The 69715-nt window shown below is 34.5% G+C and overlaps 1 protein-coding gene across 2 annotated transcripts; it reads left to right on the plus strand.

Annotated features, from left to right (window-relative positions):
• The first annotated feature begins 8503 nt into the window (after positions 1 to 8503).
• On the plus strand, positions 8504 to 57326 carry spz5 (spatzle 5 Toll-1 receptor). 2 transcript variants are annotated; one of them, XM_017632976.1, is made up of 9 exons: positions 8504 to 8675; positions 9193 to 9533; positions 35003 to 35132; positions 45937 to 46088; positions 53262 to 53591; positions 53952 to 54203; positions 54271 to 54467; positions 54534 to 54600; positions 56906 to 57326. In XM_017632976.1, the coding sequence occupies exons 3-9, from the start codon at positions 35076 to 35078 to the stop codon at positions 57072 to 57074; spliced, it is 1224 nt and encodes a 407-aa protein (XP_017488465.1). In that variant the 5' UTR covers positions 8504 to 8675; positions 9193 to 9533; positions 35003 to 35075; the 3' UTR covers positions 57075 to 57326. The 2 variants fall into 2 exon arrangements, with proteins under 2 accessions (XP_017488465.1, XP_017488475.1); XM_017632986.1 differs by lacking the exon at positions 45937 to 46088 and having other exon boundaries at positions 8504 to 9533.
• Positions 57327 to 69715: the final 12389 nt, after the last annotated feature.

Raw genomic sequence — 69715 nt, forward strand, 5'->3', positions numbered from 1 at the left:
GTTCGACATAAAACAAGAGGAAGAACTTTATCTGTGGCTGGAAAAATAGAAATAGGTCTAATCTGGCCACAACCACAGTCGTCGCGTAGCCCGGTCGTCGCCAAAATAATTATCTTCATAAGAGTACGAGTTAAAATAATTTGACAGCTGCGATCCGTAGCTCGTCGTTTTCATTGTGTTCGGGCTATAAAAATATAGTCTGTTCCAATAGCAGTCCGGTTTACAGGATTTAGTCAGAACTTACAGGAAGTCGTTCCTATTGACACAAAACCTGTAAGTGGGAACACATTTGAGAGAGTAACTGAGCAACTGTTCCTAGTCAGAAGTTACAGGATTTAGTCCGGAGTTTCTTTTCCTGTAAGTTCATGAAAAGTGTCAAACGATCAGCTGATTTGCATGTGCAAGCAAAAACTAACAGCGGTGAAAGCAAAGCCTTATATTTGTAAAAAAATGGAAGTAAACAACGAAATGTTTGAATATGTATAGATTTTAATAATTATTTAGTGATATTTCAGCTAAATCAGTGTTGTACAAATGACATGTAAACAAACCGTCTGACGTTTTTACAGGAAATAGTGCTTTTTGCGTTCCTATGCACTTCTGCATCTGTTCTCCTTTTACTCTCATTTGAGAGAGTAAAATTGTAGTTTGACAGTTCTACAGGTTTTAGTCCGAAGTTCAAAGGAACAGACTAATAATGTTTTGCTTTGTTCAATTTGCAGCGAAGTTCAAGTCAGTCAATGAAGTGAAGTACGAGAGCACAGTGCAGACAGTAGCCATCCTTTTTGGGTTGTTGTTGTAGTAATCGTTGTTGTTGTAGTAATCGTTGTTGTTGTAGCTATATTCACCCTTGACGAAGGCACTGGGTTGTGTGCTGCTATTTAATGGCCTTCCTCAGAATTTTTCTCAGATTAAATAATAATTTATATTAAATAAATAAATTTAAGCATTTGATATATCTTGATCTTTATAAAAGAAAATTATAAATGGTGCAGTAATTATGAAATGAATAAGATGACTCCAAAATATGAATGCTAAAATCTAAAAAATTATGTACAGCAATAAAAAATATACGTAAGTAATATTTAAATACTTAAGTATCCTTAGGTCTTGTTTCTATCACCGAATCAAATAAAGGTTTGGTAAGTAAATGTTTACATTTTGTACTAAGTAATAATAAATTAGTAAAATGATAGTATAATGCTCTAATAATTAAAGAGATTAGTAAAACAAGCTTTAAAATTTTAAGGAAGTGATGAAATTATTATTTATTAATTTCAAAAATTTTATTACTCGGGGCCTGTACCAATGAGTAGAAAAGTGCTATGGTGAAAAAAAACTTTTTACTATGGTAAGAAAATTTTACATTTATGCTCTGCCAATTCGTAACTTTTACTGCTGGAAAGTTTGGACAGTTGCTCTGGTGCAAAAGAGATTAAGCAATTAAAATGCAGCAATTATATAAAAAAAATATGTCTCTACTGACTTTAATTCTTCTAGAACTGCAAGGCATGCGTTTATTAAACAAAAACACTTCAGAACCGTCAGGTAGGTGTGATTCTTGCTCGGCTTGGCTTGTTCTTGCTAACACTTAAAGTTCGAGAAATTATAAAACAAAAGCATAAAATGTACATATTCTTCATGAAATTCAACGAAAATTACTACCTCCATTATTTTTCGCGTAAACAGAAGAAAAATAAATAGAAACATATATTCACCACCAGAGAAGTATTTTTTCTGTAGTTGCTCATTTTAGGACCAGTTTTTCAGTGCCAGTTTAAACTTGGTTTAAGTAAACTAAGTTTAAATTGAACAGCTGGCTGGCATTTGATTGGCTGATCTTAGTTTAAGCCAGCAAGATCGGGCGTTTAAACTGAGTTTAAACCGCGGCCGTGCACTGAAAGACTGGCCCTTAGTGGCATCGTTTCGAGCGTTCAGATAATCGTTTTCATTTTGCGCAAAGAAGGTAATGAAACAAGTTTTATTCCAATAGTTTATATAGTAAGTCATTTACGTATACAATTTTATGTAGAAAGATTATTCTCCCCTCGTTTGAAGGTAATGCTGCCGGTAAGGGCTTACCGCCAATGACATGCCCATGTTAAAATAATGCCTTCTTGAAGCGAAAGGGTAAGCGATCCCCATCGCCTAGCTCGTTTCCACTTTCGTTTCTGTGGTAATCGTGTTTTTTGCTGGGTAGTATGACACTTAATACAATTTTATGGAGCAAGTGTCACTCCACTCGGCGCTAATGAAATCGTTTGGAAATTTCGCATATTCGCCCACCTGCATTGCGTATATGTACCTACATATATGCGCAAAATGGCAGACAGTGTGCGAATTCGTGACAAGTTCTATTCTAATTTATGCTTACATGCTAATTTATCTCAAAGCAATTAAAAGTGTATCACATTGCGACCGGCAACACGGAACTGTTGGCCAATAGCGTGCCAAATGCAAACAATATTAAATTGAGATAAAAAGCAAAAGTGCCCAAAACAAATAAATAAATAAACAACGAGATGTATAAATTAATGGTCAATTGTTTTACTGGTCATGACTTTTTGTTTCATTTACAAGGTGTACATGCATGGTAATAAAGCGAGGTAAAAAAGGAATTCAAAATCTAAAAAATAGGTACACTTTCCAAAAAAAATTTTAATTTTTAAATTTGTGAGCACACCTATGTCTTATATATCATTTTATTCATAATTTCTTAGTAAATCGATAAATATAAGTGTAATTAATTTTCATCAAGTGCTTCAAAAGTTAGACGAGGAATAAACATGAAATAGAAAGCAAAAGAATAACCTGGGTTCAAATTATGTTGTTCAAGTTGTAAATTTTGAGCAAATATTTTGAAAGTTGAGCTCACTTAATGGGGACGTCCTTAGTTCAATTGCATCCGCCGTTTTACCAGATTGGCAGTCTTGAAATTATTTTACTAAAATTTGGCACATAACGGTTTTTTAATATTACCTCAATTATTCCTTAAAATTATCGAAATGGGTTCAGTTTAACATATAGCTTCAATACAACTGATTACTCAGATATGTGTTTTTGCGCTATAACTCTAATTTCATAACTGAATAACAAATTGTATGCGTGCTGTATGTTAAAGTGAACCTATACTAAATTTTTATCGGCTTAATTGGAGGAGTAAATAATATCGCAAAACAACGTCTCTGAACAATCAGTTTTATGGGAGCTAAATTTTAGAGTGAACCGATTTCAATGATTTTATGAGATAGTGAAGGAAATATTAAAATACAAGCGTGTGCAAAATTTTAGTAAAATATCTTCAAAACTGAGTGAGTTTTTTTTATAAGACTTCACATTTAAGCACAGTTTCAAGTATCGCTATCTCCAAACGTGTGTGCGGATATTTGCAGTGGTTGGAAAAATGAAAGGAGCGATATCTAGGATTGAAGCAAGAGGCAGAAAACGCCACGAAAAGTCACTGACATCCGTCGGGTATTCCCTGATGCGGCGAAATTTTTTTAGTACAACAAGGGTGCCGCGGTGAAAAATATTTGGAAACCCCTGACACAGGGTATAACAGTGCATAAAATTGTGCGAAATTGCATGTTCCTAGCTGCATAAATGGAGGGGTTATTGAGAAAAATCTCATATCTGTAAAATCAGTTGTATGGGAGCTAAATAATAATTAATAAAAATACACTCACTTCGCAAATTTCAGTCGGATATCTCGAAAACTGAGAGACGATATTGCATTCAAACAGAGGGACAGACGGACATGGGTAAATCGGCTCGGCTATCTGTTCTTATTCTGGTACTAACAAATATCGGACCAAAGTTATAATACCATTTCATGCTCTTGAAGGTATACTAATTTGTAAAAACTTAGATATAGAATTTCACGTTATTAAAAGCAATGTAACGTAAAAAAACTAAATTAACACAAAGAGGAACAATTGGGCTCAAAACACTGATGGCTCTAAGTATAGACTAATTAGTAATTTGAATCTGAATTTCCTCTACCCAAATATCTAAAATATATACGTATTTTTATGAATATCCAAATGCAAATGCATACAAGCTTACAAATCGAAAAGTAAACTTAAGAAATAACTCAATGAATAACCACCAAAACTGGCTTATATTTTTTTTTTTTTTTAAGTAAAAGACAATCAATTCATAAGCCGCAATGCATAAACCTGAATCTGTTGCTGTCTTAGAAATTGTAGATTTGGTAACACGATGCGCTGAGTCTCCACGTAACGGTAAAAAAAAGTTCCTTAAGCTTTATGGAGCATCGTCAATGTGACATCACATTTACCCTGCAGTGAAACCCCAAACTAGTCAGGAAAAATACTAGTTTACAACTAGAATTTGCGGGCTGAAACCGTACTAGCTCGAAAATGCCCAGACTTGTACCAAGTACAAAACGATTTATTCATGCCCGGTTTTATTTGACTTCGCCAGTTTAATACAAGAAAACGGCACAAAATATTATAACTTTTATCTGGGTATATTGTAAACCATTAAAGCGAGTACATATTCAATTATACCAGACCTGTTAAATAATGATTAATAATCATAATGATTATTAATTAAAACATGAGTTTTTGGATAACCGTTCAATGATTAAATAACAATAGCACATTTTTAATGATTAATAATTAAATAAAAATTGTTAGTTAATTCACTAATTTGAATTACGTGATTATTTTATTATTTTTGATAATTTTCAATTATATTTAACTTTTTTTAATTATAAGATTAATATAACTGATTGATTAATTTCAATTATCAATCAACAAGCCAAAAAGACAAAAATTAGGAATATTTATTAACGGCATGAAATATTTATTTATTTATGTTATTCTTATCCAAATCTCAAATTTTAATTATTTCTTATAACTTTCATTTAATTTTAAAAAGAAAGAACTGAAATGTCCAAAGTTAAAGAATTTAATTTAATTTTATGATAACTTTTATTTTTATTTAAGTTCACCCGAAAATGAACTAAAGTATTTATTTTATGATTTATTTTGGAACGAATTTCCGTCATCCCTTGTCAAGCTTGGTTTGCAGACAAACCGGTTTCGGCGTTGTACCATCTTCAGTGTCATTTTTCGTTCTATCTGGTTCGAGATTTTGTCCTTAATTTATGTTCATTTATCTTAGGTAATGTGATTTTCGTCGATGATTAATTATTAGAAATGCCATGGTGTCCTTGTTTTTAGAAGCTGTCTCGATATTAACATCCGTTATAGCTGAAATACAATGCCGGCGAACGGCGAACTCACCACAGCGAAATTCGCGCTGTCAAAATTAGAACACCCGCAAGCATATGAAATTGAACACAGCCAAAGCGAAATGCGAAGTTCGCTTGGCGGCGTTTCATGGCGATAGATTTATTTCTATCGCCCTGCTGGGCGATGACAGCTGTGCGTGCCAAAGGTGGCCGTATTTGTTTTTTGCTTTCAAAGTTTTAAAACAAAACAACCTAAACACGATTTTTTTTTTGTTGTTTGAAAAATATAGTTGTGGATTCGTTAAATCTGGCTTGAAACAAATTATTTATAATAATCTTTCTTTGTTTTACATTTATATTTGTTATCATTTCCTCATTTCTAAATATGGTTTAGTTTTTTCTAAATATGGTCACCCAAATTATAAAGGCGACCAAATTTTTATTTTTAACTAAAATATTTTTTTTTTACATATTCAATAATATTAAAAAAGATGAAAAATATAGTATTTATTGTAACTGAAACCTTTTGTTTTTAATAACATTTAACGAAAAATGCATTTAAATTAATATTCGAAAGTTTGAAATATTTGTGTATTTATTTTTCCTTTTAATCAATACTAAAAAACATTTAACACTAATTATTGGCAAATCTAAGGCTACATAATTAAAAATGTATAATACTCGTATGTTAAAGTGTACGCAATCAAATTTTTTTTTTTTATATTCATGAATTCATTTTATAGTAGTGGTTTTGGTTCATAGTTGGACTAGTATTTTTCTGTCTATTTTGACCTAGTCTGAAACTATTATACTTCTGACCGAAATCTGGCAGTGGTCATCTAGTAGGACATCCCCATATTAAAAATACCAGTTGATTTCATGGAAAAAAGATAGTTGACTGACTAGTTGTGCATGCAGTTCATACTAGTTGTGAGGTAGTTTACAACTGGTCCATTTGACTACAGGATAGTGACTTAATCAGCCCTAGGCAGCGGCCGCACGGCGGGCATATTCGCGTATACATACACGCTCTACTTGAGAAGCCAGCCGAAGCTTCATTCAACTGCACGACTCCCAGTAGTAATCGGTTGTATGCATTCTTGAAGGATGCTTGCTATATGAGTGAATTGGTGTGAACAATTCATGCGTAGTCATGAATTTCCACGAATAAATTCAAATTCTAGCGAATTGCAAGCGAATGTACGTTGTCGTTGTTTTTGGTACATTTCTTGATAAATTTGAAGTGGAATTTTTGTAATATTTTCAGTCTTGTGCAAAAATTTTAGTGAACGGACGTGTTGTGAGATACTATTTTCAGCACAAACGGGCTTTTACAAGATATGCATTTGCATATGTAAATGCTACTTGTTTGTATGTCCCCGTATATTAAAATGTATCAGAAAAGTAGCTTTAATACTATTCCATTAATGCATTTTTGTATGTTTGAAACATTAATACAGACATATGCATACAGCAGTAGTACAAGTGTATGATTAAGGTACGCATACGCTCTGAGAAACCACGCGTGTTAAATGGAAATGAAGGTTCATTTATACTGGCATGTATACACAGCAGCAAGCTCATGCCACCTACAGCGATGTTGTATGCTTAAGATTTCTACTTGGGCTTGTTCGCACGCACACAGTGACATCAATTTCACGCACACTACAAAAATGGTCTACCGAGGCTGCCCACCTCTGAACTAAATCAATAAAAATCGCCGCAGCGGTGACAAGCGCACGTTGCTATCGGCGCGTATGCATCGCCGCGGTAGCCACAGGCGTGTTTTAGAGATTTACGCCGATAGGCTTTTCGATGGCGGCGGCGGCGACGCCGCTCCAGGCGTTTTCGAGTGTTGAGTTTTGTCGTTATTGCAGAGGATCAAGCGATATATTTTAGCATCGATGCTACTTCTCAAAATTTGCATCCCTAAAATCTGGACCAGGCTTGTGTATCATTAAAATTTTCTACATAATTCTTTAGGCGCCGAATTTCGAAAACTCGGCGAAGGTGCATGAGAAATCAAAAAGGCGGTGGCGGCGTAAACGTCTAGCGTGTTTCAATGATGATATAGCGAGCTGTCAAGGTACAGGCAAAGCCGGTCGGGCAGCAACATTATCCATCCATCCAAATACATGTACACATAACTTTTAGCTTTCTAAAAAATTTTGGATTAAAGTTATCGCGTGCGAGGGCCTACTAAAAATCTAACAATCAGCCGTGAAAAAACTGAATAATTAATTAATAATACTTAAGTATAACAAAAAATGCATAAAACCAGTTCATCGTCGACGCTAGACAGAAAAGAAAACAAAAGCTAAAATCTAAAAAAGGAAATAATAAAAAAATAAAAAAGCAAACGCAAACGTTAATTGAAACAAAAGGCCGCCTGCGTTTTAGTAGCAAAACAGCTGACATAGCTGTAACAATGCGATGCCAAACCGGCAATTCGCTACCCACTAGCGGCATTGTTGTCGACCACACAAGCACACACACACCTACACATGGTAAGCTTAAACAGATGTCTACATGCAATCAAGCTTTGTTTCAATGCAAATACACAAAGCAAAATATATGTATGTACGTAGATACCACGAGGTGCTTACTACGCTGCGCCGGAGCGTCCGGAGTTCGCCCTAAGCTCCGAAACACTCAAATAAAACGAAAGACTGAAGCAGCAAACGCGTTCAATCACTCGAATGCCCTGAGCACAGTGTTGCCATCTTTCGATTTTCAAAACGCACCAAAAAAACTTGGCAAAAAAGCGTTTTACCCCACCTAAAAGCACCAAATTTTTTTGAATCAAACATTAAAACTGGTATATCTCCAGAAATAAAAATAGAAGCGCATCAAATGAAAATGATGCCCTAATTAGAAATGAGCAAATAATTTGATGTTTGGGTTTGCAGCTTCAGCTTTTCATCAATCATGGTTGTATTTTAGTCCATTTAAATTTGCAGATTCTTGTAAATTCAGTGCTGCCACAGCCTCAAATATTCCAAATTATTTCAGGTTTTAACTATCTCGAAGTAATTTTAGTTCAGAAAAAAAGGCACTAGGCACAAAATAATTTTTTTCTTGGCGTTTTAATTTTAAAAAGCACTAAATCTAGTGCTTAAACAAAACAAGAAGGCAACTATGCCTCACCAGCCAAGCGGGTGTGCGAACAAAGCCAAAGTGAGCACAAATATGAAAACTCAAAACAGAAAAGTTTGAGCGACAAAAAGGTCCATACTATAGGCCAAAAAACGTATCGGCCGTCAGTTGGTTTCGAAGGTGGCAACGGTGAGCAGCGAAAACGAACGAATTCAACGCATGCTCGCCCAAAACGTCGAGAAACAGCAAACTGGACTGACGTGGTTTTGCAGCTCACGGCGCTCGAAATACTGTGGAGTCTTGCATAAAAAAATATATGAAAAAAAATTAATTTTTAATTGAAGTGCCCTAAACAAAGGTTAAAGCAATGTTTTGAAATGTTTCGTGCATTTTCCGTGAGATCAAAAAAGTTCAACTCCTTTGATGCGAATGTCATTCTACAGTACGCGCCGTCAATATTTGTTCATAACTTTGTTGCTTGTGTGCTTTGGTAAATTTGCAAGTAGTTTTGGCAGAAACGTATTCAGCTTACTTTCAAATTGTGGTGTTTCATTATATAAAGTTTCCTGAATCATAAAATTCGTGCATCGGCCTGAGTGTGTGGCGTAGTGCGTAAAGCGAAAGTCACTTATTAAAATAAAAAAAAACATCCCACGAGAAGTTTTATTTCCCGAAATTCCACTTAATGCCGCCACCGCCTGTAATGATAATAAGTGTTTCAAGCACTTAAATTTAAAGTTCACCAAAAAAACCAGAAACCTTTTTGGCTCAGATCATCTCAATATTTTGAAATTTGTATTCATTTGCAAATTTAACGAAAACACTTCACCTAAACAACGCTGGGTGCGTGTTTCAAATTTGTAATTTTCTTGCAGTAATAAAATAATATAAAATAAGCGAACGCCAAAACGATAAATATAACACAAGTGAAATTGGTGAGATTTGTGTGCCGATATTGTGGCACCGGCGAGCAGAGTTGCAGAAAAAATTCACAAAACAGTGTTCATTTTGTAATGAATTTCGTTACAGTGTAATTAAATTTTAAACTATTCTGTATTCGCACAACTACATACATAGTTTTTTTTTTTGGTTCGGCTTTGTTTTTGAACAACTGGATATTGCTCGACTTTCGACATTACGTGTGTGGATTCCATTAAGCGAGTGCACAAGCGTGAACGCACTGAAGAGCTCTTAACCCGAGTAGAATACAAAAAATGTAAGTATTTTTGTATTTGATATTTTTTCGTATTAAGTGTTCTTAATATACATACGTTTCCGCTTATGCTTGTTGTTTAAAACATTAGACAGATTAATGCTAGTCGCTGAAAAAAAAAACTTGTTTTATTGCTGAAACGCTTGATATTTAATCCGCTTCTTCTGGCTAAAGTGGGCCTCTATTTGTGAAGTCATGTAAACAAATTTGAAAGTAAATGAATCCCTCGGCTTATTTGTTATTTCTGACCTATTAACATTCAGTACGTACAGGGTTCGATTCCTGGTCCTAGCAAAATCCAAATAAGAGCTTTTTCTGGTTGCTGCCGCCCCTCGGCAGGCAATGGCCAACCGGCGAGTGTATTTTTGCCATGAATAAAGCTTCTAACTAAAACAATTTGCCGTTTGGAAGCGGCGCAAAACTGTTGCTAAGTTGATTGTCAACCAATATTTTTCTAAAATACATTTAGTACCTATTCAAGAAAAAAAAACAACAACAGGTGTTTGCGAAAGTTAGCGTGAATTATTTTTTGCATTACCACTCAGCTCTTCGTTTTATATAGATACTACTAAACTTGATTTGTGAGGAGTATTTAGAAATTTTGGAGAGTATTCTCCCAAATATTTGCGGAAATCTTAAAACTTGCATTCCCCATCAAAAGAGTGATAAATAAACCTAAGCAAAACTCACTAATAAGCTTAAAATAAATGGTATCTGGTATGAATCTGCACTGATAAAATGGTCAAATATTAATAGCCTCCTTGGATTCAGTGTTTCCACTCAACAATATTTTTCCTACCGAAATTGGTTCAAAATTGCCGTAAGCCTACCGACGTGTGACTTGCAATAAAAATGTCAACTTCAGGATTTTTAGCGTTTTCGTTTCTACAAAAAATGTTGCCATTTCATTGCCCTCTCCTTAGCGTTTGATCAAAGAGGGCAATGAAAGTTTAAAGAATTTGCCCGCACCACTAGTATACTGTAGCCACTAGCGGCACCCCAGGCATATGCGGCACCCACTTCGGGAGAGCCTGACCTAGACCTTCAATCTCTCCAACTTTCATCCAAATCCTGAGAGGTCGCGCACAGAGGTGGCCGCGATGACATGAAATGCCTCCATACGATTCGACTCTAGAAAAACGACTTGCATTCGGCACGAATCTCGCAATGAGGCTGCATATTTTATGGCATACATCTTTAGATCGGCGAGTCCGGATATGCCCTCCGTTTTTTCAGATTGGCTCTCATTTACGAATAACTGCGAATTGTGTAGAATTTTTAGTTTCGAAAATGTTGATGCCTTCTCAATTTAAATTAAATAAATAACTTAAAAATATAAAAAAATGCAGTCTTTAGCACACACCCATACGTTCTCGCCGAAGCAGAGTAGAGAGCGTTATTGTCCAGGTTCATAGTCCTTTTTAAGATCTTCCGAGGGCACTGAAATTTTACTACTGATTTTTAAGATTTTTTTTTGGTTGGAGGCGTTTCGCATTTTAATCCACATAATATACTTATCTATATCGAGCCCTAACCGCCAAAATAACGTAAGCGACATTTTTTCAAAATTTTCTTTTTGATGCAGAAACGCATCTAGATGCTCAAAGAATATTTCTGCATCAAAAATAAAATTTTGAAAGAAATGTCGCTTACGTTATTTTGGCGGTTAGGGCTCGATATATCTAATACGCGAAGGCATTTTTTGTACAGCATAAAAGATCTGCACCGTTCGCGCGATTTTCAAAAATGGGGTGTCAAATTAACGCGCTTGGCCTGTAGATGTGCAATAAGGTTTTATTTTTTCGAAAGGAGTTGCCACCTGTTAAATAATTAAACTCAAGTTTTTTACTAATCAATGCCCTCAGATCCGCACCGTACGTTCGAATTTCCAAAGTGAGGTACCAAATTAAAGGGCTTAGGGTGCCGATGTTCAAGAAGGTTTTACTTTCTCGAAAAAGTTGCCACCTGTTAAGAAATTAAGCTCAAATTAATTATAAAGTTAAATCAATTGTAACAGTATGGGTATCAACCCATATGGCTTTGAAAAGACTTTATAAGTTAACTACGTATAGGAGGGTTGCCACATGTTTAAAAAAATTTAAATAAATTTTAATTAAAGGAATTTGGTAAGTGAAGTGAAGGTATCGCTATATGGGTGTCATACAAAAGAGGTTTAAGATGGTAGTAGTTTGGAAATATTTTGAATATGGTTGCCACCTATCTTGGAAGTCTAATTGAACTACTTTATACTCAAGTTATATGAAATATTAACGATGGATGTCAAACGAAGGAGCTTCAAGAAATACTTAGTTTGACAATTTAAAACATTTTTGATGTGTTTGAGGGTTGCCCCAGTTTAAAGGACTAAACTAAAATTATTTAATAAGTTAAATGCATTACTAACCGATGGTTATCAATGGAAATGGGTTTAAAATTCTTTATTTAAGAACTATATTTAGGAGGGTTGCCACGTGTTTAAAAAATTAATTTCCACTTAATTCATCACTTACTTGAAATATTTATAACGATGTCAGGCGAAAAATATTTAAGGAAATTATAGTTCAAAAATAATTTTTAAGAGGGTTGCCGCCTGTTTTGAAAGTGTATTTCGTCTAATTATACATAAGTTACATGAAATTTTAAAATATGGTTATCAACGGAACTAGTGTTAAGAAATCTTTACATTCAACATTTGGTTTTTTTTTGTTGAAAACATTAAGCTCAAATTATTTAATAAGTTAAATTGATTGTCAAAAAATGGGTAGCAATCGAAATGGGTTTGAAAATAGTTTATGTCTAAACTGTATTCACGAGAGTTGCCATGTGCTTAAAATAATTAAATTAAACTTAATTCATCAGTTAATTGAAATATGTATAACAAAGCCAGTCGAAAAATTTTAGTTTGAAATTACCTTTAAAGGGGTTGCCACCTGTTTGAAAAGTCGAATTTGTCTTACTTATACGAAAGATACATAAATGAAATATCGAAATATTAGTGTCAAACGAAAGAGTTTTAAGTAAACTATAGGCTGCTAATACTTTTAATTGAAGTTGCCATCAATTTTTTTTTTAAGGTCATCACATCTGCATCGTTGTTTCGAATTTCCAAAATGAGAAGTCAAATTAAAGAACTGGGATTCTACTTAGATGTGCACAGGCTTTATTTTTTGAACTTACAGGGAGATTTGAAATTTGATGAAATGAAAACAGACCCCATGCGAGACCTCTCATCACTGAGAAATGGTTTAGATTAATCATTAGGAATATTTTTTGAGTTTTTGAATAGGATTTCACCTGCTTAAAAAATTTAATTAAATGTTGGCGTTTTGGCGCCATGCGGGCTCACTAGTGTTCTAAAATACTCATATTTTTATATCGGTCTATGTTATTTAGTTTGACAATTGAATGCAATGGTTTGTATTGCATGCGCTCCACGTTTTTCATTTTCAATCGCATAAATTGTTCATGATGACTTTTGCTAAAATTTCAAAAGCAGAAGTTATCAAAACAAATTCTATGGGACTGAGAAATTTTATTTTCTACTTTTTAGTCTGATCATGTATATCAAGAGCTTTTTATTTTATTTTCGAATAATAAAGTGCTAGTTTGAAATAGCAAGGACTTACCGTTGATTTTTGACAATTTTTTGTTCAAGCATTTTCTTCCGTACAAAGTATAAAAATAAAAAAATAAAATATTTATTTATTTAAAATTTTTGTACAACTAAGACAATTCAGTCTTTTATATGTAGATCAACAAAGAATTATAATCTATACAAACATAATTTACCAAGTATGTTCGACATTTTTTTTTATGGAGAAAATCAGCAACACCTTCCCCAAAAAAATTGCCAAAAATCAACGCTAAGTACTAGCTACTAAAATGGATTACGAGACTACATTCTCAGAATGTTTTGTAAAAAGCCCAAAATTTTGATGAAACTTGGTCGTCGAATTTTTCTAATTTTTAAACAAAGTTTGAAATTTTGACTTACATGTTTTTTTTTTAGATTACGAGCTACACATTATCTATATAAACGAAGGGGAAATATCCATAGAATGCTTAAATGTATCTTTTCTATTTATAATTTCGCCACTGTACAGCTGATGTGTAATTGAGAAAAATTACATGATTTAGCTGGCCTTATAATATACATACATACACAAATAAAGACTTATTTAGAGCTCTGAATTCGTTTCACAATATAATGAATTTAAAATTTATAGACTGGTATTTCAATGCCTGCTTAGTAAGGTTTTTACCATAAGTCTCAAAAAAAAAAGAACGAAATTTTGCAAAACTAGGAAGGTAGATTGACACTAATCCGCGACAATGCCAAATTAGGGAAAATAGTCTTAGCACTGAAGGTTATCACACAAAAGCAAATTAAGCATTAAGAAATACATAACTTTAAAATGTCCGCACTTAATTAAGAATCAAGATTGATTGAGATTTTGGCATTGTTATTTAAGTGACTCAACCACCCGCACAGAGCTTTATACATACATACATATACATGTATAAGTGTCAACACATTCACTTCTTTGGCAACAACAGATTCTTAAATCATTTGCCTATTGACGCCTCGGTTAAATTTTATGAGTATGTATAGGTAACAAAGTGCTCAAAAACTATTGGCAAACTACGAATGCATACTGAGGGCGGGCACGTCACAAAACCGCTTTTGCACACCAAAACATATCAAGTCAAAACTCAGACACACGCGTCAAATAAATGATCTTGGCCAAAGCCGGCTTTGTCGAGATCAGTCAGCAGCTGTTATAGCGTGCTAAAATAAAATACTTGGATCGGCAAATGGGTGCGTAGCAATAATGCTTCATTAATGGTTTGTGCAAAATTGCCTCGCAATAAAACCCATTATCGTTGTCATAAGTGAAACAAGAAAAAAAAAATAAAAATGCCAAACTCTCATTGCCATTTTAGCTGTCAACTCATCTGTCAAAATTCAAATTATGCCATACGAAAAAGGGTTAATAGAAATTCAAAGATAATAAATAGCAAGTGTTGAAATGACTATTCAAGCTATTTTTAAAATTTTGGTCATGGTGGCCATTAGTTTACACTCGATCTGATGGCCTAGCAGATTGCAACAAAAATTGTGTAAAGGAGCAAGAAATTAAAAGCAAAACCACAAAAAAAAAACACATAACCGAAACTATGCTCTCTTGTATAATAAATCTGTCGCCGCAGTGTAAATTGCAAGACTAAATAAATTTTAGGCCAGCCTCAACGCACGCTGCCTGCCATTGGAATTTATGTAACTTGCTAAACAAATGCATTATATTTTGATGATGCAACTATGGATTATTTTTTGCAGGAAGCATTCGCGAGAGGTAAATATTGTGGAGGCATAGGTAAAATATGTTATTTAAAATATGTTTACCGTTATGGTGAAGTATTATAGGGTTTTGAACTGAAAAAGGGAATTATCAATAAGAAATAAAGAAATAAAGTAAAAATAAAGAAGAATACGTCTTTCCATTTTTCACAAACATTGTTGGTTCCTGAATGGACAAATTCTTTTTTTTTTGCATTTTCTTTTGCATTACTTTGCTAAAAATGAAGTTTTTTCGAACATTTTTAGGGATGGGCGTAATCAGCAAAATTAATAATTGAATATAAAAATAAGAATAAGATTTCATTCATCATTTCAACAATTTTGAATGACGAATAAATTTTTATTCATCATTCAAGTAATTTCAAAGAACGAAGTAATTTCGAATGACGAATAAATTTTCATTCGTGATTCAAGTAATACTGGATAACGCATAATTTTGCATTTATTTATTCTTTCTTGATCACAGTACCAGGTAGTAGACGATCATGGTAAATGTTCGTGTCTTATATACATATTTATTGTGTGTGAAATATTAGAAAATATAATATCAAAATCTACGGATAACCTGATAGCCAGGCAAGTGTGAACAACCTCAATATATTTGTAAGACTTAGCTTGTTGGGAGTTTTCACTGGCTAAATTTTAATGAGCCCCTATTTTTCTTAATTTTTTGAACTTTGATCATAGTTAGTTTCAAAACTGTCTGTGAAAGTTGCCAAACATGTGGTATTTACCTAAAAGAACATTTATTTTCGAATAAATTGATTCCTCATTCAATGCGATTGCACAAAAATTGTCGAAGTTAAGCAATTTTAGCAAAAATACAGCCTTGATTTTATATGTGTGTATGTGTCGGGCGTGCAGATTCTTTGAGCAGTGTGGCTAAATACAATATAAATATATATACAATGGCTCTTAAGCAAAAATTTTTTTTCATGAAATTTTTGGAAAATATATCATATATCATGTATCTCAAAAACTACTTGGCCGATCTGGACCAAATTTGATATACGCATTTAGCTTGGCCTCCTTAAGCACCGTGTGGAATCGGACAAAAACGATGTGCTCCACCCACAAAACGGTAATTTCAAAAAAACTCAAGGATAGTAATGTTTGTCCGACTTCAATAAAAACCAACACGGTGCTTAAGGAGGCCAAGCTCAATGTGTATATCAAATTTGGTCGAGATCGGCCAAGTAGTTTTTGATATACGCATATATGATATATGCCACGCGCATTTTCCAAATTTAATGAAAAACAATTTTTTTCTTAAGAGCTATTGTATATTCATATCAATTTTGAGTAAATATTGATGAACTCCTTAGCCACATTGCTCAAAAATCTGCACCTCCGGTACATACACACATATAAATTCAAGGCCGTATTTTTGCTTAAACTGCTTAACTTCGACAATTTGTATGCAATTGCATTGGATGAGGTATCAATTTATTGGAAAATAAATGTTGTATTAGATAAATTACACATATTTCGAAACTTTCATAGACATTTTTGAAATTAGCGATGATCAAAAGTAAAAAAATTAATAAAAATAGGGGCTCATTAAAATTTAACCGATGAAAATTCCCAACAAGCTATAAGGTCTATAAATCCTCTTTTCAAAACTTGTTCGATTTTTTAAATCGGATGGAAAATAGTCAAGATATTAATAGATAAGTGCATCAAGTACGAAACGGGTTTTTGGAAATAAAAAAAAAAATTGGAGCGTTCAGGAACTATACGGGACTCATTTTCATGTTGTACTCAACCATACCTAAAATCTACACTAGGTTTTGTTTCTGGTGTATTTCATGACTTTTTTTGTAGCACTGTGTTATCTTTATGTTATGTTATGTTATGCATATACAAAATGGATGTGTGGTGGTAAAGCAATCATTCAAGACTACGTTAAAAGCGCCAAAAAAATGTCCAAGTAACATCACCGTCAAGAGAAATTTGTTTTTTTATGTTTAACTTGGAAGTTACACGTATTAATAACATGAAAGCAAGTTGCAATACACTCACAGTTTTTACTAATACACTCGCACACTAATACACAACTTGAACGTCGTCTTGATATCAATTTTTCCTTTCAAGTCGTGAGGCAACTTGAAAGTCAAGTCAAACAGCTGATCACAGTTAGTCTGCTCCCGTACTTCGGGATTTAGTGAAAAATAGCCAGGAAGCATTACTGCAGGTGTCATAAATATGTGTGCGGGAATGAGTAAACTTGACTATCAAGTAGCGTGCGAGCTGCGTCACAGCTGTCAATTCAAATGAATTTTGACGAGCAGTATGTGTGATCAACTTGAAACTAAGTTCTTGATCGTGTAACTTCACAGTAAAAAAAAAAATAGGATTTGAGCGTTTCATCATCATCAATCATTCAGCTCTACGGATTGTGGCACAACTACATTGCTTATAATATCAGAAAATACTTAAAAATAATGCAACGCCAGAACCACAGAAACTGTATGTGTAGGGTAAGTGTGCGCGTCGATGGGTCCAGGATTATGACAGCCCTATTTTAATGAGAAACCTTTTCATGGCAAAAATAGACTAGGAGGGTTTCCCTTGCCTTCATAGGGGCGACCGCTACTAGACGAAAACTTTTTTTAAGTTAGACATCTTAAACGAGCTTTACCTAAATGCACATGCATCGGGCGAATGTGTGGACAGAAAACTTACGGTCGCTTTTAATGCTGCTTGGGGTAGGAAAAGACAAGGACAATGAAAAAACAACGTTATTGTTAGAGAAACATATATGATAACGACAGAGGGAATGCATGGCAACTGGCTACTGAGTCTAGTAGCGAATTTTCTGTTTCCCGTATATGACGATTTTGTTATTTGTTTACATAAATTGTTAAACACATAAGAGAAAAGTTACTTCGAAATGTAATGGCAAAAAAGTAAATTCTGATGTTGTCTGCGCTTTTCTGTATACTTTGATCAATCGTTATACATATACAATTAAAGGAGCGTGAGCTTATGAAAAACTTAAGCTTTTCATATAGATATTCCGGCATTTTATAAATAAGCCATTTAAACTTAAAAATACAATTACGAGCATTTATATAGTTTGTTAGGTCACAGCCAACTAATGCGTTTCTAAAGGTAGATATATGGTCAAATTTCTTCAAGCCATATATGTGCATACCTAGTGGCATGGTTGAATGCAACATCGAGTTTGTGCAGGGAATGAAAGTCCCATTTGCTGTACACTACTTCGAAGTAAGTAATAAGGGGACCAATCGTGTTCAAAACCAGCTTCGTTTTCGGGCCTGAATGCACGAAAAGCGAGGGTACTCTCAGGCAACGCACGGTGTAGTAGATTTTACTCACAACTTTATTGACGTGGTCCTCACAAGTCATCCTAGAATTGATAAAAAGACCCAAGATTCTCACATTGATGACTAATTTAAGCTTGATAGAACCAATATAAGAGTGAAGAATATCAGAAACTTGGATTTTATCTTTGCAAATTGGGAGTACATAAGATTTTAGAGCATTGAGGCTGAGAGACAGACCACTCAAGAATCGCGCGCAAGTCCGCATTATGTTATGGTTAGATATAAACATTGGTCACAAATTGGTCTGCTATCAGTGGACTTGCAATGGGCAAAGTGCCTCATGCCCACCTTCCTTTAACAGGGGGGTTTTTCACTTGTTCTCTCTTACAGGGTCAAGTTCTTGGGCGTCGTTGGCTCTTTACTGATATGAGAATACCATGCCATGAGGAAGAGATGAGGCCTCTCTCCAAAAATCATATACTGCCTATATGAAACCATAATCAAGCCAATCATGTTATATGGGGTCATCGTCTGGTGAAATTCACTAGAACAGACTACTCTTCTTAGGAAGCTAAAGCGCGTGCAAAGGGCGGCCCTCTTTGAAATCAGCGGGGCGTTCCGGACCAGTCCTACTCTAGTGCTAAATGCTATGTTCAGTGTCGCACCCGTTGACATTGTGGACAAAGCAGCGGCAGTTCGCTCAGCCATTAAGCTCAAAGGCTGTAGTTTCTATTTCAACCCAGCGTATGGGCCCTCGACGATTCTCAAAAACTTCGACTTCTTACCGGTAGAAATGGATCGAAATGCTCTGAGGCTGGCTCCAAGTGGATCATTCTCCAAACAAAGGCACAATAAAAATCTTCACGGACGGATCGACGCTGGACGGGAGAGTTAGAGGAGGTGTATATTGTCGGGAACTCTCAATAGATCTTATGTTCAGACTGCCAGATCTCTGCAGCGTCTTTCAGGCAGAAGTGGCCGCTATAAAAGAGGCAGCCGATTCGCTATGCACCAATGTTTTGCCGGCTAGGAGGGTAAATATCTACTCTGATAACCAAGCGGCAATCAGGGCGCTGGGGTCGCTGATGGTACAATCGAAACTGGTCGTGTAATGCCTGACCTTTCTCTGGCCCGCCTCGGAATACTTCCAAATCAAGTTGATTTTGGTCCCGGATAGTGATATCAGTGGAAATTGCAGGCCTGATGAATTGGACTCATAGTCGACTCTGTGAGCGCTGGGCGAAAACCCCGACATACAAAGTTACAAAGTCTTTCTGAACGGTTGTTGGCTACTGCTGCTGACTAAGCGCCAGCTCTCGAGTCTTACAGGTTTACTTATTGGAATGTCCTTAGGAACCCACCCGGGTCCCTACTGCAGCCGTTGTTTAGAAGACATGGTGAAATCATTTCAGCACTTCCTTCTACGCTGCCCAACTTTCTCCAGACTAAGATTTCAGCAGCACTCCCTAAAAGCTCTCCGGAGTGGACATAAGGTTCCTGCGCCATTTTGTTTTGGGTACTCAGCACTTCGTCCAACTGAGTTATATAATGTGGTAACACAATAGACTGTTATTAATGTCTAAGCGAGACTCACTTAGTGAGTAGATATTGCCATAAAAAAGGTGAAATATGGAAAATTATAAGTGCGTATTGGAATGAAAATGGTAATTGTGAAAACCTGTATAGCGTGAGTTTGAGTATGTGCAAATATGTATATAGTTACAATCACCGATACATATAGTAAAATTATTACATATTAGGAAAACGCATCAGAAGTAACAATGCAACGCTGTAGCATTCCTTTAATCATTTCGTGCCGCACTACTTTAGCATCTTTCCTTTTTACCGCTGTTTGCGGGAACCTTAAATTGTGTGATTTTGGTATGGAGATATTTGCCGTATCGGACGAGAGTCACTCTGCTCTTTACCTTCTGCGTCATTAGTAGCCAGATGATTTCTTTCCAGTGAAAATGAGCGGTTTTGTTTACCTCAACGGTTTCTTTGTGGCCCTATACTATGTCGCGTTTTGTCAGTCGGACGCATTGACTTAACGGATGGAGATGTATTAATTCTGACAAGCCCATAAAGTGTAAAACTTATCCGTCTTTAAATACGTTTTTATTATTGCTCACGGATACATAAGCTATACAAATTATTAAAGTTCGAGCACATTCATGTGACTTCAGTTTGACTTGCCATGCTCCCGGAAATTTAAATGAATGCTCATAAATAGAATGTCCATAGTGGAATGCTTTGTTTTTTTTTCTGTAAACAAAACAACATACGCATTTGCTTAAAAACATTTCATTCCACTTATGATTTACCTGTTGTTGTAGCATATGTATGTATATTTGTGAATAGCAATACTCTTAAATTATTTCTCCGCTCGCCGGACAGTTGAAAGTAGTTTTAATAAACTTTGAACGCCAATAAATTTTTGCTGATACTAAATAAATAGTACATATTTGAATCGACGTAAATTTTTTTTTTATAACTTGGCGATTGATCTACTATCCAGCCGACCGACGGTGTGCCATTATAAGCTAATTGAATTGTTAACCATATTAATGTACATTAATGAAATGTGTGCATACGTACATTTGTACATATGTACTAGGGTGAGCAGCCCGGTTTTCTTAAACCGGCTTTCACCGTTCCATTTTTGCGCATTATCATCGTGTTTTCATGAAATACTGATTTTTCGAATATCAAATAAACCATATCAAACTTTACTGCAAATATATTTTATTTTACTGAAAATTGAATAAAAAAAGATATTTATTTTTTTAAACCCAAACATTGCGACATTTTCCTTAAGATTGCTCAACTGAAAAACTGATTTTTTGTTTCTGTCGGGTTAATGGCTTACCCCTAACTTCTCTTAATATTATATTAAAGGGAGCCGAAGGCGTTGCAGCTAGAGCCGTGCTTCATATTTATTTATAAGTAAATTTCATTTTAATAAATAAATACATACACATATGCATATTTACATATATTCTCAGTTATAACGGAATTGTAGAACATAAGTGATTCCAGTGGGAAGTTTATTATATCTGATTGAGAATTCCATTCAGAAAATTATTTCAAAACCACTTAGAAGTACAGGTGAATGTTGATAATCCGAAAAGTTATTTTTACAACATTGACCATTCTGTTATCTGAATTCATAGAAACGATGGAGTGCAATAAGGCCCGTGCAAATAACGCCCATTGGGTTTATTTCCCAATAAAAGAGAAATAAAGCCCATGGGCGTTATTTCAAATTCGAAGGGGAAATAGAGCCCACCAATAAAAGGCACAAAGCCCGCGGTCTTTATTTTCTTTGCGAAAGAGAAATAATGGCCGCAGGCTTTATATCCGAAAGAAAGGGAAATAACGCCCGATTGATTTATTTCATAAAAAAGGAAATGAAGCCCGTGAGTAATACTTTATCTGGCTTTATTTTACTGAAACATTCCAATTATGTATACAGGCATACATTTGCATAAAATGGAACGTATTTTAAACGAATTGTCTCTATTTTTGTATACGGTGTAGTTCTGCAGTATACGCATAAAATCGAACGGTATTTTTGCCAATAACCGATAAGCGAATTACTGGAAATTAAAGGTAAATTGTTCCTGTTTTTTACCGTTAAATGCGATGCGCATATTTGTTCTCATTGTTCTCATATGTATTAAATATAAGCATTGGAATTTGGTAATTTCAATATCTTCGTATAATAAAGGAAAACAAATATTTAATTCAATGTTATCATATTAGTTAGTTTTTATTTAGAACAGGGGTTTTGGATGTAAAAATTCTAAACTGGAGACTAGAGCCACAATAAAGATGAAATAACGCCCACGGGTTATATTTCACCGGCAAAAGACAATAAAGCCCGCGGGCATAATTTCTTTCCGCCGGCTTTATGCTTCTAAGTTATAATTTTCGAAAAGGCAATAACGCCCGTGGGCTTTATTTCTTTTTTTTTAGGAAATAAAGTCCATGGGCATTATCTTCGCGGGCCGTATTGCACTCCACCTATTGAAACTCTATAGCACGGATCGCATAGGTTTCGCATGTTTTCAATATTAGGTTTCTAATGTTAATATAACGTGTTACAGTGGTAGAATCTCGCTACCGAGCGACTTGTTTATAACACGAGCTAAATTTGGATTCACAATGTACTTCTTTAAATTTAAATTTCTGAATTCTTTAATTAGAACTTATACAAGTATATTAAGGAACTCCGATAGTTAATTCCGGTTATCGCCTTACTCAAACCACGAAAAAAATTAAAAAAAATGAAATGAAATTTCTTAAGAAATTTAATTAAGATAAAATTAGACGTAATTTTTCTAGTTACTTTTATTTATTCTACTTTTAATCGAAAATACTTTCCAACAAGCTCGTTTTGTTGCTGTTTTCTTGACGAAAGCTTTACATATTGCCTATTCGATTTTTTTAATTGATTTGTAAAATAAAATCAGTTCATCCGGGTTTCTCTTAATTTTAAAATTGGGTTCCGGATATTTTCACATTGCTTTTTTTTCAAATAATTCGAAAACCGTTATAGGGCGAGTAATCGAACACCTTAGTATTTACATGTGTACATACATACATAACAATTAAAAACCAGAACAAACCTATGATCGGTGTATGCAGTTTAATTTGCGATTTTCGTGCTATGTCATTCAGCTCAATATATCATTGTACATTGTGTGGATACTCATGTCTACATGAATACTTTTAAAAATCTAATTCAAATTTATTTGTTCATTTTTAATATGCGGAACTCTGTAAGCAAAACATTCAATCAAAGGTGGTAGACACAGGAAAGCGCCAACAACTTAACAAATGTATCTCATTGACATTACACATTTTTATGATATTAATTTTTATTTATGAAAATTGAATGTAAGCAAAAAATGTATTGCCTTGTTAACATGTTCCTAAGTTATAATTTTTTTTAATGATAATGCATACACATTTAACCATTTACCCAGTCATTACGTTTTGAAAATCGCCCACTTTAATAGCCTTTAATTAAGAAATACTGATATATGAGATCCATAAACAGTGTACTCACGGTAACGAGAACTATTTAAAACCTGGTAAACTATACTCCCATACCAATATACATATCGTCGTCTAAAGTACAAAACCGCGTATCAACAAAATGCAAAACCGCGTATGTGAGGTTGCATAAATTATTTTCTAGAGCGTAATAACACTCATATTTCAAAATGGTTCTCTTTTTTCTCAAGAAATCGCATTCCTGGCTAGTATATTTCAGGACGAATGGATGAGGAATGCGGTTACGTGGTTTTGCAGAATGACGATACGCGGTTTTGTACGACGATATGTATTGAGGCTTATGTAACATTTACCCCGAGGAGTTACTTGAATTTGCATTTCTTTGATATACTTAAGTTTTTTGGAGAAGTAGTGAATGGTATTAACACTCCGCGAAAGAGATATAGAGGAACTAATGTTATTCGGTGGCATACAGATGGAGGTGATTTGTAAATAAAACAGTTTTTTCATTACGAGTTGGTTTCTCAAACTCAGAATAAATAAAATTGTACGTACATGCGTATCTACATACATATGTATTTAAGGGTCTAAATCATGGAGGAGGAGAATTTAGTTTCATTAAAAACAAGTATTTTAACTATATTATTAAATTAACTTTACTCTGTTACACCGAGAAAAAAATTTTAGAATTAAAAAAAATGCTAAATTTAAAAATATTCATATGAAACAGCACCAACCCAACTCGTAATAAATACCCCCATATTAAAATGAAACGTTTTGCTTTATGGATGATTTTTCATAATTCAGCTAAAAAAAAAAAAAATTAATTTGCATGCTGCCTGTAATGGGATTTTAACCCTGACCCTCTGGAAATTAACAAACCCAGACATGTGAATGCATGGTATGAAAATATTATTTTAAAACACGAACATTTTAAAATGATAAACAAATAAAAAGTAATAATTTTTACAATACTTTTTTCCCTCAGTGAATTCATCACATTTTTCTAAATAATACAACGCGTTTTTTCTCTCAGTATATGAATTGAATTAGGTTGTCGTCAATTTAGTTTATTTTTGGATTCATCGCGCGAAACGTACTGAATGTTGAACTAGAAAGTCATTTAGGGAACGTTTTTAAAACTTAAAAATATAATAAAAGAAATATCCGAAATGCATACATAAATATGTGTAGTTAGTTTATTTTGTATGGCTCGGATGGAGTTTGCATAAAGTGCCGAAATATATCAAATTTAATTAAAACATAATATTTAAAGTGTATTTTACTTGCTCTTCATTATTCGGGAACGTTTCCGAAATGACGACACCGCCATTATCTGTCACGCTAGACGTACATAAAATTGCAACTAAATGTTTCAAGTAGAAATGTTTCAAGAGGTCAAAGGTCACAAAAAAGTTGTTTGTCAAAATTTTGTTAACGGTAACTTTTGCGAAAAAATTACCTGAGGTTTTCGCGGATTGCGCATATCTTAGTTTTTTTGATTTTTAAAGAGCTTGTGGAGCCGAGCGATGCGCTCTTGGGAAACCCTTCTGAGAAATACTCAAATTTTGTGATAACATAAAAAACTTTCCGTTCAAAAGGACATTTAGGAAACTGGATTTATCACCAAAAAAAACTTTTTTTTTAAAACAAGGAATAAGAGCCGTCTGAAAAAAAAGAAGTATCCCTCACAATTTAAGGCAAAATTTTATCCATTTGGATACACTTGTATCAAAACGGCAACACTGAGTACTAGGGTTGGGTAGTGGGGGCTTGAAATTCAATTTTTCCGAATTTCGAACATTGCCCAACCATTCTATTAATCGATTCGAAATTTAGTGGTGCAAATTCGATTTAATTCGATTTTTTTCGAATTTTCCAAAATTTGTTTGAAGTGAAACTTCTTAATCGAGTTCGGAGATATTTGCGTTAAATATTTAACACCAAGTCATAAAATCTGTATCGCTCACTCAATTTCAAAAAATGAAGTGTCAAATTAAACGCTTGTCCTTTGGGTCTGCAACATAGTTTTAGTTCTATGAAAAGGGTTGCCACAGGTTAGAAAATGAAATTCAAATAATCGCTTCCGCAGATGTTAGCGTTAAATATTTAACACTAAGTCATAGAACTGTATCGTTCGTTCGATTTTCAAAAAGGAGGTAGGTGTCAAATGAAAGCGCTTGCACTGTATATGTGTAATATGGTTTTAGTTTTGTGCCATATGTAAGAAAATCAAAATCAAATTATTTAGTAAGTTAAATAAATTACCTCAATATGGGTATCAATCGAAATAGTTTTGAATAAACCATATTTTTTAAATACATTTAGGAGGGTTGCCACCTGTTTGAAAAGTTTAATTTATTTAAAGAAGTGTTGTGTTTAAAATACTATGCAACAATTAAAATATTTTTGAGGTGCTTGAAGAGAGTGTTGCCACCTGTTTAAAAATTTAACTCAAATTACATTGTGCGACAGCCGAAACTAGCCCGGACTTTATTAACATTTTCTGTAAGTATACCCATCCAGTAGTAAAACACTCGATGGATTTCCAAAACTTAGCTCGTATTTTTATTTTATGGCCTACTAAAGTTTTCATATCTTGTCCTAAGTACGTACAGACAGCCGCATTTATACTAAAATTTAGTTTTAAAACATAACTGGATATCTGAATCCTTATTATTGCCCGAAGGAACAATAATTTCATTAAAGTGTATTCGCAGACGTTCAACCGTCAATAGCGAGCACCATGATATCGGACTTTTTGTTGACTGAAATTGAATTGAATTGGTTTTATGTGAAGTCAAAAGTCTTCGTCGATAAGCCAGCTATGATTCAAAAGAAAATTCAATAGAAAGAGCAATTGAAAATTTGGCCTTACTTATGGACAACATTTCAATGAAATTGTTTGAAACAAGTAAAGAAGTATAAGTTCATGCGAAACTGAACTTTATATACCCGGTGCACGTGTTAAATATCGTTTTTTTTCACCTTTCAGTAAACTGCATGATAAGCAAGAGTAGTTTTCCCTACGTCAAACAGTTTCAATAATATGCTATGATATATTGAAATAATTAGAGCAAGTTTGGTGGGAATCGATAAGGGTGGTGCCACGCCCATTTTACAAAAATCAATAATATTGTGTTTTGTTAAGAGACTGTTGTAATTTGGCGTGTTTAGACATTGAAATATTGGAATTTTGCTATTTCTGAAATTTACAGTTATAAAATTTTTGCACAAAGTTTGAAATCTGGATTTATATGGTGTTTGTTATACATGGAGCTAGACTTTTATCGAAAAATAATAAACATCAAATAAACAAAAGAAAAATAGCCAAAATTGATCAAAATGTTGCTGGCTTAATTAGCTGATCACAAGTGTATGTATCCAATGATCGGATCAAAACCAGATTGGTATGGGACCACCTCTGAGACACTGAGATGCAAAATCCGTTGACGTGGTCCAAAGTTATGCGGTAACATACATAAAAAAAAAATTTTCCGACGACTGATAACCTCCTCCATTTTTGGAGGTCGGCTATAAAGACTGTTATATTACAAATAGTTTTTCACCGTAAACACATGGATTATGAAGAGTATATGAAACTATTTTATTTTATTTTGAAAGAAGGCCGAAAATGCTCGAAGAAAACTAGTTTTTCCCATTTTTTAGCCTGGTGGATTCCGCGCTAAAAACACACTTTTTGATATTTTGGACTGTTACATTACATTAAAAAATACTTTGTTACTTTGTTTTCATATAGAAAGCTAATCGCTCATTTTTTCGAATATTTTTTTAGTAACTTCAAAGTAATACAAGGTAAACGAAGAGAGTGGTGGTCCTTATATACTCTACTTATATACTACTCTTTAGTTTCATGTTGTGCTTTTTTAATTTTCATTAATTAGAAGGTGTCTCGGGATTAAGTGAATTTTTATGTTAGAGAGAAGGAGATTCGTGTTGATATTTATGTTGTCCGATACCTTAGAATATGTGTTTATCCTTGGTTTCATTTTCGGCAATTCGGGCCATATGTATGCGGTATAAACGAAGGGTTACATTATTTACGTAACGTTTTATATGATATAAATTGGGTATTCGCTTCTCAAAGTGCTGCTATTGGGTTATTACTACATTACAAAAATTTACTTAAAATGCACTGTGCGAATTATTGGGCAAGTGAAGTAATTCAATGAATAAGGAAAAAAACCCATTAAACGAACATACAAAAAACAAGAAAATTTGCGAACACAAGAAAACAAAAATTATTTTACATTTCTTTAAAGAAAATATCTAAATATAAAACTAGCGATACGACACCAAACCTTTCATATGATACATTTGCTATGAACGAAGTGAGACAATGAACCCATAAAATACAATTAAATAGAGAAAAAAACAAAAATAAAATATACCCGAAATTCCCGCCTTTCACAATGTTTCGGAAAAGAGACTCATTAAGGTATAGGTACATATGTATGTACATACATGTAGTCGTTAATGCAAATGGCAGCATTTAACTAGTCAACTGTTAATTTATGCCAAACGACGAGCGAATCATGACTGCACTTTTAACACTATTCTTTTTTTTTGGCTTGTATTGCTCAGTTGTTTGCATTTTGCAATTTCTATTTGCGTAGCCGCGAAATGGCACTCGTAAATTAAATGCTAGATGGATGTGCCAAGTTGCAATGCTCTGTCTACAAGCAGGCAAACTCAAGTTAATGTAAAGATGATTGGCAGTTAATAAGAGTTAACTACTAACTATTTGCCTTAATAAGTGACTACTGGGCACCCGCCCATTTGAGGATACGATAGCGTTTATTTCAAATATTATCTGATAATTTATAGTCAAACTGAAAATTAATGGCTTGAAAAATGATAATTTTACACATCTAATTAAATATAAACGCAGGGTTAAATAAGTAAATGCATACATACATATGTACATTAGATTGCATCACCAAAAAAGTTGCGGGTTTTCCGGCGGGATTACAAAACCTAGTATATTTTAAGACTTCTACAAAAATATTTCGGAAAAATATTAAGATTTAAGTGGGCTGGAGCGGTTTGAGTTTTTTATGAATAATAATATTAAAAAATTTATCAACGGAATCTTAATAATGAGATTTTTGATGCTGTTTTTTTAGCTTTTTTCAAAGATTTGTCTACGAAAAACTTGAATAACTGCTCCAAAACTTTACCGATATAGACTTATGTGGTATCAGTAGAAAGGTATTTTCTCACCCTTTTTATTTTTTGCAAAACAACGCATTCACGTCCCAATGTTTTCTTTATCAAATACCAACACATCTTAATTCAACATGGAATGGCACTCGTTTATCTTAGCTTCCTCTTTCATACTTTGAATGAGCTTATTCACAAAGAAATTAAAAGGTTGAGAAAATACCTTACCAATGATACGTACTAAGTCTAAATTGTTAAGGGTTTGGCTGAGTTATTCAAGTTTTTCTAAAACCAGTCTTTGAAAAAAGTTCAAAAGCCTCATTATCATAATTCCGTAGAACATTTTTTTTTTTATATTTTTATGCAAAGTTTTAAAGCTTAAACTGTTTAGTCATCTGAGGCATTTTTATTCAAACAATTAATAAAAAAACTTTTTTATTAATAAAAACTCAATTTTTGGAGGTATTTTCAAATCGTTTCAGTTCACGAAATTAAAATATAATAGATTTTATAATTCCAGTGGAACAACAGTACCGATTTTTTTTTTATGGGGAGTGAAGCGGTCTAATGTACATATGTATGTATTGTATAATAAATGTATTTCCATACAATACGGACATTATGGCAATGACAATCATCTAATTGAGTACGTTATAGTAGGTGTTCTAAATTCAAGTTTAAGATTTTAAATAGCATAACGTAGCCTCCGCGGTAAAAGCTACTAATTGCAATTTATGGTCAAAATGACTTTTTGGTACTAACCGAAAGGCGGGAAATATCTCAACATGCTGGTGAAAGCAAATAATAGCGTTTTCAGATAAACTACGACCCTATTAGACAGCTAATCACTAAACGTCAGGAGCAATTTAGAGGAACATCGCAGTCCTCTTGGAAAACTGGAAAACCTTAATATACCCTATCTTGGCAGCGGCTTCCAGGTTAGGCAGCAAGGCGGACCCCAGGAGACTAATTCACAGTCTGCTAAGGGCAGGACACTCACGTAGGATATGCCCCTACTGTCTTCTCTTTCATTCTGCATCCCCTAAAGATCTTATCATTGGTCCGAGCCAGTCTTAAAGCATAGGTCAAAGGACCTACTGAACACTTCACACGAATTTTCGATGTATTTTGGACTCTCACACTGCGATCGTTCTAGAAAGTTTGGTAAGCAGATTTCCCTCGCTATTAATTGACTGTCTACTTCAACGTACCACAGATGCATAGCTGTTTATAGGTCTAGCCATGATGTATAAATCTAAAGGATTTCTCTAGGTGACAGTCTACATGTTTTACCAAAGACCCTTTTACATTAAATAAGATTACACGTAAATACTTTACCTCGGAAGAAATTTGATTAGTGACTCCTTTAAGGGCAGGAGGAAAAAGGCTGTTCCACCTTACCTTTGTAACACTAAAACACTAGTTTTGGTTGGATTTGCGCAAAGCCAATGTCACCACATCAAGGGTTAATCATACGTAGTGGTATTTATTTGCGCTCTCCTGCAACAAATGACAAAGAGCGCTTGATATTAGGCAGACCACAGACCTGGGCGTACATAACAGAGCCGTTAAATTTGATGGGCAGGAAACCAATTACCGAGCACCAGAGCACCAGAGCACCAATGAACTCCGCTCCTGAAATATTGACGCCCTTCTGTACGGTTGCCAAACTTACTGAGTTAGGAAGGACAGTAATGAATTTTCACTCGCTGTACTGAAAATTTTCTATTCCCAGTTCAGTATACAAATGTCCTTATTTTTCCAAAATGTGTGCTGATTTGTACTGATTTTTTAATCTCTATTCCACTTCGTTCACATCAGTGGCGGATATAGCATTTCGGTTGGGGAGGGACGTTTGGGACAACTTGCCAAATAAGGTTAAATTAAAAATAGTTCTAACACGTTTCTGCGAAGAGTGACCCTTCAAAGTTGAAGCTATATGACCAGCTGGAAAAGTAAAAATTTTATGTATAATCTATTAACAAATAGCAAGATAAAAAATTGTACATTGTGTTTATTAAGTACTGGATGTACATATCGTCGTAAAGTACAAAACCGCGTATCGTCATTCTGTAAAACCGCTTTTCCAAGTCAAATAAGGTGAAAATAAGCAACAAGAATTAACAAGGCGAGCTTAGCACAGTGCGTAGGCAACTGGCTGAATCAGTGGGATCGTCGGTTCGAATCCTACTGAAAGAAATCTGATAAGGAATTGTGGTGATTTCCGAAATAGCTATCACTTCTACCATTTTTCAAATTATTGTTGCTTTTCCACAATAAGTTTTCATTAAAAAACGGCCTCGAGCTCAGTAAAAATTGTTGAACATAATTGTAATAAGGCCATAAAATAACAAAAATAAAAATTAATATTTAAAAATTACACTTTCATACAAAAATTTATTACGCACGTATTTGACCAATCACATCTGAGTATGTATATGTAAGTGTACATACCCAGCCAGCAAAGAACAACAGTACTCGTACAATTATCATCAATTTTCGTATCCGGAAAACGTTCGAAAAAGATTATGTCGTTTGAGAGCAATAATTTTTTTTTTATTTGCTTAAGCTCAACATTTGAAAGCATGCATGCGTAGTTTGGCAGTGGCTGAGTGTGCAGAGGAGTGTGCCGCTATTAATTAGCTTCCAGAAGGTGCCGAGCTCGAATTCCGTCAGGCGCTTCCTAATTTTATTTTATTTCATTTGAACCATGAAAAAGTATCTGAGAAGTGCAGAAGGAAAGCGTATTGACAGGAAAATTCAATCTGACAAATTTCAGAAAAAACAGCCTAAAACGTATCCTTTTCCCCACCATTTTCGGTACTTTTCTGTGCATACATTTCTGCCGCACAATTTAGTGGGAATATGGATCATTAAAGTATCCGGTTTTCATCGACTTTTTTCTGTTTTCAGATAGGCTCTCGGATTTTTTGCTGGCTGGCTACGCATCCCAAGCATGCTGATCTGCTCGAGCGGTGACAACACACATACATACATAGTGCATGCCCTGTAGTACGGAGGAGCGACTACAGGAATGATGAATCGTTAGCTACCTGATAAACTCCGCAATTACCAACCGACTACTTGCAGTGTATTTCAGCGATTACTTTTACAAGGCAATGTCCTAGGCGATAGTCACCATCGGCCCTCTCTGCACTACCGGGAGTTACCAAAGTCACTTGCGTGATTTATGAGCGCCCTTTGTCGTAGTTTTTCGCTATCTGGTTGGACTCTGCACTACCACGGATTAATAGAGTAGCTAGTTACCTAGGAGTCGGTGCAGTAGCGGTTCAAAAGTAGCGATTGACTCCAGCAGTATTGGTGGGTGCTTATCCATACAAATTGCGTGCTGTGGTGTTGATGGAAATTCAACATCGGAATGCGCATTTATGTGCCTGGCTGTAGCTGAGTGCGCAAAGATGCTTGCCACACTTTGTTGATATCCAGAGAGGGGGTCAGGGGCAGGCAATATGCAAATTAAACATTTTCTTTTTGTTTTTATCTTGATTATTCACTTCAGGGATGCATTTTCAGAATGAACGCGATCATTTCATATGGTAAAAAAGAATGTGATTTCTATTTTTGTTTAAACGTGTGTTTAATAAAACTATCAGTGAATTGAAAATGTTTTCTGTTCAAAAAACGTGTACTGAAATGTACTAATTTTTTAGCGCTAAAAAGCCGATAGTACTGAATTTTTGGGGAAAAAATCTGGCAACTCTACACTTCTGCCTGAACCTCTGTGCGAGCTGGAATCTATTTAGCAGCATAAAATCCACTCCATCCCGTAGAGGCCAGCCACACAAGCTATCGAAGGTGGCATTGCAGGATGGAGATTTCTCCCTTGCTCTGGTGCTTAGTAATTGATTTCCGCTCTAATTTCCGTCTTAATACTCGCTCAAATCGAATACTGCCTGCCGATTTATGGAAGGTGTGCGAACACAAACATACATATATCAGTTGGAGTACCTACATATATCACGCTACGACCCGTCGTAGCATAAATGCGTTCCTTACATCACCAATAAAACACATCGTGGGCCAAACCGGCTTACCATGAATAAATTCTCCGAAAGCTGATTTCCATAAAAGACACGAAAGAAATTTCTGACTTAAGTCTACGCTTCGTCGCTGACTTTGGTAAACAAAACTTTAAATATACATCTCGCATCTAAGTGTAATAGTGGTGCAAAAAAAAAAAAATGATTCTGACATCGATTCATCGATTTTTTTAAATTTTGACTCAATATCGATGAAAGGGGGGTGTGGAAAATTTGCAAAATCGCACAGTAATCGCGCCTACTTTCCATATAGTAGAAATATGAAAACTAAGAAAAGGTCCAATTTTTGACTGCTTCGAAGGTATCGAATCTGTCACTTCCTCAATCTCTGATAATCAGGGCCGAAGAAAATAAACGTGAAAAAATTCATTTTAAGCGCTTAGGTAAGCACTAAAACATTGGTAAATATGCTTGCAAATATGCTCGCAAAACAAAGTACAATTTAATGTTTTGTGTTTTATTCAGTTTATTTCAAGGATTAAAAAATTACAATGGACATACAAGTGTTGCTTGATATTCTAAAATAATGGAAATAATTTTTTTAAATATTCGTTATTCTCCATTTGTAACAAATTATTTTTAATCTCTTCAATAACGCCAATGCCTTCCCGTAGACACGAACCATTGGTTTTAAATTCTTGTACCAAGCAGAAATGCAATTGAAGTTACGGGTTAATAAAAACGGATTTATGTTTTTAAGACGAATTCAAAAAAAAACAAACCGAAGAAACGGTCAAGAAAAATGTATGTATGTAAAATCAATTTAGTCTCGCATTATCTATTATTCTGCATCAAAACCTAAATTTAAAAAAAAGAGGACTTCGAAGCTTTTCCCTTTAGGTAGCGATATGCATTCATGTAAGCGATAGTCATACATATGTATGTATATATGCTAACTATACCCGAGCGCACTCGTGCACAGGGTATTATAACTTTGTTCGCATAACGGTTATTTGTAACTGCCAAAACGAATCGAGATGTATATAGACAAATGTATACATAAGTAATCAGAATGAAAAGAGAAATCGATTAAACCATGTTTGTTCGTCCATACGTCCGTCTGTCCGTGTACACGATAACTCGAGCAAAAATTTAGATACCCAAGGTAGGTTGCTGTTGAAAATGGGCGAAATCGGACTGTAACCACGCCCCCTTCTCATATAACGTTTTTTTTTCGAAAAATGCAAAACCTTTGATATTTCAGTAAATATTGGATCCAAATTATTGAAAATTGGAATGTGAAATATAATTTTGGTACAATGAAATTTTTATGATGAAATACTGTATCTTAGTAGCCGCTTCACCAATACTTACCAAACTTGGTACGAGCCTTGCTTATAATCCAGCTAAGAAATTTGTTGAAAATCTTTGAAATCGGGCAATAGCCCCGCCCATCTCCCATATAACGGTAGTTTACAGAAACACGAAAACTACGATAAATCAGTAACTACTGAAGCTAATTAACTCAAAATCGATAGTTGCAATGACCACTGAGCAGAAAATTAGACCATTACATATAAATATCTGGATTTTGGACGTGGCGCCGCCCACTTATGACCACAAATGAGTATCTCGGTAACCGCTTTATCAATTTCTACCAATACTCGGTGCACTTAATAATTCGTAAAAGCAATTTGTTGAAAATTATTTAAATCGGACTAAAATTGCACCGACTTCCCGTATAACGTTAATTTTCGGATATACGAAAACTCCGATATTTCAATAACTGAAGACACCAATTTACTCCAAGTTAATACCTCCAACAATATTTTAACAATAAATAAGACTGTTATAAACTTTTAAGTATTTTGAAGAAGGTTGGAACGATGACAGGTGATAACTGCGCCGGTTATATAAAATTCGGTTTCGCCCGAACTTATACTTCTTTACTTTTTTTTTTAAATTTTGTTATGTATCACCGACGTCTTCCCAACATTTGAATCAAATGTTGTGAAAGAAACGTTTTTTTGATTAGTTTTATTGTAAAGTTGGTAAATATAATTTGTTTTGACTAATTACATATTTGTCTTTGCTTAAGGGAAATCGCTTTCACTTTGGTCACAAGGTTTTTTTATATTAAATGATTTATGGCCAATCTATTGGCGTTTTATTATATCACATATGTACATACATATATACATAAAGGGAGTTGAGAAAACAAATCCATTACTCATTATATATGTACATAAGCATATTTTTCTCCTCGGTTATTTTACATTTGTACACTAAACTTAAGTAAGCGGGTGAATATGAATATTTGTATGTAAATAGTATATACTTAGATGTTTTACTATGATTTTTTGCACAAGCGATATATATATAACCCATAGTACGATTATAAAGATTTGTCAATAGCTGCGTGCGCAAACCCACTCACGCCAATCAATGAACTCTTTTATTACATATTTACAAACATGTCCACTTTGTACATACATATATACATATCTACTTTGCTGATCTTTTATCACACATACATGTTAATGTTTACCAGCCAAATTGTTTGCCAACCAATTTACTAACAAAAAGTTTATTGTTTTTATTGTTTCTTCTTTACAGCTGTTTTCAGCCTGCAACGCCAAAACACACAAATGCACAAACTACTCGTACATATCTCCACATCTATGTCACAATGAAGAGTATTATTTCTCACTTTTATAGTAATTATGGCTTTAGTTTTATTTATGTGGTAAGTAGAATTGTTTCTATGCATATTTTATAGCTTGAAATTTATTTGCATCGTTTTACGGGTACCAACAAGTGCGTACATATGTAAATGTTATCAGTGGCGTTGCTACAATGGGCGTGAGGGGTGGCCCGCACCGGTGGCCACTTGTTTGCGGTGATTTTCGATCGTCAAAAAATAACGGCAAAATCACTTTTTTTTCATTTAATTTTTTTGTAGTTTATCGCTTTTTTTTAATTCACTTCACTTTGCGATATGATTACTTCGAAATCTTTGACCCAAATGTCATGCTCTGTACAGCAGATTTTAACCCCAATATTTCTGCGTCATTAAGCACCCCCATGCAGGGCTGCCAACTTGGATGAAACCGTGCCATTTTTGGCATTATTTTACTTCAAATGGCACTTAATTTTTTACTTTGGCACAAAGTGCCAAAATGGCACTTTTGAAAAATAGTAATCTTTCAAGACATTTTTGGGAAAATGGTTTTCAACGAGTTAAATGATTAAATTGTTAAATTTTGCAAGGCAAGTGCATGCGATTTAACTTGTTTATGAACAAGTTTTGTTCATTTAACTGGTTCAAGCACGTTTAGCATATTTATTTCGTCAATTTGAAAGTCTTGTAACTCGATTTTGTCTTAACTCGAAAGGAAAAGTACATAGGTTTCAGCAGAGAAAATCCAAACTGGCTAAACTGGAAGTGGTTAAGAGATACATAAACTGATGATATACAGAGTTCATCAAAAGTAATCGATTCTCATGATTAGACTGCGGATTTTTATGCAGAAAATGAAACCTAAAAATATGTACCCCATATTTATAAACAAAATTTATACAAATTTATTTACTTTGATAATAGTTTCATGATAATACAACAAATGATTATGATGATGCAACGGAAAAATAACAGAAGCAATACAATTGATATCATAATATTGTAATCTAAATCTAATTACAATAAAATAAATAAATAACTAGAAATCATACTTATTTATAGGGATGTTGCGAATGTGGAGTTTTAGACATCCGCGGATGCGAATGCGGATGCCAAGTATTTTTAAGAAACAATTAGCATAATGGCGAGATCGTTGTTTAAACAGCGCCTACAAGCCAAACCAGATGTGTCAGGTTTTTCTAAAGCCTCTTAAAAAGAATTCTTCATTCTCATTCCTTTGGCTGTTTCAGAATTTGGGGAATCTGTAACTTCATCAGCGTTTTTCGATTTTAGTTTTTTTAATTCATTTTTAATACATTCTTCTGCGGCTGGTTTAAACAATTTGTGCTTATAGCGAGCTAAATAAGTGGATATGGAAAATAAATTATTATTTTCTAGGAATGAAAATTTTGAACACAATTCTGTTTTCAAAGTCGTAGCTGTCAGCTGAATCAGAATATTGTTATTCTTAAAAAAGCACCCCGTTTTTTTTTTAATTATTTGAGCATCGATTCTCTTTATAGCCAGACGTTGATCATTTCTGCTGGAAATCCCTGTTGAAGGAGCTTACTCTTTGACTTTTAATAGCAAAGAAGGGACAGTTTTACCACAGAAGTTTTTAGCCAAGGATCCAATGTATTTACCTACTAAAAAAATATTGCCTAACAAGTAAACAAAATTACTGTTCTTTAAATTTTTGATAAAAATAAATTCCCCAAAGAGCCCCATTTGAAATTATTAACACGAATATACGTAACATCAAAAGCAAATCATGAAAATTGGGTTAAGAATTACAGTGCACACTTTCTTCTTTTGTGTCTAGTAGTTTTTTTAAGATTGGTAAAAGAAAAATCATAATAAAGAAAGAAACCAATGCAGGTATTGAAAGAGAAAACAAAAAAAAATTGTTAAAAAGGCTAGGTTCCCTTTCACGTACGGCAAAGGTCAAGTAGAAGTTGGAACTTATACGACTGCCCATTAATAGCTCGGTTATATAGCTTAAGAAATAATATGTTTAAGACATTTTTATCAAAGTTGATAAATATGACATTTGACCAGTTTTGTTACATAAATACTCCCACGACCACGGACAAAAATATTGGCAACAATTTGTCATTTTGTTTGCCATATATACGTTTATCGGTGCACTTGCACAAGATTAATTCGAATGCGAATGCGAATCTTAACATTAATGCGGAAGCTCCGCGGTTGCGAATGCGAATCTGAATATTCGCAACAACCCTGCTTTTTTACATTGCGGTGAAACTTGAATATCCACACCGGGTGCCACCCTTGCTAAATACGCCATTGTGTGTTATTGCATAAATGCGTGGGAATGCAATTTTCTTAATTTATTTACGGCTTCAACTATCTTTGATTTGGTTGCATAAATCTCCTTTGTTAACATCCGATAGTATATACATACATACATACATATGTATGTTAAAACTGACTAGGTAATTTCTTTCGACCGGTGCGAATAATTTTGCATAAATTCAGAAAACTAAATCTCAACGTTCAGGAAAACTGCTTGGTTTCCCTAGAGAGCATACAATCGGGCTCAAAAACAGTAGTCGGCAAAGCTAACTCACGTGAGTAAGTAGTACGCTCATCACAAGCATTCTTTTAAAGCGTAGAGAGACGGCAACGTTGATCCGGATTAACGCCGCAATCGATCTGATCAAAATTGTGCCTTAACAGATGGCAGCAATGCGGATTTACGAGCCGCGAGGTCGTAGGTTCGAATCCCACGGCCAGTAGAATATTCTTTTTTTTTTATTCATTCAATTATAACTTCTATATTTTTTAAAGATGTTTTTAATTAGTTGTTTTTGATAAAAAAAAATTTGAAATAAAATAAAACAAACGAAAATAACATAAAGTAAAATTAAATACATAAATCGAACAAAATTAAAAAAAATTAAAGTAACAATAAAAACATTTTGGCAATCCATCCAACCGAGGATCGAACCTGGGACCTGCAGGCTTGTACTACGCAGCCCTCACCACTCGGCTACCGCGGATGAAGTAGTTGGCTGCTTTGTTTGCACAGGGAGCGTAGAACACAAATGAAAAACAAAATTACTTAGCGTGGACATATACCTTTTCATCGGTAATGCAGTCACCGTATTAATTCAAATAAGTTCTTATTCAATTTTAATTGGATCCCTTTCTGAATTAGTTTGATGATAGCATTACCGATGAAAAGGTATATGTCCATGCTAGTTTTGTACTTTCTCTGTATTCTACGTTCTCTGAGTTTTCGTCAGTGTTGTCATCGAATATTCGCTTAATCCGAGTTAAGTTTGGGAATTAACTCTAGGACTTAATCCGGTTCAACTACAGTTAATTCCCGATATAATTCCGAATTGACGAGTTGATCCGGATCAACGCTGCCGTCTGTTTAAGCTTTTACACTCTTCAAATCAGTCGTTGCTTAGACAGCAGAGCTGTAAAACTATCGATAGCCATTCCATTCGATATTTTCGATAGTTTGCATTGATACCATCGATACTACTGATAATATCGAATAATTTTAAAATGCATTGACGAAGCTATTTATATAAACTTTTTAGTAGTTTTGTTTAGTTCCTGAAGAATTAGCTTACTGTCATATAGCAATTTTAGGTTGCTTTTGTCCTTTCTCTTAGATTTTTAAACATTTCAAACCGATAATTTAAAAAACTAAAATTCCAATTTGTATAAAAACAAATCGCTTGTAAACGTAAAAAAAAATTGTATGTATTACAAAAAAACGTTCATCAGTAAAACTCAGGCTATGCCACAGTATTTTTGCGCAAAACTCACTCCAAGAACCCAAATCATTATACAAATAACCGAACCGTACCCCAACTTCTACATGATTATTTATCCATTCAAATTATCAAAAAGAAATACAAGAATCCCCAAAATTTCACCAACTCCGGCTTATATCAATAGTTTCTTCCATCGGAGAAAAATCACTAACACCATAGTATGGTTCCATAAAGGTATACCAACTAGTTTTTGCAAATTTAATGACACCCAGTTCACATGATTCAAGTACTTGAAAGCAATTCTTGTACATTCTCTCTCGGGTTTTCTTTTTGCTTTTACACGCTTCAATTTTGTTGCATTCAAGTTTTTGGTTCTTTAAATGGGAAACAACGAAAATGTGAATTGCTGTGCTTGAAGCTTGGACCCACTTGACGGTTCAGATGCATATTCGCACTTACCTTTTCTTCTAACCCCTCTCTTCCACTGCCAAGCGGATTTGAATTCAATACTTGAACCATGTAAAACCCGTCTTACTATTGACACAACCTGAAAAATGCGCCAAATCGCAATGCTCCAATAGGTAAAACATAGTGATGTGTAAGCAAATCAATGTTACCGAAATCCCATTAAAAAAAAAGCGTTGTAAATAGTACAAATAATATAAACAGTTTTTATTTAAAGAATATGAAAATACATTTAGTAATCTGACAACATTTTAACAACATAAATGTATTCATTAATATTTACTTCGCTTGTTTATATTCTCAGTTGGTATCTTTCAAAAATTTACAAAGACTATCAATAGTGCCCAAAGACCACTCGATAGCGCAAAAATAGTACCATTCGATCCTATCGATAGTACCATCGATAGTCTTACATCTCTAACAGACAGCAACGAAGCATCATATGCGAAGGCTGCATTGGTAATTTTCTTATGCCACAGTGTGCGCTTACACATGTATGTAGAATATTCGATAAAAAAAAAAATACTTTATGGGGCTGTTCAGGGTATTGTGGAAATGGCTTTGCATTTGCAAATTTAAAGCTTGCTACCATGGCAACCCTTTGCATTGTATTGTTGTGAATTTACAAAGTCACCGAAATATGGAAATGCAAGATCATATGTACAAGATCCTAAACAGCCTATACGATTCCAAATACTTTTGGTGAAATGCAATGCCTCTTGTGTCACTTCACCATTAAAGGTGAGCGGGAATATAATGTTAAAAGGGATTATATTTTTCTTTCCTATACATTATTACCTTTGATATACAATAACTATTTTTTTTTCATTCGTTAAGCTTTAAATAAAGTTCTCAACAAAAACCGCAGGAGCTTTTTTCATTACATATGTTGGTTTGAAACGTACTTTGCCATTTTTCTTAAGATCTGCAAACTAATCTAAGAAGTCTTGATAGAAGATTTTTCTTAAACATCATTTTACATTTGGTTTTCTTGAGACTTGTGGACTAGCTTTACAAAATAAAGAAATTCCTTCAATAAAAATCGAAATCGATAATAGATATATACATACAGATATATGTTATAAATACATATGTCCATACAATAATTATTTTATAAGGAAAACAACAAAATTATTACTTTTTTCAAGCAAAATTTGTCATTCTCACAAGTGTTAATACATACGTTACATTTAACCCATACCATTCATAGCCCGAACACAATGAAAACGACGAGCTACGGACTACAGCTGTCAAATTATTTTAACACGTACTATTATGTAGATAATTATTTTGGCGACGACCGGGCTACGCGACGGCTGTGGTTGTAGCCAGATTAGATCTATTTCTATTTTTCCGGCGACAGATAAGGTTCTTCCTCTTCTTTTATGTCAAACTCATACAAATTCATGATGTCGCTGCCGCGTTCAAAAAAATCATGTCGCCATCGACAAAGCGTTTAGATAATGAAGATAACAAAGTGGACGCTGTGGCCCGTAGCTCGTCGTTTTCAATGTGTTCAGAACTTCACTTTTACACCACTGTAGCGCAAATTGGTCTGACCTGTCAGTTCAGTTTTGCGCTTTCGCGCTGCACGGATTGCACGGTTTGCAAAGCTGTCCCATACGAAACTCGGTTTTTACGGTGCAATCTTTTGCGCCACCCGCCGATCCTGTGGGATTACCCCGAAAATCAACATAACAACGTTTTATACGAATTTTTTTTTTTCGTTTTATGTGTTATTGGCGCTGTCGTTTATAGGTTATCCATCTTATCTTCTATTTAAAAAAAGCAAACCAGTAACAGCTGATCGCTATTGAAAATTCAATTATGTTCCCCAAGAAGTATATGAAACGAAGTGATGCAACATTTGGCTCACTGTGCGCATCCTCGAAAAAAATTTTCTCTATTTGCAGCAAAATTACAATTTTTAAAAATGTAAATTATTGCAAATATCAGTAACGAGATAAATATAGCAACTAAAGTAAATTTTCGAAAATGGACGTGGCACCGCAAATTTTTTGTAAAAATATGTATAACTTAGTATACGTGTACAATTAACCTTTTTCAAAACCACTTATATCGGACAAAACTTATGCCTGTGACTGTGCACCTGCTTAGCGAATGCGAGACGGTCGCGAGAAGACGGGAGAGGTACCTGGACCAATACTGGCCAAGTGACGAATCAATACAATCGCTAATCCCTGGGGATCTCCTCAAATTTTTGGGCTCTCTAGGATTAGATGAGGCACTGTAAATAGTTGAGGGCACAATAGATCTCTTGGTCGCAGTGCATACCTCTATTAATGATCTATCTATCTATGCCTGCCTCCCATATGAAAGAAATTTTAGTTGGCGCAATTGCAATTTTTCTTGCTGTAATAAGAAGTTCACCTAAATTCAAAAAATTCTGTGAGAAAACTATTTCAGGGTACATACAAGACAAGATATCCGAGGGATGAGACGATACGAGTAAATACAAGTACATACTCGATACTTTGCGTTCGATACCAAGTAATTTTGGTATCGATACTTTTAAACCAAGTACTGATTAGGTATCGAAAAAAACATATACTCGTTTCGATACGCAGGCAAATTTGTCTTCGAGAATTTTTCTTCTTGACTGGATGAATGTTCAATACAGATGTTTTGACGCGATGTTAAATTCACTGGGCCAAATTACACGAGAGTAAAAATTGCGCGCGCAGAACGATTTGTGAAAGTGAAGAGGAACAGAGGAGGCGAAAGAAATGCGCCAAAATTGCACATCATGGCCGTTGCGGCAATTTTTGCGCACAATTTTTACTCTCGTGTAATTTGGCCCAATAAGTAACCCCGTGATATGGCATGTGCTTAATGCGTTCGCGGAGCCTAGATACTAGAAAATCATCCATATTTAAATGCATATCGTACTGAATTGCTTTTAAGAATTTATCTTGGTAAAATTTAATCGGTATAATTTGGTTTTATACTCTTCACACTTCCAATTGTATTCGAAATTCTACGAAATGATGTATGTATTAAGAAGACATTTTTGAAACTATCGTATTTAAATTTTTGGCTCCTAACAGTTCTAGATAATAGTACATTTACACTACACTGAAATCTAAAATTTTCCGAAATCTTTCGAAATTCAGGAGTATTTCCCATATGTTTTCATGATTTCGATTTCCTGTATTTCAATTCTAAGACGAACGATTGTAAAAATACTACTAAAAAATCTATCCGGATTCTATTTAAGACACATTAGACACATTTCCGTAGTTAATACCATGATAAAAATATAGTAAGGTAGAACCGCTGAGAGTCACTTTTAAAATTCTTGACGTTTCCAAACAATTTAATTTTTAAATTTACTCACAAACTCACACACACATTTTCATTTTCAATCTCAAGCAACAACAATTTCGAACAATTTCAATTTTTCATTTTCACTTTTATATGATTTTAAAATGTTGGCAAACTTCAAAAAAAAATCATGGCCGGCAAATTGAGAGAACGGTTCTACCTTGCTATGTTTTTATCATGGTTAATCCCAAGAATATTTTATTTTAAGCATATAAATATAAAAAATAACAAAATAACAGTACTAGCTCGTGGCCATCGGCTTAAGCGCATTGGTAAGGCAGGTTTGTCGATCTGCCAAAGTAAATTAGAAACAACAACTCTGCTATAGTTTGGCATATATAGGTTAGATTAGGTTTAGCTAGCTTAGGCCACTAAGTTGTTCCACAGAGACCATTAAGATTCATACCGTTACCAGATAAACTACGACCAAATTAAACAGCTTATGAATAAGTACCAGGAGTAATGTCGAAGAACATCGCAGTCCTCTTGGTAAACTATAACACTTTATTGTACCCAAATTTTTCGGGAGCTTTCTGTTTTTTCGCTCCGTATCTCCTATACATAGATCTGATCATTGCTCGGAGATAATTTAAATGCGGATCATCAGGGAAATCGGAACTTCATCTATCTGCGTAGTTTCCAACCGGTGGCGGATACAGGGGAGGGCCGATGATCGCCCCTTCTTGAAAATTTCGAACTTTTTAATTCGATTTTTAAGAAATATTAAGCCGTTTTTTAGACCATTGAATTTTACAGTAATGCCGAATTTCCACTAGGCATTGAAATGACAAAAAATGCATGCCATTTAAAAAAAGGCCATGTGGAAATGAACTTAATGACTATGTTTTTAATGTAATGACACGATTATTTTTTAATGCCCGACTTTGTCATTTGTCATTTTTGCCATTTAATGCCTAGTGGAAATCCAGCATAAGCTTAAAGTAACTGATTTTTGGCCTTTTTTTTTGTTGACTATGTTAGCCATTTTATTCCATACAAAACATTTTCGACGATTGTTTTGTTATATGGAGAAAATGAGCAACACCTTCGACGAAAAAAATTAATAGTACTTGGAATTGAACTGCATACTCAAAAAGTTTCTAAAAAATTGAATTAAAAAGCTCGAAATTTTTACAAAGTTTGTTGATTTATTTTTTAATTTTGCACAAAGATTGAAACTTGGATTTATATGGTTTCTATTAAAAATACGCTATACCTTTAAAAACCATACTTAAAATTAAAAATTTTTAAAACAAATGGTGAAATCTTGCCAATATGTGAGTGTCGTAAAGTTATGATAAGAACTATATGTATGCGTGTCGAATTAAACTTTTTGATACTACTTTTTATCTATTTCCGCGGTGAGTGTAGAAAATTTCACATTCAACTGTGTAACCAGACATTCGTAGGGTGATAACAGCAAAATGCGTAGAAAGAACGCTTGCCGCGTTAGTTACCGATATAGCTAAGGAAGTATACTATTTGGACAATGTCCTTCCTCGGAGAGCGGATAGATTAAATTTTCGGGCTAATTATCGGCATCTAGCGCTGAAGATTATTATCGAAAGGTAATATGTAGTGGAACTATTATTTCCATACATATGTATAAAATTAGGGAATATAGTACGCTATCAGTTTGGAAGGAGAGTATAAAGTGTGGTCAGAACGATGAACAAATGGGGTAAGCGAAAAAATCAGCAGCAGAAGTTCTTGGTAACGCCTTGGGACGACGAATATGCTTTTCCGTTGATTAACAAACTTCTCCGCATTCTGACTACACTTCTAGCTAGTAACGCTACCTCGGAAAGAAGTTACCCTTCGCCGGTTAAAAACATGGTTCCATAGTACCATGAATGAAAAAAGACTGATAGGTCTAGCACTTTTACAAGTACACTGGGGGCCAGTTTTTCAGTGCACTGTCGTGGTTTAAACTTAGTTTAAACGCCCGAGCTGGCTGCTATAAACTAAGGGCCAATTTCAAATGCATATTTAAATGGCACTTAAGTTGAATTGTGGATTGTTAATTAAATGTCATTTAACTGTTGTTGGGTTTCAGATCAACTTTGTTTAAATATGCCAAACAATTGGCAATCTAAGATTAAACTGCGCAAGCGCAAAATTTAGTTTGCCATTTAAATTATTATAATCAAAATTCCGAATAAGTTGTTAAGTTACTTAATTACATCCCTCATTTGATAGACATTAAAAGCAAAAAATAAGTATTTATGTAATATACACAAATATATACTGCTTTAATGAACCCAGAGCATAAATATTTATCTTGTGCTTTTTTACAAAATAGTATAATTGTTTTATTACATACATGGGACTCTGTAAATGGACCTTGCGCCAAATTCACCACATGAAACTTACTTAAAGTAAAATTATAACACAAAACATTTTAATTCGGACTTCATGAAAATTACTAGAACCTCTATTTATGTGAAAAATAAATCAAGGTTCAAGCAGTTTGCATGCTTGTAGGTCATATAGCTTCGATTGGTCACTCCGCTGTGAATCAAGTTAAATGCCTGTAATTTAACGTTATTCGACAAGTCGATCCCAATCGCCCCTACCCAAATAAAATCCTGAATCCTCCACTGTTTCCAACGAAGCGCCATCTGCGGCAAGCCTGACGGCCCCCTCATAGCCCGTACATATGCAGCCTTACGTCTAGAGAAATAAAAATAAATAAATATCGATCACAACCCACACTCTTTTTAACAGGAACCGTAAATAGCAGTTATTTTTTTCAACAGTTAAAGTTGGCCAGATAATTTTTATGTCCGAAATAAAAGTCTTTCCGCGTAGTAAACAAACCGCTTATATAAATTAAAAAAAAAGGTGCCAAATCAAAGACGACTTAAATAGCTTTTAAACAGAAATAACGAACGAAGGTTACCCCTTCTATTTATATTTTTTTTTATGAATTAATAGAAAGGAAATGCATATACCTAATCCAAGGTTTGTTCTATAACAATTAAAAACATTTTTTATTGCAATATTTTTCAATAGCTGGCTTTCCTCCTTTAAACATATCAATTTTAAAGCTACTTTAGTTCTCCTTTAGTTGATACCAAACTTGTTTGATTTGGATATGCCATTTGTTTATTATTAGGAAAATACTTTTACTTAATATACTTAAAAATATCTAGCCAAGTTTAACCATTGAAAAAAAGTAACTGTTTATGATCCCTGCCTTTTAACAATATTCATGAATTAAGTTGTTCTTGCACTACTATCGGACATTAAAAATTTCGGTCAAGATTTCGTAATTATAACTGATTCAAATTCTTTCTTTGCAGATACTAGTTTATACAACATCTGCGCACAGTGTACCGTCCTGCGGCTTATATGGAGCGCCACCATGCCAATTCGTACCAGCACCGCCGGGACAAACGCCATCTTGTGCTCGACCGGGCCGAACCTACTGCGAACACGTGGACAATTATCCAACGTAAGTTAATCGCTCTATAATATCACCAATGGGCATCAAATCAAAATGAAACGATTAAAACACGATAAGAAATACGACGGTGTATATGGGTGGCATCAATATTATTCTTAATAGCCTCTGCGAATCTTATAGGCAGTGATGCTGGTAAATTATCTTTGTTAGATTGTGAAATGTTTTCACACAAATTTTTTAAGGCTCCGAGACCAAAAAACTTCGCCAGTTGCCTCTCTCCTTTGCGCAGTTGTGCCAATTGTTCATCATAAGTGCGGACAGTTTCTTCCATTATGTTCGGGGGCGCCCCTGTTTTCGTTGACCACCCATGGGTACGGAGTCAAAGGATATTTTCACCGGATCGTCGCACAGTGTTTCGACTATATGGAGGCATGTAGAAAAAAGTCATGGTGACAGTTGATAAAAAAAACCGGTTGGGTTTAGAGAGGGAAAGGTTAAAGTCATAAAGAAAAAATGTCACATAATTTGCTCACCCCCCACTACACGAACGGTACATTTCCAAAAAATACTGGAATCTAGTGATGGGCGAGTCCGAGATTTTTTAGTCGATTGTCTCGATTGTTCAAATATCTCGATTGTTCTCGATGTTTTCTCTCGTAGATGAATTATCACTCCAAATAGTCGTGCTTAAGCTGAAGTAACATATTCGCTAACAATTTAGCAAATCACCTCGGCCTCGCTGCTGACCAGCGGCTGTTAAAACTCAATGGTTCTCTGCGATGTTGCCATTTTAGCCGTTTTCCAGTTAAATTTAGCCTGTTGTGAGAGCAAACAGCAGCACAAAATTTGGTTTAACCATGGCGTGATAAAATTCTTGGTTTCAGTATTATAAATTTTTTGGATGCAAGAAACTGCAGTTTTTACCTCCCTTTTATTAGCTCGGGATGTAACTATGTAATATTGATGCGCCTAAAAGAAACAGAAGTGTGATAAGCAGATGTGGTGCTTTCCGAAATAGTAGCTATAACTTCTACCGCTTAGACTCTATTCTTTTTTTTCATTTTTCCTTATAACAAATAGTGCACTGAGAAAAGATTCAACTAATATACATACAAATTTCTCTCCAAACAAGATTTGATAACTATCCATAACCAAATCATGTAATTGTAACCAATTAATGTTGACAGAAATATATATATACATATATGTATACTATAGTTGATATTACTAAACTCTTTTGTTAGTGTGGCATATAGGTAAGATAAATTCTTTACTTTTTTGCTTTCATTTTCATTCGAACGCCAATAAATTTTTATTGGGTTGGCAAATTAGAATTAGCTAATTAACAAAAGGCTAATAAAATGTCTTAATCTTCTAGCAAAACCACTTTAGACTTACTTTAGTGATGAGAGATGGGAAATATCGACGATACTATCGATATATTGATGGCTTGTGCTTTCTAAAGAATCAGACAGGTAGAACCACATCATAAATAACATAAAAGCGACGCATTACATACTAACAAATATTTGTTAGTTTTTTCCAAGGCGAATTCACACAAGGTGGTTTTGCCATAGTAGCTGGACTTTCGCCGCGGTGATCCTTAGCGCCAGTTTTTCATTGCAAGTTTCAACTTAGATCACGTAAACAACGTTCATACATTTATCACATCTGGCTGACACTTGATAAGCTACTCTTAGCTTAAACCTTTCTAGCTAGCTAGCTAGCTCGAGCATTTCAACTAAGTTTAACCCACAGCCCTGCTATAAAAAACTGGCCTCTAATGTCAAAATGATGTTATTGTTGTAAATTTGCGGTAATTTCTTGCAGCTTAGCAAGCGTCTACATTCGAGATGCTTCCTCTATACATTTGCTTTGTGGTTGAACTTAATGACCAAGACGACTCGACTGAACGATGGAAACTTTTCCGTTCCTCGAATTGTTAGATGCCTCATAAAATACCATAAAATTTTTTTAGATTTTACATTCAAATTTTTACATTTTTCAGTATGTATTAATATTTGAATTTTATTAAATAAACGATTAAAAAAGAGCGAAATTGCGTATGACCTCTTGTTTAGTTAACAATAATATCTTATACGGAGCGAATTTTACTTTTTGATAAACGGTCCTGAATATTTCGTCCCTAATAGAAAGCCTGAAATTTCCGCACCTGTATTCTGAATTTTCGAAGGAATATTATTTATTACCATTCAGGCCTGCTGACCAGACATCATCGAATGAAGCATGATACTGAACAAATTTTAGTATATGTACATATGTATGTCCATATCGTCAACTGATATGCAAAGGCCTTAACAAAAAAAAGATCCAAAATTTTCTAATTAATTGATTATGATACATTTCATCGAATTACAAGGCCCCACATCGTTTTATACAAAAATAAAATTTTGTTGGTTACGTCTTTTTGCGTTTCAGGTGACGATATGGTTAGGAAAGCAACAAACAATTTTTTGGTTAAGACAGTCTATGTACGTATGTATTTGCGTAGATATGAAATTTGTTTGTGCGGTGGTATGACGGAATGCCAGTTACACAACAGTTACCTTTTTGGCTTTTTTCCGTTTAGATATGTAAATATACAAAAGTACGAACGCGCATACATACATACATATATACACATATATCTTAAGAAAATACCTGTTTTCTTGTCCCAATCACCAAAAGTTAGACGGACCGGACCGTCTGCCGGTGACAAAACAATAAACTGATGGATTGTCTGCATCGTGATTTATTTAATTTTTATTGTTTTCGTTTGTTAGTCTCGCACCCTTTTACCGTTCCCTACATTTCTGATGGCACGTGACTTGAATGAGATGAGATGAGAGCTGACTAGCTTTTGGCGCTGAGTTTTGAATGAATTTTACAGAGCCAGTTTTCAGCGTTTACGGAGCAAGTTTAACGCTACACCTTATTTTTGCCTTTTACAGCAATATTTCGTATAAGTGGTCAGCGTACTAGGAATGTTAATTTTTCCGATTTTTACGAGAATAAAAATATGGGTATCAAATAAAAGAGGGAATTTCTTTAGAAGTTAAAAAATTTAATTTTTTTGGATTCACAATGATGAAAAGGTAATTTTTTTATTGAAAGACGAAGTTCGAGGATGTTATCGAGCTTATATAAGTCCTTAACGTATAATTTTTTCAAAAGCGAATATTGCGAAAATTCAAGGATCAAATTTTAGAAGGATATTTTCAATACTTACTAGTCCTTATGTACGAAAAAAATTGAATCTGGTTAAATTCTACAGAATTTTCTCTTTAATTCGATACCCACACTTACGGTGATCATTCGTACCGATTTTGGCGGGACAGTACGCTTTGACGGGTGGGTAACGTTCAGAGAGAATACCCCATATATAAAATTAAAACCTTTGTAAAACTTAACAAAATAAATGTTTTGGGTGAATAATTCTGGCCGTAAGCCATGGTATAAGAATTTTACTTACCAAGAGAAATCCCGAACTCTTTAAATGCTTTTACGAAGTTTGATCCGTTGTCCGTTATCGTATAAACAATTTTTCTGGCTAGTATGCTAAACTGCCTGTTTATATTGTTAATAAGTTCAGTTATCCGGTCGAAAGAATGAGTCCCTTTAAACCTCCAACAAGCTAACTTTCTCGAGAAGTTTTCGGTGTCTAGCCAATGGCATGTCATCCCGAAAAGTAACCTGTTTCCACCTGACCAAATATCCGCTGTTGTACAGACATACTCCACTTTTGTTAGGGCACCCGATAAACTTCTTATGAAATCCGCGTAGCTGTCGGCTAATAACCTAGTTATTGAACGCCTGCTGGAGGCATTTTCTCCCGAAAATAATTTTAAAAAGCTCAATGATGGACAACGTTTAGCATGTGTCCGAAATGAAGTTTAGCACGTTGCGACTGAAAGAGGAGCCTCGTCCAACGTTTTTTTATATTTTCATTTTTCTTTTCCTTAACTTCCTCGAAAGTTTTTGGATGATGTTTCCGCAGATGGTTTACGTAATTTGAGTTAACTCGCAAAGAAAGAATTTTGCAAACGGCAATTATTCCCAACATTCTCTTTTCATAAGAAGTTTTTGATCGATAATAATAGTAAGTATTTTATATGCATTCAATTTGGAATTTACGATTTATTTAAAGCAGGGTCGGATCCAGAAAAAAATGTTTTCAGAAAAAGTATGCTTTGTATATTACATGATAAGAAAACGATTAAGAACAAGTAAAAAAGTCTAAGTTCGGGAGGAGCCGAACATTAGATAGAAAGTTCAGTTAGACATAATGAGATAAACTAGGAATTAAATGACACAAATTTTAATGACAAAGTTGGACATTAAACAATATTCGTGTCACTATGTAAAAAAATAGTCGTTAAATTCATTTCCACATGGCATTTTTTAAATTCCTCCAATTTTTTGTAAAACCCAAAACTTGATTGAAAATAAAATCTATGATAATTGCATTGGAAAATGTATTTATGTTAATAGAGGCTTTGAAGTATTAAAAACATGCTGTGAAATATTATTAGAGTTATTATTCCAAATAAAATAGATAGCTAAAGTTTTAATATTACAACATTGGTATTACTATTATTACTTACATACATATCGTCGTTTAAAGTGCAAAACCGCGTAACTGACATTTGCTGTCAAAAATTGGATTTGCACACACAAGCTCGTGGCTCAATTCTTATCCATTCATCCTGAAATATACTTGCCAGAAATGCGATTGCGTTATAAAAAAAAAGAGAACCATTTTGAAATATGAGTGTTTTTACTATCTAGAAAATATTATATGCAACCTCACATATGTACGTAGGTTTACATTATCTTGTTACGTGGTTTGGCATTTTGGGGTTTGTACTTCAAACGACGATATATTATTTATTGGAGATATTTTAATTTAAATAAAAACACCTGCTATGCCAAAAAGTTATTATTACATTTCATTACATAACACCCAAGCTATACAACTGTCCTTCAGTATTCTCCTATAGTAAAATTAGAGCAGAAATAAAATACATCTTTACATAAGTTTTTGTTTCATATTAGTATAAAGACGTGGGTTGAAACCCGCGGATAAAAACTAGTTTTTAATAAAAATGATTAGGTTTATATAATAAGGGCCATTTGCTCAAAGCCTGGTTGACACTAATCCTACTCTCCGGTTACAATCATTATCGACGTTTTCGACTCCATGCATATAACACGGTGTCGGTAACGTCGATGACCATGTTTAACCTGAGATTAGTGTCTACCAGGCTTTAAGCACATGGCCCTAAATATATAAGGGCCATTTTCTCGACTGCCTGTTAAATTTATCTTGCCGTTAAAAATTGTTATTGACGTTATCGACTGCATGGGAGCGACACATTTGACGCGCAATCAAAGCACAGGCAGTCAAGAAAACGGCCTAACTCTGTACAAAGAGTAAACTAAAGTAAAACATAGTCATAAATAATTTACTTAATTTTAAATACTAATGATTTTAGGCGTCTTGAAAAAGTGAACTGATTAAGGGCCAGTTTTTCAATGTCTGGTTAACACTAACTACAGGTTAAACATCTTTATCGACGTTATCGGTTCCCTGTTATATGTTATGGAGTCGATAACGTTGATAACGATGTTTAACCAGACATTGTGAAACCAGCCCTAATTTCATTAAAAAATTGGGTACGTAAACTAATTGCGTATTAACTTTTAGTATTTGGTTTGTATACCATTTGACTTTAGCAGCTCATTCATTTTTCTAGGCATTCATTACACACGATATTCTCCTATATCGAAAGGGATTTGGCCCCATATTTCAATTAGCTCCCTTTTATTCCTTGTTGGAAATGGGCTTCTACCTTATTTTTCGGCCAAGGCCACAGATGCTCCATAGGTGGGTGTTCACGAGTCCTAGCTGTTCAGTGCAAAAACCGTTCTTTAAAAATGTTGGACCTATGCTTGGGATCATTGTTTTGTTGATAGATCCTGTTTCTAGACACAATTTTTCCTCAAAATTTTTAAATAATCTATTTTATTCATTGTACATAGACTCAATGAAGACTCGATTACCGACTAAAGATGCAGCCATATAAACTCAGCCCATAATCGAGCCCCCGCCGTGTTTGATGGTGATTGTACAAACTTTTCGAGAAACTCTTCATTTTTTGCTCGCAATATTTTTAGAAGCTTTTTTATTCAAAATATTAGAAATTTACTCTCGTCGGTAAATAAGATGTTTTTCTAGAAGCCTGCGCATAGACTCATTTTGATACTTTTTTTCAAATTCCATATGCTTGATTCCCTGTAGAAGTTCAGGACTTGAATTTTATGTTGTTAAATGTTGATTACATTAGTAATTACTATTGAACCCGTATAGCGTCAAAACGCTAACATTGAATTTTAATTTATAAACAGATGCCAACCACGGTTGCCATTTCCAAATTATTTTTAGGACCAAAAAATTGACCAAATGGTAAAGAATTGACCAATTTTTATTACACGGGAAAACTGAGTGGAGTTTATTCCTCTTTATCGAGAAAATATGCCAATTTGGTACACATTGATCGAGCGGTTACCGAGATATACATATGAGGTTATAAGTGGGCGGGGTCACGCCCATTTTCCAACCTTTATTATAAGCCTATTGTTTGCTAATTTGGGATGTGGGCGTGGTTATTATCCGATTTTTTTAATTCTAATCCGTTTGGTATGTTTTGTGAAGACCAACAACTGTGCCAAGTTTGGGAGAAATAGGTGGAGCGGTTCCCAAGATATACACATTTTCCAGAAAGTTTCATTGCGAAGTCTCATTCATTCGAGTTTTGAGTGCTACTCCATACAAGGGGAACCACCATGTAATGTAACCAAGAGTACGGGAGCAGAGAGAGTTGAAATAGTGGACGAGGTGGCCAAGTGTTTAGTGATGCGCACTTCCACTGTACAGGGCCCAGGTTCGATTATACCTTTGCCAAGAAAAGGCTTTTAAAAAGCATTTGCCGTTCGTAGGCATCTGAAACTTTAGGTCACTCTATTTGTGCTTTAACAACAAGACCCACGCCACAATTTGGAAAAGAAACGCGACCATGCACTTAGCAAAATATTTATGTGCGTATTTCATAAATATATGTATCTACATAAATGCGATTACAAACTACATATGTATCCTGCATTTACATGCATACTTATACCAAATAATTTTTCCTTATTCTTGAATCATTTAACTCACAGTTACCTCATCAAACATCTCGTTCACAAATGGGGTTATGAGGCCAAAAACTTGCTCATCGATGAGTCTTGGGATGAATTCACGGCACTGACGTGGCACGAAACGCCCGTCTTCTACGATCCAGCTTTTATCTTCTCAAGTCATCGACCGTATAATGGCGGCGGCAATGCAGGACTTGGTAGCGGTGACGACTTTAATGGATACAAGTACGGTACTCCAGGTGGTAGTAGTGCGAATAGTGGGCGAAATACTGGCAGAGTCGGAGCGGGTGCTTCCAGCAATACGGAAAATACATTCATCATAACAAAATCCCAAACTACAGAAACTCCTACGTAAGTTTGATTAAAATCTCGAAGGTTTTGAGAGGACTGTTGAAGGGATCTGCAGTGGAATTCTGACAATCGCTACGCTAATATTCGTCGCTAAAATTCTCTAAATGAAAAGCAGTAGGTCCTAAAAGTATACAACATGGAAGGGTAACACATGCGACACGTCGTCAGCCAAATCTGGCAGTGTGGCGCGCATGCAACTAGATGTTGCTCGTTGTTAGGGGCGCCTGCTATTATTTTGGAGATTTTTACCGATCAAAATTAGCGATAGTCAATAATGGAACCGGGCTGCTGGTATCCCATTCCCTAATTCTAAATTCGACTATGATTTCCATATAGATATATATATATAAATCTTTGCAGATTTCTGTTTTACACTTCCGCTGGCCAACGGCTCAATAAAAATCAAGTGAGCAGCTTTAATCTAGGCAGCAGCAGCGGAGCGCCCGGCAGCGCGAACAAAGTTTCGTCAAATAGCCCAGCGTTTTGGCTAAAACGCATTTCACGCAACGTTGACGGTGTGGTGGGCGTAGAAGTGGGCGGAAATTTTAGCGCAGCGTTGTCATCATTCGAACTAGAAGGGGCACCAGCCACCGTTAACCGTGCGAAACGCAGGTAGAATCATCTATGCAATAAACAATTTCTTGTTGAGTTTATAACTTTTTATAATAATCTACTTTAGCATTACTTCATCATCTCAAACTAGTTCATCCTCATCGAAACTGTCTCGCGACGTTTCACTCAATATGGATCTCTTGGACATCGTCGGTGCCGACAAAGGCGCCAAAACGCGAACTAAACGACAAAGCCCCGGTAGGGAAACGCTCTGTAAAACCACCTCACAATTTATTACACCTCAAGCGGCCCTCAATAATAAAGGTGGGTTTCCAAACAGTGCGGCAATTTCAACAATTTCATTGTAGCAATAATTTGGTAACATTTTAGGGAACTGGATGTTTGTGGTAAATGAGCCAAGCACAGCGCGTCAAATGGTGAAGGCAGAATTATGCGCGTAAGTTTACTATATAATAAAGCCATAATAAATACTATAAACACAAGGTGACACATATGCATGTGGCAGAGTGAAATGAATGAAATATTGAACGAATGGTTTGTGTATGTACTAAAAGCTTTAAAGCGGAAATGGGAACAGTTTTTAAACTGAAAATATTTGTGTCCAGAAACATTTGCAGGTAAATTCAATTTCATATACATACGTACTATATGCATATGGAGAAGGCAATGCAAAGGTATGTGTGCATGCATATATGTATGTGTATATATGTAAAGATGCTCACCCTGCAGAAAATCAAACTTGTTCAGAACTTGCGGCGATCTAGCTGAAAATGGGACAGTAATTGTGAACTTTAACAATAACATTTTCACACCGCACTTATTGCGGTATGAATTTTTGACTTTTCTCTTCTCTTCACGATAACGCAGAACGGGAATTGAACCCTTGGTCCATTTTGAGAAATCTTTTTTTTTTTTAAGAAAAAATTTCAACTTTCGGTTTTTTACAGTGTATTTTTTTTACACATTAAACGGAAAAAAATAAAGGCAGTAAGTCCAGCTGTTATTGAGGAAAAGAAACAAAGCAGAAAAGGATCCCCACAAAGAGTTGATTACAAAGAAAGATCTTAAGCAGGGATTGCACGATTTGTACATTTGTAAATATTTAGTTATTTTGACAGTTATAGAACGTGGTTATTTGGGATTTTTTTTTTATTGAGCTGAACTCATTCTCGATAAAAATGTCTAGACAACACCACTCTATGGTCGGTCAAACCAGATAATCGTTAATTTATGACATAAAAAATAAAGCTTAACTTACTTAGATCAAACGGAATACCTTCATAGCCAAATGAATCGATACTTTAGAGCCGATATTTTTCAGGTATCGATACTACTTCCAAGTAAAAGTATCGCTACCTGCATGGTATCGTTTCATCCATAACCATGATTCCTTAATAAAAGGTTTGATGATCTGGCAATTGTCTTGTTCAAACAGCTCAGCTCCCTTAGCATATATGTATGTTGTAAATATTGTTGCTCTTTCCAAATTTTCCCAAAAAATAGTAGTTTACGGGTAAAATAGTATTCGTTTCTGTACAATATATTTATTTATACAATATGTCTATAAAAAACACTTAACCCTTTCGACCCGTATGATACATATGTGTACCACTTAAAGTTTAAACATCCTTAAGAGATAAACAATTAATGTGCATGGGTTGAGAAATGTACCTTATCGTCTGTAAGCTTTCCTGAATGCATTCTGTAAGGTTCCGTTAAATTTTTGTTGATTTTTATGTTCACAACACTGTGAAGTTGTGACTTGCGTCGTAGCCAAAATGAAGTGCGTGCAGGATATAAAAAAATATTGTTTTTATGCTAATTTTAGTAAATGGTTTCTAAATGTACACTTCGTCGGGTATGGTGGTACACATATGTACCAGTAGTCCGTTGAGTAGTAAATAATGTGATTCCCCGTTTGGATAGAAAACTGTTAGTTTTTCCAGAAAATGGAACCTGAATATACATATTCGATAAATTCTGAAAGAAGAAGCTGATAGTGCTAGCGACTTAGAAGACTTTTCTGGAGGAAGCTCTGAAGAATTTGTACCAACTGGTGTCTCTAGTTCCAGCGATAACAAAGATTTAGCACATGACATAGTGAATGGTAGCTGCCGAGGGAGTACTGGTCTGTAATTAACCAGCTAGCAATGACTTTATTCCCAAAAACCTGTCGCGTCGATTATCAATGCCATTTGGAGTACTCCTGACGAGAATTTCCGACATAAACAAACTCTTTATAATCCTCATAACTGCATAATAGCAGACCACATACCTCGCTATTCGTCTGTTAATGACTATTTCCACGATTACTTATATATATGTATATATATATAGCCCAATGTTCAAACGAGCGTATTTAAATTTACTTAAGTTCGCTGTAAGGCATTCTTTGTTCGCTTCTCTGGAATCTGTTAAGCCATGCATTCTGCATTCGCTTCTTTATAAGGCGTTATCAATTCGTTTTTCTTCAATCCGTATTGTAAGGTGTTCTCCCTTAGCTCGAAGGTAATGCTGCCGGTAAGGCCTTACGGCCAATGACATGCCCATGTTAAAATAATGCCTTCTTGAAGCGAAAATGTTAATTCAATTCCATTTTAATTTCTGTGGTAATCCCTTTTTTTTTGCTGGGATTGCAAGCAGTCTTCTTATTTTACTCGTTCGCCCTTTACTGCTCATTTAAAAATGTATTAATATTTTTTGTTTGACTCTTTACTTTCTTTTCTCATTCGCTTTTACAGCTCAAACACCTGCTCGAATCTGTGCCAATTGCCCAATGGTTATAACTCCAGATGCGAACAGAAATACGTGCAGAAGCGGCTGATTGCACTGCAGGCCAACGGTCAGAATCTATACACAGACTCATTTTGGTTTCCGAGCTGTTGCGTTTGCACGATAGCTGCAAATTGAGCGAAGTGTGTGCGATGGATGCAGCGGGTGGTTAGCGGTTGACTGGCGGCGGAACGGTAAAAAGCAATGTATTTAGAGCGTAAATTTATTTGCATTCATTTAACTCATTGTTATCGAGACTTTAAAGTAATTTATATTGAATTTATAAGCAAAACTAGATGTATGAAAAATCCACACTACATATGTATGTAGCATAAAATGTTTTTTATTAAAAAAATTTGCAAAATCTTATCGCAAAGCGAAGTAATGGTTTTTATATGGGGGAAAATGGACAAGACCGTAAATTATAAAATTATTAAAAACCAACGTTCTTGGTTGACGCTTTTCAGGAAATGTACAAATATACTTGTAAAAATTTACGTTCTACTTCTATACTTTCCAGCAAGTCTTAACCAAGGAATGAAACCGATTCAAAATAACGTTCCGGTTTGGGTTTCGGTTTTGCCAAGTGTTTCGGTTTTGGTTTCGTTCTTCAAAATTTATTTCGGTTTTGGTTTCGGTTTCGTTCCGGTTTCGGTTTTTCACAGAAATTTTGTTGATATTATTTAAATCACAATGTCTTAAAGGTTGAGGAAAGAAAATTGAAAATTACAGTTCACTGATAATATCAACACTAGGTTCTTTCCCTAACAATCCGGACCGGATTTGGTAATTAGAGAATAAGAGAAACATTTTTTTTTTTCAAAAATGGAACAAAGTCCAGAAGTACGGGAACGCAAAAACCACACTTCGTGCCCACAAGTCGAGAAACAGCTGATTCACGTTGTTCTTGTTTTTTCACTTATACCATGTTCTGACCGACATCGGAAACATGTTTTCGTTGCTAAAACTGGTTTTCGACCTAAAACTTGTGTTTTCATCCATGTAAAATCTGTCAAACGAAAACCAGTTTTCGCTGAAAACTACACAGCAACAACGTCATCAACAGATTCACTTAAATGTTTCCTTTTTGCTGTAAAACTAAAGGTGTATGAAAACTAAAATATAATTGTTATTTTCGTCATATATTTACTACATAATAATGAAACCCCTTCATTTCTGTGTCCTTTACAACTATACACGTGAAAATGAAAATCGAAATGACTTCTTCCAAATAACCGATGCCAGATCGGAGTTTTTATTTATTAGGCACCATTTTAGTAGCTTTTTGCGAAAAGTTACCTTGACATACTTATTTACTACTTAACAAGAATTTTAGCAAAATATTGCTGATTTTGGTTAAATAAATCATTTATTTCAAAGAAATTTTGATTTATTATTTTTGTAAATTTCTGGAAACCGATTGAAACCTGTGATTGAAATGGTTTCGGTATCGTTCCTTTTCAGGTTAAGATAACGGTTACGGTTTCGGTTTCGGTTTCGAAAAACGAAACGGTTTTAAACGGTTACGGTTTCGGTTTGGGTTTCGGTTTCATTCCTTGGTCTTAACTGCAGTTTATGCCTATTGGAAAAAGCAGATTACAACTCGAAGGGAGTAATTGCATATTAAGTTCAAGCAGACGGAAGGAAGAAAGCAGAAATTCATCGGCCCTATCGCGAATCTCACATGAAAAAATATTCCCAAAAATTATAAAGCAAAACAATGCAATATTTGGATAATGTTATACTGCGGTATTCAAACTGTTTGTATATGCAGAGTTGCGACACATTCCAACCGTATAAGTACATTTCATATTTGAAATATTCAATATACCAATAAACAATTTTTCTGAATTTTCCATTTTTAAAACACCAATGGTAACCAATAACAAACAAGGCATCAACTTCGTTTCTGATGCGCTTCGGATCAGTGTTGCCGCGATCATTTTTAGTGGTAGCCAAATTCCTAAAGGGCTGAAAAAGAGCTAAAAAACTCTCCTTGTGGCTAAAAATGGTAGCTACAATTTTTTTCTTACATATAAATATAAAAGTATACACGAAAACATTTTCAATAAGTAATTGTATAGAAAAACAATGAACTCTGGACAAAAGCTAATATTTTATCCAACCAAAAACCTTTTCGTATAAAAGGGCAAATATGCGACACCAGCTTGCTGGCTCCATCAAGCATATGGGCAAATCTAAAAAATAGGTACACCTAAAAAAAAATCTTTAATTTTTAAATTTGTGAGCACACCTATGTTTTATATATCATTTTATTCGTATTCTCTTAATAAATCGATTAATATAAGTGTAGTTCATGTTAATCAAGTGCTTCAAAAGTTAGACGAGGAATAAACATGAAATAGAAAACTAAAGAATAAGCTGGGTTCAAATTACGTTGTTGAAGTTGTAAATTTTGAGCAGAGATTTTGAAAGTTGAACTCACTTAATTGGGACGTTCTAAATTCAATAGCATCCCCCGTTTTACCAGATTGGCTCCGGTTTTCGAGATAACGGTATTTGAAAATTTGATCAAATTTTAACTATTTTATAAATAACTGCCTCAGTTTTAAAGTTATTTTACTAAAATTTTGCACATATCAGTTTTTTAATATTACCTTAATTATTCCTTAAAATTATCGAAATGGGTGCACTTTAACGTATACCTCCAATACAACTGATTAATCAGATATGCGTTTTTGCGCTATAACTCTAACTTCATATCTGAATAATGAATTGTATGCGTGCTATATGTTAAATTGAACCTATACTAAATTTTAACCTGTTTAATTGGAGGAGTTATAACGCAAAACAACGTCTCATATCAATCAGTTGTATGGGAGCTATATGTTTTAGTGAACCGATTTCGATGATTTTATGGAATAGTTAAGGTAATATTAAAAAAAACGGTTATGTGCAAATTTTTAGTAAAATATCTTCAAAACCCAGGGACTTTTTTATAAAATAGTTAAAATTTAAGGAAAGTTTCAAGTACCGCTATCTCGAAAAGTGGAGCCAATAGGGTAAAACTTAGGACGCCATTGATTTCAGAAGGCTCCAATTAAGTAAGAGCAAATATCAGAACATTTGTCCAAAAAAAGTTGCTTTGATACCACTCTCGAAATATTCTGACTAAAAGAAGTAGCATCATTAAGAGTAGTAAATCAGGGTTTTTACACACTTGTAGAGATAAATTTTTTGAAGCATTTTACAGGTATATGTAATGTTAAAAGGACTAGTAGTTACAAAAAGATTTAGATCATTTTGACGTAGTTTCCTAATGTGCCTTCAATTAAGATGTTTTTGGAATAGACATTACGCTCATGATCGCAGAATATTTTATCTTTAAAAGTTGGTTTATTCTGAAAGCACAGCTCTTGCTCAGGAATGAAATTATTCGTAATTGTTTGTAGTATACAATACATACTTAAAAAGTTCTTAAACTTAAATGCTTCAAAAGCTATTCGCGATAAATCGAAAATTTTGAAAATTGTGAAATCTGGAATTACAGACTTTGAGTTACTTGCCATTTCGTTATTTTTTAATGCACACTTTTCTTACCTAATACATATGAAGTCTACACATAAGTGCTAAATGCCCATTAAATTTCAATTTAGGATATGGTAGGCTTTAAAAGTTATGACATAATTAATTTGCCCCTCTTAAATGTTACATAAAAAATTCACTTGTTTTCATTATTATTATTTTTTTAAACACCTATAATTCAAAAGTTATGCGGCAAATTGATCCAAATTTTTTTGAGGCTTCAAGTATACGTCAATAAATTATATCCAAAAGCAACCAGCTTGATATAGTTTCCAACAGTGAAAATAAAGCTAAAAAACACCAAGGTTACCTGTTTTTTAGATTTGCCCATATAATCATAATTTGCCACTTAATATTATTACTGTAAACGAGTAATTCTTGTATTTATATATTATGGTGATCCAAAACAACTAACCTAGCGAATTTATAGCCTTAAGATTACCTATTTACTGAGAAGGAAATTCTCTCATTTGGAAAAATGTTTATTTCAATTTTAGGATGTGTCGGTGGGCATTTGAAATCTTCTATGTAAACAACATGTAAAAAAATTTGTTTTCATTAAAAATGTTATAACTTTTGAACCGTTAAAAGAAGTTATAAAAGGGATAAAAGGTTTTTTAGGCATATTTTTGTAGGGCATTAAATTCTCTAAAATATTACCCTAAAGTGGGTTGTCTTAAAGACGATTAAGAGCATTAAATGTGTTAATGAAATTGCTGAACGAGGATACAAAATTATAATAAAACTTTGACGAAAGACGATGAACAAAAGCAATTTCTTTTGCAAGTTATAAAATAACAATTAAATAATTTATAAATAAATAGTCAAAACTTGTTAATATGGTGTGGCCTTACAATTATACAATGCAGTGTACTATTAACTTGTTGGACTTTTGTTTAGAGAAACTTTGAATTTTTAACTTATTCGATATTTATGTGTTAAAATAAATATAAAAAAAATGTGTGTTTTAAATATCGAGAATTTGTCCTCCTGGAATGTTAAAAACTTCTGGGCACCTTAGTCTAAAGTAAAGCATTTTATTATCCGTTTTAAATTGGTTTGCAGCCAAGAAACATACATACGTCATAAACCGATAACAGAAATGCTTAACTTTAGACAAAGCTTTATTTTTAGTCCAACCTTCAAAAATACAAAGTGAGCTTTAAAGTTAAAGGTTGCTTCAGAAAACGGACCTTAGTAGTTCTACCGCATTTCTAGCATTTTTTATGCATACATATAGCCATCACGCTACTACCGCATACCGCCCATCATAGTTCAAGAATATTTATTTATTTTTTTACTTGTATGTACCTCACAATTTCTTCAGTCGCTTTTCAAGATTTTTCTCTTCGTTTCATCCCTTTGTGTCGCATTTCCTGCAGCAAAGAAAAAATCACAGCAATACGTCAGCAGCCAAACGACCAGCCGCTTCTTTGCAATATGACAACTTCGCAACAAATTATGGCTTGGTCAGGTGTAGTGTTGTTAATGATTTTTTTTTCGTTGGAAAGAGCAGTTGTTGTTGTTGGTAGCAAAAGCTGCTTGTTACGGTAACTGACTATAACGAGATGAAAATCTAAAAAAAACAGTAAATGGAAAATAAAATTACAGCAAAATATGTATTTCATTAAAAAAATAAGAAAATGAATTAAAATACTTTGCACATCAAATATGAGTTTCGAATGAAACTAAGAAGGATAGCAAGTACATAGGTACTATTGTAGCTCTCCAGTGAAAGAAACACAAGTAATGTCCACTTGAGAAAACATCCTTAGGGAAATAGCGTTGGCTGAAGCCAATCACACAAACTATTAAACTGAATCTTTGTGTACGTTCTTGTTTTGTTGATGGATCTGCTACCAACTGGCAAACCTGTAATTTCATTCCATTCAATCTCAACATATTTCTCTTAACTTAATGTTTTCTTTACCGTTAAAATTTTCTTAGGTTATTGTAATTATTTCCTCTGTTTGTTAAGTGTTCTGAATCGTTAGAATTATTCAAAATATATGTACATATGTACATATTGAGCTAATGATGGAATCTACATATATATTAATACGCTAACATAAATTTTGTCTCCGTTCGTTTGGCGATTCTACCGAACCGATTTTAAAACCAAGAACACCGTTGGAAAGGCATTTTTCCGTAGATGAGCAGAGTTTTTATGGTTTTACAATTGATTGAAAATTACCGTCAAAGCCGTCGTTTAAACATTTTCGAATTGTGTATAGATGTTGCTGCAACATGTTCAATTTGACATGTTTCGCCTGTTGTTTCACTACACATTTGAAATTAAGCTTTGAAATAAAGATAAATATGAAGATGAAGAAATGAATGAATGAAGATGAAGTCAAAAAAAGAAGGCAAAAGTGAAGATAAAGACGAAAATGGAGACAATGACAGATACATAAGAAGTAGGGTAACTGAAAGAGTAAGAACATTTCTTGAATTTATGAAGTGAAACTGCTTTAGCGGCAATTGGTTGGTTCGGAGTAAATTGTCAAATTCAAGGAGAATAATGCACATGGAAATGGTTCTCAGCGGTTTAGCGGTTTGAGAATAAAAACAAAAACAAAGATGCCTAGAGGTACAGCTGGTTGAGCTGTGACTCCTTTGAAGACGGCAAGCGATATGTACATTTAAATATGCAAATGTCCTTACTATCTCAAATAATTCACTCGATGAATCCACAAGATTGGCCCCGAATTCAACTAGAAACTCCGTGCCGCCAGCTTTCTCAGAAAACTTGCTGCAATTTAAAATTGTATATGGATTTTTATATGTACGTATTCAGCTCATACACATTTAAATATGCAAATATACTTATGTTACTTCATCATATATCTTCATCATATTTACTCTCTTTTTTGTTCTCTTAATAGTCGGAGAACCGAATGACTATTTCCTAGAGCTGGAAAACTATCGATGGCAGTATCGATAGTATCGATGGTTTTTGACTATTTACAAACACTCATAATAAAATAAATATAAAAAAAACGAGAAAGTTTTACTTGATTTCACGCAAACCAAAACCAAACTGAATGGCAAATAATAAAGCCAACGAAAATAAAATTTCCAAATCAATGTCGCACTTCAATCCGGGGCTATATTTTCTATTTGTACTCGCACTTTGCACTGCTATATGCTCGGCTTACATTAATGGTGAAAATCCTTTGGCATACAAAAGATAATATTGAAGTATCCCTGCAGTGAAACCCCAAACCAGTTAGAAAAAATACTAGTTCACAAACTAGTATGTGCCTACCAGTTCGACATTTTCGAAAAACTTAAGCGTTCAACGACATCTGCCTTTGAATTGCCAAAGCCTAAAATAAAACGCCATTAATTGCTTTTCTTACAAATGTCGGCTGTGGCGTCACGTGCAGACTACTGGTTCTGGTTCTGGGATCGCAGGTTCGAGGCCGCTTGGAAGTGGTTAAGATTTTTAAAGTTGAATCAATGTAAGTAGGAATAATTATTTCAATTTAAATATAAATAACAAACTTAAAAACCAAGTTGCATTACAAAAAAAAAAGAAAGAAATATAAAAAAAAATATATTCTTTAAATTAAATTTAAGAATAACAAAAAAAAACATAAAAACAAAAAATATAAATAAAAGAAATATTATAAACAAAAAAAAAATAAATTAAAAAATTTTCCCTGCGCCAGGGCTTCAACCTGGTACCTCAGTCATACCACGCGAGTGCTTTGCTTTGTCGGCCATTGCGACTGTTGGAGCGCCGCGAGCAAAAAGGCATACTAATGCTTTTCATGGGGGATGAATTGGCAGACTACCTCATCAACTGGTATGGTGCTACTAGTATTTCTACTAGTAGATGCTGATGCATAGCCTGACAATTGACATCTCGTAGGACATCGCAATGTTAAAAATACCGGTCGCTAACATTGAAAAACGATAGAACGTGAACTAGTTGAGCTGAAACGCAAACTGGTGGAATTCTAGTTCACAACTAGTAGCTTTCCCTGCAGGGATGTAACTAATAGAGTTCAAAAGTTTCAATTCAAACAGCAATGTGGTAAATGCTAGAATTTACAATTTATTTTACCTACTCAAATGGGGTTTCGCTTTAATAAATCCCGCAAGCGCAGTTCTTCCACTTTGGTTCATTTTCCAAACGAATGGAATTCGAAAAGATTTGATTTTCATTTTTAAATCGATTTAAGTGCATAAATTTATACAAATATTTTTCATTTATGTATTTTTTGTTTTAAATTTACAGCCGCTCTCACCTAAATAAGACATGTAACAATTTATGTACAATAACATAAATAAATGCATGCGCTCTTATCATTACATAGCTTCATGAGTAATACAAATAACAATGAATAAATATTTAAGTACATAAATATGAACATATGTATTCTTATTCATATATACATATGTACTAAATATTTAGTATATATAAATATGAACTATCAAGTAGAAATGCTTTGCACGAAATTTTTCAATTCGCTCACTTGACATTTTGTTTATTATTAAATACATTCACTTTAAACAACAACACATACAACAACAGCAACGACAAAATTATTAGATGAAAAATTACGCTGTCGCCATCGAAGATTGGAGGTGTTGTTCCTAATATTCTTACTATGTATTTATGTATTTATTTACTTTTTTTCAGTTTTTCCGTTCGCCGGTTGAGAGGAGGTTTCCATTTCACTTTGCCAATTTTAGTGGATGAAAAACTCAAGTGAAGTCAAAAGGAGGCAAGCCCCAACAACTAACAGCAACAACAGCAAAATAAATATGGGGAGCCGTCCTCTTAGAAGTTCTAATGTCATCGCTTTTGAGTTTGGCGCGTAAATTTGTTTTGTTGTGCTTACAAGTTATTTGCCTTGAGAAAAAAGTAGAAAACCAATTGTTTAGCAGCGCATTTCTCGCTGAGGAAATTGAAAAAATAATTCATTTTTGATTGCAAACGAATTTTATAGCTGTTGTTGTATTGGTTTCGAGACAGCAGTAAAAGCGTGCTAACAGAAGTGGCAAAGCAAATGCTAAGTTAAAGGCTTTCGGGTGAGAGAAAATATTGCTATAAGGGGGCGCAAAAAAAAACATTGCACATAAACAATTTTACAATAAATGCAACTCTGGCTGTCGGGAGATCCAACACCTCTTTTTTTTTATTGGCGCTATAACCGCCTAAGCAATTTTGGCCGAGTCCAACAAAACACGCCAGTCGTTTCTCTTCTGTGCCAGCGGATGCCAATTGCAAATGCCAACTGAAGCCAAGTCCAGGGTTGCCACTTTGGTAAATTGATACCAAAATTGATAGGAAAAATTTGGGTTGGTAAAAAGGTAAAGTTTTACCCATTTTGGTAGATTTTTGTTGAATTAACAAACAAAATATTTCGCTCCCGCTTTATTTTGCGTAGTTATCTTTATATTCTGTCTTATCCTGGGTTTCGCCCGAAAAAAAATTCACCCGAAAATTCTTCATCCACCCGTAGTTAATACTTGGAAACCAAAGGGGAGAAAGTGAACCGGTTCGGGGAAAATTAAACTTATAAGAAGACTGATAATAAATTTCTTTAAAAAAGTGTAGTCTACTTTATTGCATTTACTTTCGAATACTTTAATGCACACTTTTTATATACATACACACGTATAAATGTATATCGATATTTAGACGAAATTTTTTTGAATCCTTCTAAGTTGTGGTATATAGCTTGAGTCGTTGATTTTTATGGGTTTGGCTAAAGCGCAAACAATATTCTTATATAAAAAAATGCCAACAAATTTTTACTTGGAAAACATTGTGAATATTAAAAAAATCACTGGGTGTTTTTTGAATCACTGTATTTGTCTATAATAATCCAGTTGAAATTTTTTCTAGTGATGAAGTTTCGCTGTTTCGTATAGTTTCATCACTTTCACTTTCGTTAAAAGAAACCGAGAAGATTACATTAATATTAATTAGTTAAATAAAACGTTCCTTGAAAAAATAACAAATTCGAGTTTTTACTAAAATAAAGATAACAAGTTATTGGTAGATATTTTCCAGATTTGGTGCATTTTTTTCTAGTGGATGGTGAGTATTTTTTTTCGTCAGTAGCAACCTTGGCCAAGTCCTTCTCCACCTGGTCTTTCCAACGCCGAGGAAGCCTTTCTCTTCTTCTGTTACCAGCATCGCGACCAGTGTTGAATATTTTCTGAGTTGGAGCGTTTCTGTCCATTCGTATGACCGGTGTTGCCAGAAAGTTTTGGACGCAATACAAAGCATTAGATTTAATTGACAATAGTCAAACTACATAACATAGACGTAAAATTTTCTACAGAGAAAGTACAAATTTGAGATCGATTTTAAGCGGTCGTTATTCATATATCCACGAATTTACGTAGTTTCGTGTATTTGCTTGCTTTATTTGCTGTTGCAAAGACTTATGTACGTATAAATTGTTGCAACGAAATTCGGCGAACATTCGTGGAATCAACGACGCTTACATTTTCTTCGAATCGCTTCGCATCCACGGCATGCCGAACGCCCCCTACGACTTACGAAATTCAAAAACGTCAGATTCTAGCGAAGAGGATTTGTTTCACGACAGCGTAATGAGCGACGAGGTAAAAGACCAACTGCAGACGGTGCAAAATAGCATGGAAGTTTTGCAAAATGCAATGATTCCAGTTAGTTCACGTGCAAGTTGGCAACGTTGCATACGTTCTAGCTTCAACAAACAAAATCCGCAGCTATGGTTTGCTCAACTGGAGCGACCATTTCGAGATATCACGTCAGATATCGATAAATTCGACTGAGTTACGATACATCTGGAGCACGATATTTTGTTAACCGTCGAAGATCTTATAACACAGCCGCCCGCAGATAATCGCTACAATATTCTCAAAGGCAGGCTCCTGGCAAAATATTCTGAATCGGCGGAAAGTAAGTTGCGTCGCCTGCTGCAAGGTGGAGGCACTGCTGGATTGAAGCCATCTGAGATTTTATCGCACATGAAACGACTCGCACCTGACCCGGGGAGTGGCGCAATCATACGAACATTGTTTTTGGGACAAATGCCTAGTTCGGTTCGACCTCTGTTGACTGTGTCGAAAGAGTATAACCTCGAGCAGCTAGCGCAAATCGCTGACAAAATGTTGGAAGCGGTTAATTCGACCTCCATCAACATGATAGCTACACACGGGGCTGAGTCGTATGCTCAAGCTCCCACAGTTAATGCGGTAGCTAACGAGAATATACCCCCATTAACAGAAATAGCTAGCACTCTCAAAGCACTTGCCGTTGCTGTTAAACAACTTCAAGGTGATGTCAAAATTTTAAAACGAAATCCATCTGAACGATCATCATCCAAGGGTCGCTCTCCTAGCCGTAATACACCAAGCACTAGTAACCAAGCCGAAGCTGCTCATGTATGTTTTTTTCATTCAAAATTTTGGCGACAAAGCACGCAAATGTCGACCGAATTTACCTAACCAGCCCCACTTAAATCCACATTTCAAACTTCGTACAAATATTATGAAAACTCAACAAACTTTAACATTTGCACTCGAAATTTTAAACTTTTTATTCAGGTTATGGTTAAGGTTATGGTTATGCAGGTTGCAGCTCATTAAATTTTAATAGGTTAAAGTGCGAATTTCACGACACTAAAAAATCGCGTTGGTTTTTAATAATATTTTTGGCTGACGGAGTTGTGCATTTTCTTCCATATAAAATATGATCGACAATTTCGTTTGTGCGTTTCTAAAAATTTGAAATAAAAAGTTTACGATTTTTGGGTGCTAATGTTTAAGTTTGTTGAGTTTTCATAATTTTTGTACAAAGTTTGAAATCTGGATTTATGTGGCGCTGATTAGGTAAAGTGCTAAACTTTTATAAAAAAAAATATAAACAATAAATAAACAAAGAAAAAATAGCAGAAACTAGTGAAAATGTCGCTTGACTTAATCAGAAGACCACAAGTCTATGCCCATTAGACACAAGCAAAACACCAAAGCTGAAAGTTCTTAAAATTTCTTAGCGCTGTGCACTGGTCGATTATTTCCAGAGCTAATAAACATTCAGTGTTAAATAAGACGAATTAAAAATACTACTTTTTAACACATTTCACAACCTTTATTAAAATTGAAAATAAAGATGAAATAAGATAGAAAATATCATATATTAACGGCCCAATTCTGTGTTTTCTTGATAAATTTTTTGTAAAGAAATTTTATCAAGATTTTTATCAAGTAAAAGCTTCCCTCGTATTCTGTGTCAATATTTATAAAACAAAAAGCTCTACGATTTCCACATAAGTGGAACTGATTTCCACATGTGTGGAACTGATTTCATTGTCACGTATGAAAAATATGGATTTAAAAGCAACAAAGCTTTTGACTGTCGTAGCCGAGTAGCTAGAGATGTCGACTATAATTCCGTGTGTCGCAGGTTCAAATGCCGGCACATGGAGTATTTAATTGTTAGAAACAAATTTATTAATATACAAAATGTATACATTTCACATGAAATTTCAATTTGTCAATAGCATTTTCAATCTTGATAATTTATCAAGAAAAAAGCTTTTGGTTTCTGTGCTAGAATACCAATTCTTGATAAATAATAAAAAAATGACAAATTATAAAGATTTTCAATTTATCAAGTGCACAGAATTGGGCTGTTAATAAATTTAAAAAGGAGAATTTTGAAAAATTAGGGCGCAAGGGACCAACGAAAACTTATGGGCCAGTTTTGGTCCAAATGGACCAAATGTGGCAACCGTGCTTGTACTTTATTACAAGGAATGAAACCGAAACCCAAACCGAAACCGTAACCGTTTAAAACCGTTTCGTTTTTCAAAACCGAAACCGAAACCGTAACCGTTATCTTGACCTGAAAAGGAACGATACCGAAACCATTTCAATCACAGGTTTCAATCGGTTTCCAGAAATTTACAAAAATAATAAATAAAAATTTCTTTGAAATAAATGATTTATTTAACCAAAATCAGCAACATTTTGCTAAAATTCTTGTTAAGTAGTAAATAAGTATGGCAAGGTAACTTTTCGCAAAAATCTGCTGATGACTTTGTTGTTGTGAATCGATAATCGATTAATTATATTTAAGTAGTTTCTTTCCCGTACGCAATGCGAGATCCCGCGTGTGCCCAAAATAGCCCAGAAATCATGCCTGTACTCAACAAAATGGGTAATAGAGAGCGAAAATTCGAGCGTATTCGATCGTAAGTGTATTCTTCTTCCTGCCCGAA

Source organism: Rhagoletis zephyria, unplaced genomic scaffold (assembly GCF_001687245.7).
Source record: "Rhagoletis zephyria isolate East Lansing unplaced genomic scaffold, Rhagoletis_zephyria_1.1 Rzeph_scaffold_00101, whole genome shotgun sequence".
NCBI classification, from domain to species: Eukaryota; Metazoa; Arthropoda; class Insecta; order Diptera; family Tephritidae; genus Rhagoletis; species Rhagoletis zephyria.

Bases quoted from the DNA above. Each gene is read 5' to 3' on its own strand.
- spz5 (XM_017632976.1), top strand. From the start codon at position 35,076: ATGAAGAGTATTATTTCTCACTTTTATAGTAATTATGGCTTTAGTTTT. The intron at 35,133-45,936 runs GTAAGTAGAATT...CTTTCTTTGCAG, and splicing joins GCTTTAGTTTTATTTATGTG to ATACTAGTTTATACAACATC. The intron at 54,601-56,905 runs GTAAGTTTACTA...TCGCTTTTACAG, and splicing joins GTGAAGGCAGAATTATGCGC to CTCAAACACCTGCTCGAATC.